Consider the following 72,089-nt stretch of genomic DNA (forward strand, 5'->3'; position numbering starts at 1 on the left):
GGAAACCATGTGTTTGATGTATTTGATACCATTCCACCAATTCCACTCCAGCCATTACCACGAGCCTGTCCACCCCAATTAAGGTGCCACCAACCTCCTGTGAAGTAATTACATGGGGATGAGATGAATAGATGATGGTGAGGTCAAACACATGAACCAGAGGAATGCAGCCAAACAGACCACCTATTCTGAATCAACAACCAGAACTCTTGTTGCAGTATTTGTACCAGGTGCCAATCCTCCTCCTGTAGTGCTATTTTGTGTACCGAACTTTGATCCAGCCCTGCACTAACACTTCCAAAACTACTAATCAGCTGCCATTGGACCTTGATAATCTGAATCAAGTAGAGGAGGGATGGGAGCAAAAGCTTGCACTCTTAGACTCTCACCTGCCCTACTGTGACCTGTCTACTGGCTATGAGTATCTGCAGACACGCGCATGCAAGCACGCACAACTGCACACACACACATCTACTGGCTATAAATGTCATTAGTTGAAGACTGTGTGTGTGATATTATGGGTCACTGAGTGTGAGATAAACTACTAGGAATTTCATCCTGTCTTTCCTCAAAATGCTTGTGTTAGATTTGTTTGATAGATTACAGCCACTAAAAGTCACGTCACAAAAACATTGAGTAACTTCTAACAAGTATTAAGGGAGTGGATTTCTAAGAAATGCTACAATTTTTCTTTTACTTTTATTTATACAAGTCCTGATAATCATCACTGTCCTTTAGTTGTATACTTTAGATGTATACTTTAGATGTATACTTTAGATGTATAGGCTACTCAGCCTCAGGTGATGGGGCACAGATAAGAACTATTGGATGGATGGATTTGTTTGTGCATAAACTCAGCAAAAAAATGAAACGTACTCTCACTGTCAACTGCGTTATTTTCAGCAAACTTAACATGTGTAAATATTTGTATTAACGTAACAAGATTCAACAACTGAGACATAAACAAAACAGGTTCCACAGACATGTGACTAACAGAAATTGAATAATGTGTCCCTGAACAAAAGGGGGGTCAAAATCAAAAGTAACAGTCAGTCATTGGGTGTGGCCGCCAGCTGCATTAAGTACTGCAGTGCAACTCCTCCTCATGGACTGCACCAGATTTGCCAGTTCTTGCTGTGAGATGTTACCGCACTCTTCCACCAAGACACCTGCAAGTTCATTTCTGGGGGGAATGGCCCTAGCCCTCACCCTCCGATCCAACAGGTCCCAGACGTGCTCAATGGGATTGAGATCCGGGCTCTTCACTGGTCATGGCAGAACACTGACATTCATGTCTTGCAGGAAATCACGCACAGAACGAGCAGTATGGCTGGTGGCATTGTCATGCTGGAGGATGTCTTCCCTGTAACGCACAGCATTGAGATTGCCTGCAAGCTCAGTCCGATGATGCTGTGACACACCGCCCCAGACCATGACGGACCCTCCACCTCCAAATCAATCCCGCTCCAGAGTACAGGCTCATTCCTTCGACAATAAATGCGAACCTGACCATCATCCCTGGTGAGACCAAGAGAAGAGCACTTTTTGCCAGTCATGTCTGGTCCAGCGACAGTGGGTTTGTGCCCATAGGCACCGTTGTTGTCGGTGATGTCTGGTGAGGACCTGCCTTACAACAGACATACAAGCCTTCAGTCCAGCCTCTCTCAGTCTATTGCGGACAGTCTGAGCACTGATGGAGGGATTGTGCGTTCCTGGTGTAACTTGGGCAGTTGTTGTTGCCATCCTGCACCTGTCCCGGAGGTGGGATGTTCGGATGTACCGATCCTGTGCAGGTGTTGTTACACGTGGTCTGCCACTGCGAGGATGATTAGCAGTCTCCCTGTAGCGCTGTCTTAGACGTCTCACAGTACGGACATTGCAATTTATTGCCCTGGCCACATCTGCAGTCCTCATGCCTCCTTACAGCATTCCTAAGGCACATTCACGAAGATGAGCAGGGACCCTGGGCATGTTTCTTTTGGTGTTTTTCAGAGTCAGTAGAAAGGCCTCTTTAGTGTCCTAAGTTTTAGGCCTTGACCTTAATTGCCAATCGTCTGTAAGCTGCTAGTGTCTTAACCGCCGTTCCACAGGTGCATCTATATTAATTGTTTATGGTTCATTGAACAAGCATGGGAAAAAGTGTTTAAACCCTTTACAATGAAGATCTGTGAAATTATTTGGATTTTTACGAATTACCTTTGAAAGACAGGGTCCTGAAAAAGGGACGTTTCTTTTTTTTGCTGAGTTTACTATAGAATAGTATAACACCTAATATCTATCTGTTAACACAAGTCAGGTCAGTGATGCTGGGACATTTCCTAGGGATCATCTTCTTTCAGGTAGAAAGAAAACTAGAAAGAAAACTTGAATGTATGGAGCAGCCAATTCTGAGAAATCATCACTCACTCTTGTTGCATCCTTTTGAGTGTGGGACTGACCTTTTGGATAATTTGTTCACTGGTGATAGGCCTACAGTGGAGTCAAAGGCACAAAATACCCACTGCACGCCCACCCACTGATGTTATATGCCAACAGCTCTTCTGAATAGCTAAAACTGTGTAGCCTACTTGTCATAATTTTCTCTCTCCTACGCTAGTTTCAATCTGTCTTTCAATCAGAAGTCAAGATGTTGATGAGAGACTCCCGGGTTGAGAGATGAGATGGAAAGATCAGCTTCAAATCAATGTGCTCTGCATCAGGTAATGAGAGTTATAATGAGGATGTGGAGACGTAGGTTAGCTCTGGCTACCGATCCCAATAACACTTATCTAATAGTGTAACACAGGCCTATGCCGTCTATCTATCTATCTATCTATCTATCTATCTATCTATCACTGTTCTCTTTCTGAATGAAATGCAATAAAGGTCAAATAAATGAACAACTGACACAAACTGACAAATACTCAAGTGACAGTAATCTATCACTTGATATTGTCAGTCTAGGATGTTTTGCATATGCATGGTCAGGGAATAGAGCAGAGAGCAGTAATATGTTCCCTGTTTGAAATTAAATGTGGTGAAAAGAAAGATGGAGCCTTGACACCTTGAAAATAATTCATTTCTCTTGTTGTTTTTCAATACAGCACATTGTTGTCTCTCTCACTCAACAGACTATTCTATTATTACACAACTACTAAATAAATAGCTAATATATTTAAAACAATTTCGAAACAACATAACATGAAAATATTTCAGGGGTATTTAACCAGGGGTCTGCGGCCCTCTAGGGGTCCGGGGAGATACTGCAAGGGGTCTGCAAAGAAACACAAAAATTCGATTTAAAAAATATATGTTTTCATTAATGTTGCAAGCAACAACAGAATAGGCCTAACCAAATGTTGAATTATATACCTACAGTAGAACCTACAGATCTCATCTTTCTTGACTTGGACATCTGGACACCTGTGGACACCTGCTCGTCGAACATCTCATTCCAAAATCATGGTCATTAATATGGAGGTAGTCCCCCCTTTGCTGCTATAACAGCCTCCACTCTTCTGGGAAGATATTTTACTATATGCTTGAACACTGCTGTGGGACCTTGTTTCAATTCAGCCACAAGACCTACCACACAACTGTACAGTTGACACTATGCATTTGGGCAGGTAACGTTCTCCTGGAAACCGACAAATCACATAAGTGTAATACATCAAAATAAAGTTTAACGTCTTGTTAATCCAGCCGCCGTGTCCGATTTCAAAAAGGCTTTACAGCGAAAGCAAACCATTCAATTATCTGAGGACAGCACCCCGCATACAAAGACATGAAAATCATATTTCAACCAGGCAGGTGCGACACAAAAGTCAGAAATAGCGATATAAAAAATGCTTTACCTTTGATGATCATCCTCTGTTAGCACTCCAAAAGGTCCCAGTTACATCACAAATGGTCCTTTTGTTCGATAATGTCCTTCTTTATATCCATAAAAACTCAGTTTAGCTGGTGCGCTTCAGTCAATAATCCACCCATTTTCCCTCCATCAAAATGCATACAAAATTAATCCCAAACATTACTAATAAACTTTTCCAAACAAGTCAAACAACGTTTGTGTTTTTGCCGTGCGTGTGGAATTAGTCCTGTTTTTGCAAGAGCACCAACATTGTCATGCAGATTGCTTCAAAAATGCTGAGTTAATTCTCATTTTAGCGTACATGGCTGATATCTTCGCAGCTCTCAATCATCTCAATCAAAAGATGCAGGGCGGTGGAGTCAACATCATCGAAGCGGAGGAAAACCTGAAAGCTTTTCAAAAAAAGCTACCGTTATGGAAGCGACGAACAGAGAACGATAACTTTGCAAACTTTCACCTGCTGGACGACTGTGTAAGTAAGATCGAAGATGTATCTGGAATCGGAGACATTTCTGTACCCGCGGAACTGAAGCAAGCAATTGCCACGCACTTAGATGAGCTTGCAAAGTCTCTCGACGGATACTTCCATACAATATCCAGCGTGGGTGAGACAGCCGTTCACGTTTAGTGTTGAGACAACAGATGTCAATGATGAATACCTCGATGAAATCATTGTAAATTCAGCAGAGCCAGGTTCAACAGCAACTCTTCAGAACAACAACGCTTTCAACGTTTTGGTGTCAACAAATGGTAACGTACCCTGTGATTGCTAAGAAAGCTCTGGAGATTTTCACACCATTTGTTACAACATATCTTTGCGAGCAATCCTTTTCGAGGATGCTGGACATAAAAACGAAGAAAAGGAACAGACTTTGTTGCGAAAATGACATGAGAGTGGCACTTGCTAAAATGAAGCCGTGCATTTCTGAACTGGTCTCTGAAAGGCAACAGCAGAAGTCACACTGATTTGCAGTAAATATTCATTATTATGTTTTTGTTTTTGTGTGAAAATCATGTTTTGATGATTTTGTTCTTTGAACACATTGATGTTGATGCACGGTTCATTTTGTGAACCAGTAAAATATATACCTATGTTTTGAATTTGAAAAAATGCTATTTTATTTTTCCAATTAAGAAGGGTTCGGTGAATGCGCATATGAAACTGGTGGGGTTCAGTACCTCCAACAAGGTTAAGAATCACTGGTTTATAATCAAACCTTAGGTATCCTAATACGCAAATAAACAATCAAATTTAAGACGGAGAATCGTTATTGTCTTTACCGGAGAAAAATACCAAAGAACTGTCTTTCTTCCACGCGTTTGGAAACACTACAGCCAAAATGGGAGCCACCTAGAAAAACTACAATTTCTGGCTAATTTTTCCAAAACCCAGCCTGAAACTCTTTCTAAAGACTGTTGGCATCTAGTGGAAGCCATAGTAACTGCAATCTGGGAGGACTTGGCCTTATATTTAAAGTAATAGCCATTGAAAAATTGGTAAACTGAAATTTTTTGGAGGGGGATGATTTGTCCTCGGGGTTTCGCCTGGCATATCAGTTCTGTTCTATTCACATACATTATTTTAACAGTTTTAGAGTATTTTCTATCCAAATCTACCATATGCATATCCTAGCTTCTGGGCCTGAGTAACAGGCAGTTTACTTTGGGCACGCTTTTCATCCGGATTTCAAAATACTGCCCCCTACCCCAGAGAGGTTTTAAAACAATGCTAAAAATCAAAGAAACATATAAAGTAAAATGTTGCTAGGGCTATCCTTTCTCTATTCTCTAAAGAAGACATGCAGGAAAACTCAGGAATTTAAGTCTCAACATTAACTTCAATGTCGCATAATGCAGCTTTGCTTTCATGTCACGTTCTAGATTGCTAATGGCCATGGATAGTGCTGCTTGTGGTTGTGGACCCATGTGAAGTTGTTCCATGTGTAACGGAGTATCCCTGTGTGTGAATAAACTTCTGGCCGAGCGAGGATAAATACCTGACTGCTCCACAGCAGTCTTGTGGCAGCAGTGACTCTGGGGAAGAGCTGGTCTTGGAACCTATCCCAAATACAGTGGGGCAAAAAAGTATTTAGTCATCCATCAATTGTGCAAGTTCTCCCACTTAAAAATATGAGAGAGGCCTGTAATTTTCATCATAGGTACACTTCAACTATGACAGACAAAATGAGAAAAAAAATCCAGAGAATCACATTGAAGGATTTTTAATGAATTTATTAGCAAATTATGGTGGAAAATAAGTATTAAGTAATAAGTATCATTCGCAAATGACTATATGCACCTTTGTTGCCTCGAAGTAACCCAGAAGCTCTTGATGATATGGACTAGGGGAAAGACTGTGACCAGGTTGTCGTTGGTCAAGGAGGTCAGTCAACGACTAAACCGAATAAAGGATTCAATTCCAGACTGCTTTTCTCGCAAGCCACGGGGATTGGATGACCTCGACCATTGGAAGGCCACAGAATTCAGACAGTTTCTACTCTACTAGGAAAGTAGTCTTGAGAAGAATCTTGTCTAAAGAACAGTACACACACTTCAAGGCCTTCAGTGTTGCCATGTGCATTTTGGTTTATCGTCAACTTTCTTCAATCCACAGTGCCTATGCTCATGCTTTACTAACTTCTTTGTGGAGCAGGGAAGGGTTTTGTATGGAGACACATTTCTCCTGTATAATGTTCTCTTCCTCCTACACCTCACTGCTGATGCTGAAGAACACACCTGCCTTGACAACTGTAGTGCTTTCAAGTTTGAGAACTACTTGCAACAACTAAAGAAGATGGTTTATTCAGGGAGGCAACCACTTCTGCAAATTTCTAAAAGAGTGCAAGAACGCACCATTAGAGCTTCTCCCCACCAACAGGTCATCAAAATGAAACAGCCAAACAATGACTACATACCTAATGATGGGTCATGCTGTGAGGTAGTGAGCCTCGAAGATGCCTTTGATACTCACCTCTAGTGTTCCAACATCTGGAATCTTATACGCTGAGTCCTTGTGACTCAAGACTGTATTGGACTTTCCGCACCACTACGAGGAGAGCACAAATACATCTCATTGCAAAGAGCAGTCTTGTTAAGAGAGCTATTATACTTGAGGAGGACCATGGCACTCGTGTTGTGCTTACCATCTTGCATAGCCTGTAGCAAGCCCCATTTAGCTATAGTCAAGATTACAAGCTGTATTAGTTTAACAAATGATCTTTGCTGGTAAATCAAGAGACAGTGTGGAATCAGTGTTTTGTTTTTCTGCACAGGACACAGTGTTATTATGTTGTACATTTTGTAAAAGAGAACACTGTTGAAATTGTACCAGAGCAGTGGGTGGAGAAGAGAGATGAGGTGAGTTGATCAGTTAAATGGTTTACCCTTTTCAGACAAAGAGATGGATTAATAATTCACTTTAAACAGTGTCTCATCTTGCAGGTCCTGTGTTGCAACAGGAGAAGAAATGCCAGCACAACAATGATTAAGAGAGGAGACTGGCTGGACAGAAGATTATGGGAGAAGTACAGAATTTCCATCCTTTCATCCACTGGTAAAATAATATTTGACAGTATCCATCCACTCCTGATTATATTGCCATGTATGCTTGGTTGTATGGCTCTGGAGCAGGTTTTATCAGTTGAACATACGTAAGGCTAGTTCCAAACGTTCTAAGCCAGGCGTAAACCTGTGTCACCACCTAGTTGTAAGTAATAGCTTTTGCTATGCCAGGGTATAAAAACCAAGTGTAATGTTGGGTAGGCATATAGTATAAATCTATAACTAGTTTCCAAGGTAAGTGTTTCATGACTAGTCATGTCGCATCTTGTTCAAATGTCTAAATCATTAGGTCTGGAGTAGGTAGCCCAACTTATCTCTTACACCTTATTAGCGTCTAACTGGTGCAACCCACTCCTGGTCAGTAGAGTCAGTAACTTCCCCCTCTTAAGTACTACATGTATTTGCTGAAAGCATTACTATGTGAATTACTAATACTCAATTGACCCTGTTTTATCAGTGTTAATAGGAAAGTATTTATGACAATATTTTAGGGTTGCACATTTTGGGGAATATTCAGAGGTGTAAACTCTCCGTGGGATATGGGAATTAACTGAAATATATGCAAATTAAAATTACTACCATTAAAATGTATATATTTTTGCATTGGATATATTTACCATATCATATTGAGACAGAAACATAAACCGTTTCATTATCATAAGTAGACATATTTGCAAATTATATAATCCTTCCAATATATATTTTTTTTACATTTAGTTACAAATTGAACTTTAATTAAATTAATTGACTCTTCACATGGGATTATTTCACTGAACAACAAAATAAAGGGAGTCTAATAATCCACAATGATCCATCGCATCTCCCAAAAATGTTTTCAACATACATCTGTAAAATTATAGTCTAGAAACTAAAGCTTTGGTTGTCTTCCTCTCAGGCTTCCATGTCTTCTCCCTAGACCTCCTCAATGTCCACCTCTTGAACATCAGACTCTCAGAATCTTCACTGTCATTTTCCAACCTTGTTGAGGATGGCCCGTTGTCAGGTTCAAAAAGCCTCAAATTTGCCCGGATGGTCACCAATTTTTCAACCCTTGTATTGGTCAGCCTGTTGCATACTTTGGTGTGTGTGTTCACAAACAAGGACTAGTTGCGCTCTGAAGCAGCTGATGTTGGTGGGATTTGGAAGATGATGGAGGTAACATTGGAAAAAGCCTCAGATCCACAAAGTCCCTTCCACCAGGTGGCTGATGAGATGCTGGCACGACTGTCAAATTGCATCTACATCCCAAAGCCCTTGCTTGAAAGTGTACTTCGCCAGACTGCTAAGAACCTTGACCTCATCCAAGCCAAGGTGGCGAGACACAATAATGATGACAACATAGGCCTTGTTAATCTCTACACCAGATAGGATGCTCTTGCCAGCATGCTTGGGGTCCAACATGTACTCTGTGGCGTGTATGGGCTTCAGGCAGAATTCTTCAAATGTTTTAAATGTATTTCAGAACTGAAGTTTCCTCTGCTTGGAGCAACAGTGAAGTGGGCAGGGCAGTACGGATTTCTTCTCTTACATATTCAATCAGAGTCTGAACATCAGACAGGATGGCATTGTCTCCCTCAATCCATGCAATGGCTACTGCTATAGGTTTCAGGTTGCTTACCAGTGTAACGGTATATTGGTTAGACCCGTAAGAATGGTGGAAGTCCAGTCGCAGATGCCGTGAGAGAGCAGGGTGTGAGTGTGTGTGTGAAAGAGAGGTTAGTTTTATGCACTATTGGGGTGGGGAATCATGAAAGATTATATGGAAATAAGAAGACAAGTGTGAATACTTTTGGTAACATGTGTTATCAATAATAGTGATATTTCAGGAAATACGGGAAAAAGCCATTAAGTCATCCGTTTTCTCCAGTAATACATTTGCAGGCTCTATAGGAAAGGTTCTAATACAAGGTATTAACCTGTTTTGGAGACTGGAGACTTGTTTGGAATTTCAGATAACTGACGTGCCCAAAGTAAACTGCCTGTAAGGCCCAGAAGCTAGGATATGCATATACTTGGTAGCATAGGATAGAAAACACTCTGAAGTTTCTAAAACTGTTAAAATAATGTCTGTGAGTATAACAGAACTGATAGGTGGTGAAAACCAGAGGAAAATCCATCCGGAATAAAACAAATTTAGGTCACAGCCCATTTCAGTGCTAGCCTATGGGAAATACAAATAGATAGGACCCAGATTGCAGTTCCTATGGCTTCCACTAGATGTCAACAGTCTTTAGAAAGGGTTTTAGGCTTGTTTTTTGAAAAATTAGAAAGTAGTTGGAAAAACTACAAGGTGACTCTCATTACAAAAGTAGTCTTGTTGGTGTGTGAATGAGGTGAGCACTCTTCGTTATTTATCTTCCCTATTGAGCATACTATTGTTTATTTAGATATTAAAGTACCTAAGGATTAATTAGAAACATCGTTTGACTTGTTTGGACGAACTTTACCGGTAACTTTTGGATTCGTTTGAATGGATGTTGAACATTGACGTCAACTAAACAGACTTTTTTGGATATAAAGAAGGACTTTATTGAACAAAACGACCATTCATTGTGTAGCTGGGACGTCTGGGATTGCAACCAGAGAAAGATCTTCAACGGTAAGTGATTTATTTAATCACTATTTGTGATTTTGTGACGCCTGCGCTGGTTGAAAAAGTATTTTGATGTGGGGCGCTGTCCTCAGATAATTGCATGGAATGCTTTTGCCGTAAAGCCTTTTTGAAATCTGACAACGTGGTTGGATTAACAAGAAGTTAAGCTTTTAAATTATGTATGACACTTGTATTTTCATGAATGTTTAATATTACGATTTTTGTATTTTGAATTTCGCACTCTTCAATTTCACTGGATGTTGTCATAGGTGTCCCGCTAGCGGTTCATGCGCAGAACATGTGTTATCAAAAATAGTGATATTTGAGGCAACATGGGAAAAAGCCATTAAGTCATCCGTATTCTCCAGTAATACATTTGCAGAAGCTATAGGATAGGTTCTAATACAAGGTATTAAGTGTCGTGACCAATTAATTATTATCCGGGGAAGTGGATAATAGTACCTTGGAAAATAGTTAATAGGTGTGAATTATAGATGGGAGTGAAGAAATCTAAAATACCCTGAACACCATCGGGAGAGGTTAGGGAATAATAACTATTGATATGATGATAAGTGGTTCATAGAGATTACAGTTTCTATGTGAAGGGAGACGTGTGAGATCACGTCTTACCTAACTTTTTAGTAGAGGCCAGGGATCAAATAACGCGGATTCCTTACTATGAGAAATTGGCTAAATCTGCCACAGAAAACGTATTTGGGTTGAAGAAGTATTATTATTTTTAACCTTTATTTAACTAGGCAAATCAGTTAAGAACAAATTCTTATTTTCAATGACGGCCTAGGAACATTGGGTTAACGGCCTGTTCAGGGGTAGAACGACAGATTTGTACCTTGTCAGCTCAGGGATTTGAACTTGCAACCTTCCGGTTAGTAGTCCAACATTCTAACTACTAGGCTACCCTAGTAGCAAATTTAGATTATATGGCCAAACATTCCTTGCAAACTCAGAAAGCCTGGCGTTTTTTTTTGATCTCATGAAACACTTTGTGGTTTTATTTTGAAATAAATTTATGTTTTATGTCATCTTATTCTTAAATAGATTTCTAGAATATACGAAAGGGTGGAGGTGTAACAAGGAATTAGCAAAGTTACTAAACCTAAAATGAACTTCACATTTTATTAGTTAGTTCATGAACATCGTGGTGGATTGAAACAAGCATTTAATGATTGGAGTAAGAACAGTGGATATACAATTATCAGATTTGGTTTATAATTCATATTTTTGGATTGCTGATTAAAATATAGCATAGTGAATGCTAACAAAACACATTCATTTCCAGAAGAGGAGGCCGTTTCATTATCTCCAGTTGGAATGTTCCCTGAGACTGTGGTCTTGAGGAGAGCAGTTAGTGATATTCTACAGTTTTAAGTCTAAAAGTATCTGGATTAGGCCATAAACGGAGTTCCAGATAAGTGAGACCCATTCATGTGTGTTCTGTTTCAAATATTAGTGTATTTATTGAACACACACAAGAATGGTGTATAGGTATAAAAGACAGGTATACAATTCTTATCTAAACATAAAAGAGCAGACAGGAACAACAAGACCCAGAGTTCTGGGTACAAAATAAATATTACAAAACAGGACATACAAACAAGGACATGTAGAAAAAAGAGGGTAGATGTCACCCCCTTATTCCCCCCCCCCCCCCCCCCCCCCCCCCCCCCAACTGCTCAGGTGGTGGGGACAGCACATGCTGCCCAAAGGTAGATTAAAATATTACCTTAAAATGTACAAATCCACAGCGCCGACTCGTCCAAGTAGGAGAGCAAAGTCTGCCAGTTTTGATCAAATGTTGATAATTTATTGTTCAGATCAAGGCCATCTCTTATAACGTTACTAAATAATGTTATTTGTCTGTTTAAAGTCCCACACATTTATACGTCCTGAAAAGACTTGGGATGTATGTTTTGTCAGCGGACACCAATGCTACGTAGAAGGCACGTCTCACAATAACATTATCATGAATTATGTGGGGACTAAAATAACTTTGGTCACGCCCTGGAAAGTACTTTTGTTAGCTGGGTAGCTGCTCTTATCGAAAATGTGTTTGGATGTACCTTTCTAGCTAGTAGACTATGTTAGAGTTTACACTTCCTCTTCCGTTTATAATGTGGGGAGGTCAAATTGTGAAAAACTATTACCAAATCTACTCATTTTCTGCTCATGTTGATTACTTCTCCTTGTTGTTTTCATTCACCTGATGATAAGACAAGACATGTGAAACGTATTTTTTGTGCTAAAGTATGATTAGGGTTCCTGGGTCACCAGTTTGCCTGGGAGGGAGTCCCTGTGCAAGAAAAGGTGACAAAGATGATCCATCACACATGCATGCAATGTAAGTGTGACAAACTGGCTATTTATGGGACTGCTTGTCTGCGCCAACCTGGTCTCAGAGCATGTGGATTTATTCTGTACGTAAATCCGGACTCCGTTACATTTTGTATGCGCCGGACCTCGGGCTCGAAGGTCGAGGGTTCGAGACCTGCTCCCTGCTGTTTCATTACATTGGTGTCAGAAGTGATCGTACCTTGCATCCACGACAGTGCGTGTGCTTGGCCGGTGAGCTGTAAGTTCCTGTAAGACGTAGAGTCGCAAGCTAGCGCGAGGACGCGCTCTTTGAAAGGAGGGAGTAGTGTAACGACCCTGGGTTTATAAGCCGTCCGAGCATGCTTTTGTGGGACAGTCAATAGCGCACCGGAACTCGAGCTAGAAGGTTGAGGGTTCGAGACCTGCTCCCTGCTCCCTGCTGTTTCATTACAGTATGTATTAATTTCTGGATGCCCATTTCATATGGTATGTTAGGAATTACAATTTGTATTATATGTTACGAATTTGATAAATAAACAATAAGGTACGAATTTGCAAAACGTACAATATGTAATGAATTTTAACAAATTCTAGCTAGGTGGCTAACATTAGCTAGCTGGCTAACATTAGCTAGGTTAGGGTAACGGTTAAGTTTAGCAGTTAGGTTTAAGGTTTAAGGTTAGGGTTAGGTGAAGGGTAAGCTAAAAGGGTTAGGGAAAGGGTTAGCTAACATGCTAAGTAGGTGCAAAGTAACTAAAAAGTAGTAAGTAATTGAAAAGTTTCTAATTAGATAAAATGCTAAAGTTGTCTTGATAAGATTTGAGCTATTACATTTCCACCTCGACCAACCACCCTCCTTTTGTTTCTGCCTTGGGTAACCATCTGTCATATGTAACCATACCAAACATAACATCATAAAACTGTTTATGGAGCGTCTCGGATTTATGTACAGAATAATACGAAATGCTCTGAGACCAGGTTGTCTGCTCTGTCCGCGACCGCCACTTTACACACACGTTTATTATGCACGCTCAAAAGTTGTTTTCATGGACAAAGACAGTGCCTGTTCTAATGTTATGTGACTGAATTGTATTCAACATAACACTCCCCCAGACGATAGTGTTTGATATACACATGGGTTGCACGGGATTTCAGATACCGAGCCCACCCTTCTCTCACACTCACTCTCTGACTTGGTTGGAAGCAGTGTCAACTCCATCTAAACGCGCTCCTCTCTCACATCGCAGCTAGCCTAGTTAGTACAGGCTGCTGGTCTGGATTCTTCAAATCAGATGGTTTTGACACAAGAAATCCACAACATCAATTGTGTCTGTCTCCGCTGCGTGTTTAGGTTTGCGTTTACATGAAAGCAGAATATTTTACAGCTTTTTGCCTTTGGATTTGTGCTTCGGCGCAAATCTACAAATTAATGTCCCAGATGGATATTTACTCGTCGAAGTTATCACCTGCAGTGGATTTCGCTGCCGGTGCTTTTCTACTCATTATAGGTAAACGCTTTTTCCTATGTCACTGTAAATGTTTAGTTTAATTTGTCGCGCGCCAAATGGTTAGCCATTTACGATATATCTAAATAGTTTTGATGATAAGAAACTGATGAAGTATTTACAGTACCTAATCTAGCCAAATTAATAAACGGGCAATCTGGTATTGGTGCATGATTATTGAAGAATATAATTTAGAAATGCTTCATGAGATTAGTTCAACAATCTCACCCCATCGAACCCAAAATAAGCCTATGCTATTTTTACTCCATTGTTTGTAAACAATGTAATCTTAAACAAACAATGTAGCTTCAAAACATAGCCTATCATTTTGATCTCATGGTTGTCAGCATTTACATTTCTTCAGCTCCATCCCTCAGCTGTTTACCAAACACATGGCAGGTGATGGCTTGATTATTAGCCTACTCAACTAGTCTATTGAATAACTTTATTGTTACGTATTATGAAGTGTACATGGATTTTGAAATATATGTCTCTCAAGTTACCGTCTGATTCGATGGTAATGTCTTTATTAGTCTCCACTTCTAAACCGTCTTGTCATTAGGGGGCATAAAGGCTCTCAAGACAAATTCATACTTTCTCAAACATTTCACACTTTTCTATTCTGTTTTACACTCTCTTTCTCTCTCTCATCCTCCCTCATCCTCTCTCTCTCTCGCTCTCTCTCTCTCACACACACACACACACACACACACACACACACACCAATGAACACAAACACATTTCACTGTTCGTCTAGTGTCATAGACAGAAGTCGGTGGCAGACAAGTGGTTAGCGGAGGATGTGAATCAGACCATGTTTAGTGTGCCTGGCTGTGTGTGTGTGTGTGTGTGTGTGTGTGTGTGTGTGTGTGTGTGTGTGTGTGTGTGTGTGCACCTGCCTGCCTGCGTGTGAGTGTACGTGTGTGTGTGAGTCCTCCCCATGCCTTCCTCTCTGCATCTCTGGTTGTCGAGCGACATGCCACTATGCTCTCCTCTAGAAGGAAAGAGAGAGAGAAAGAAAGGAGAGTAAGAGAGGTGGAGAGGATTATTAAGATTAAGTGATACTGCCTTGGGCCTCCCGGGTGGCGCAGTGGTTAAGGGCGCTGTACTGCAGCGCCAGCTGTGCCATCAGAGTCCCTGGGTTTGCGCCCAGGCTCTGTCGTAACCGGCCGCGACCGGGAGGTCCGTGGGGCGACGCACAATTGGCCTAGCGTCGTCCGGGTTAGGGAGGGCTTGGTCGGTAGGGGTGTCCTTGTCTCATCGCGCACCAGCGACTCCTGTGGCGGGCCGGGCGCAGTGCGCGCTAACCAAGGTGGCCAGGTACACTGTGTTTCCTCTGACACATTGGTGCGGCTGGCTTCCGGGTTGGATGCACGCTGTGTTAAGAAGCAGTGCGGCTTGGTTGGGTTGTGTATCGGACGCATGACTTTCAACCTTTGTCTCTCCCGAGCGATGAGACAAAATAGTAGCTACTACAACAATTGGATACCACGAAATTGGGGAGAAAAAGGGGTAAAATTAAAAAGAAAAAGAAAAAAAAGAAAAAAAAAGTGATACTGCCTTGGCTCAGACACACTGTCTGCTCAGTACATAGTAGTAAGACTGCTCAACCATGTGTGTGCGGGTATGCGTGTTTGACCATCCATTTGTGCGTGCATGCGTGTGAGACCATCCATGTGTGTCCGTGCATGCGTGTGTGACCATGCATGTGTGCGTGCATGCTTGTGTGACCATCCACGTGTGTGTGACTATCCATGTGTGTGTGTGCATGCGTGTGTGACCATGTGTGTGCGTGCGTGCGTGTGTGACCATCCATGTGCTCTAGAGGAGATCTGCATGGAGGAATGGGCCAAAATACCAGCAACAGTGTGTGAAAACCTTGTGAAGACTTACAGAAAACGTTTGACCTCTGTCATTGCCAACAAAGGGTATATAACAAAGTATTGAGATAAACTTTTGTTATTGACCAATTTTCCACCATAATTTGCAAATAAATTCATTAAAAATCCTACAATGTGATTTTCTAGATTTTTTTCTCTCATTTTGTCTGTCATAGTTGAAGTGTACCTATGATGAAAATTACAGGCCTCTCTCATCTTTTTAAGTGGGAGAACTTGCACAATTGGTGGCTGACTAAATACTTTTTTGCCCCACTGTACATATGAGATGATTCATGTAGGGTATGTAAACATTATATAAAGTGGTGTTGTTTAAAGTGACTAGTGATACATTTATTACATCAATTTTTCCATTATTAAAGTGGCTAGAGTTGAGTCAGTATGTTGGCAGCAGCCACTCAATGTTAGTGATGGCTGTTTAACAGTCTGATGGCCTTGAGATAGAAGCTGTTTTTCAGTCTCTCGGTCCCTGCTTTGATGTACCTGTACTGACCTCGCCTTCTGGATGATTGCGGGGTGAACAGGCAGTGACTCGGGTGGTTGTTGTCCTTCATGATCTTTTTGGCCTTCCTGTGACATCGGGTGCTGTAGGTGTCCTGGTGGGCAGGTAGTTTGCCCCCGGTGACCTCACTACCCTCTGGAGAGCCTTACAGTTGTGGGCGGAGCAGTTGCCGTACCAGGCGGTGATACAGCCCGCCAGGATGCTCTCGATTGTGCATCTGTAAAGTTTGTGAGTGTTTTTGGTGACAAGCCAAATTTCTTCAGCTTCCTGAGGTCGAAGAGGCGCTGTTGCGCCTTCTTCACCACAATGTCTGCGTGGGTGGACCATTTCAGTTTGTCCGTGATGTGTACGCCGAGAAACTTGCGCGTGCATGCGTGTGACCATCCACGTGTGTGCGTGAATGTGTGTGTGACCATCCATGCGACAGGGTGATTGCTGCCTTTTACTCTCTCATGATATCGTTGCTATACACAAATAAAATTAAAACAGGAAAATGATGCCATCTGGTTAGCTTAATATAAGGACTTTGAAATGATTTTGATACTTCAGCATGTTTTATCATTTACATTTACTTTTGATACTTAGTATATTTCAAACCAAATACTTTTAGACTTTTATTCAAGTAGTATTTTACTGGGTGACTTTTACTTGTCATTTTCTATTAAGGTATCTGTACTTTTAGTATGACAACTGGATACTTTTCCCACCACTGACTTTAAGCTATGCTTTCTCTAGCACACCAATTGATGTAATTCAGAAACACTTTGTTTTGAATCACAAAGAAGCCTTTTCTATTCCACTTCCATTGTCATACCGTCAAACTAATATTGCTATAATGCAGCATTTCCCAACTCGGTCCTCAGGACCCCAAGGGGTGCACATTTAATTTTTTGCCCTAGCAACTAAAATAATCAACTCATTATCAAGCTGTGATTACTTGAATCAGCTGTGCAGTGCAAAAACCAAAACGTGCACCCTTTGTGGTCCCCAGGAAGGACAGAGTTTTGGAAATGCTGGAATAATGTCTCTCATCCTTTCGATTAGACATTAATCAAAAACTAGACAGACGTAATCAACATAACTATTTGTTTGGCACTTTTTAACTGTACAGGGACAGAACTCAGAACATGGGCCATTCTTACAGTGTTCTCCCTGTACACCAAGTCAGAACCGTAGGATAAATAAAGGGGGCATATAAGCAGACAATGAAAGCTCTTACAATATTCAATGATTACATTTCTCTAAAACAGGTTATAGGCTGCATATGCACCACCAAGTCAGAACAGTTGGCGAAATTAAGAGGGGTAAATAGACCAAATGATTAGGCTGCTGCACATGGGCTACTAACATCTTACTACACAACATATACTTAGTATTACTTTCTTAGCTACTGTATACATATCTCCCTCGCATATTACATTATTTATGCAGCATCATACAATACATTTTTGGACTCACCTTGTTGTGCTGTGCTCACTTGAACAGGAAGTTGGCGCAGCAGTCCTTCATGGGCAAATTTTGTCATAAAAGTCTGGCATTCTCTGGATTTATGGTGCTTTTTAAACAATTGGGAACTCTGATAAAAACAAGGTTGAATCATGATGATGTAAATATTCTTCAGGTCGTAGCACCAAGAAAGAGGCCGGATTTACAATTCTGAGTTATTGAACTCGCTGAAGTCAAGTTTTCGCAGTTCCGAGTTAACTGTTATTTTGGGCACGGTACAAATCATGCCTCATCAACAGCATGGCCAATGTTGAATGTTTATCATTTTAAACTTGGAAAAGAGTCCCTTAATCCCAGATTTGGGACCACACAGCCACTGTCACTAATTCCTTCCAAACCACTCATTGTTGAATTTGCGATTTCCAACTTGTTGTGTAATGTTTATGTCCAATGGCTGATGAGCACCAATTCGTTTTATCTGTAATTTCTCTTCATTATTTTTCTTCATATGACAAAGATTAAAAAGGATTTGCCAGTAGATTGTCGACTTGATTCATGATGATGACTGCTAGCTAAGATTTTGAAAGTATGATGTTGACATGATCAGTCCAATCAAAGCTACTGTACATATAATGTAATTTTATCTGTGGCCAATGACCTAGAGCCTTCTTGGATGGGCACTTCTAACTCTATGGCAGCACCCAAAGGGCAACATTTTTTGAGGTCTACCCTTAGACTTGGTGGTAACGTAGTGTCCCCATGAGTGACAAAACACTGAGACAATCATGGCGCAACGCTCCGTATTTTCTGCTGGCTTGCCCCACCACCACAGAAAGCACTGAGCTAGGCTGAAACACCTGCATTTTGGAGCTGCCATACTCAAGAAAACAAAAAAGAGACCATGCGGCTTTATTAACTCAATGATATATATGTGACACGTTTTAATGCCCAATTTCTTTATTTTATTTTAATACTTTTTTAGCTAGAAATGTGGGGCTCAATGTGCCCTGAATGACGAATGGCCACTGCTGCTATAGGATGACCTGCTGTATGAAACATTTAGCTTACCATATTCAGCCATAGACAATTACTGTTATTATTACCCTAATCGTAATCAATCAATTGTATTTATGTAGCCCTTTTTTACATCAGCAGATATACAGAAACCCAGCCTAAAACCCCAAACAGCAAGCAATGCAGATGTAGAAGCACGGGGTACAGATACAGGCCAGGCTAGAGCAATGCAGCCAGTTAAGTTAATTCCTTTCATAATGGAATGTCTCCTCACATATGTATTAATAGAAGTGCTGCTTTTGTGACCATGGACCTTGTATGTAAGTATGTACTATGACATGTAGAGAGAGGGGAGAGCTGGAGGAGGGGAGGTGGTTTGAAGAGCCTGAGGCGATGCCTCCAGCTCCAGCTCTTTAAGTCTGAGAGAGATGTACTGGAAAGTCACCCCAGGTAGAGAGAGTGGGTGTGTTGTGTGTGTGTGTGTTGATATTATGACTCTGACCTTAATGAGTCCAGGCCAGGCTTAAGCAATGCAGCCATCTATTGAATTCCTTTCATAATGGAATATCTCCTCACATTTATGCATTCACCGTGACACATAGAGAGGTGAGGGGGTGGAGGGGAATAGGAGGGGAGATGGCTTTAAGAGCCTGAGGCTTTGAGCTCCAACACAGGTGTCTATATATGCTTGGTGTCTATATATGTGTGTGTGTGTGTGTGTGTGTGTGTGTGTGTGTGTGTGTGTGTGTGTGTGTGTGTGTGTGTGTGTGTGTGTGTGTGTGTGTGTGTGTGTGTGTGTGTGTGTGTGTGTGAGAGCATGTATGAGGGAGTCATTAGTTGGATTAGTAGGCCTGACTGATCTAATGTCATCCACAAGTCCCTCAGGTAGACGGAGAGAGACACTCCTCACAGTCCCTCAGGAACAGGACTGATTTAGGGTGGGACACACATCCATGCACACAAACACACACACAGGCACTTAAGCTGAGTGATGCTGCCATTAATGGCTTCAAGAGGTTCCTCTCCCCTCCTGTCATCTATTCTTAACGGAACATAGGCTGTGTCTCTAATGGCACTCTATTCTCTATAGTGCACTACTTTGGTCACCAGGGTAGGGTACAGTACTGTCCATGAAGAGAAATCAGTGCATCATCTACCAGGGATGGGCAACTCCAGTCCTCGAGGGCCTGATTGGTGTCACACTTTTTCTCCATCCCTGGCAAACACAGCTGATTAATCTAATTGCATTCTAAACTGAAGATCATGATTAGGTGATTATTGGAGTCAGGTGTGTTAGCTGGGGCAAAACTGACACCAATCAGGCCCTCGAGGACTGGAATTGCCCACCCCTTATCTAGACAATATTATGGCTTATTCGCTAGAAAATATGTTTATTTTGATAATGGTTCAACATTCACAAATAACTTTTTTTATATTGAACAAAATACTAAAGTAAAAAATCTATCCAAAATAAACTGACATGCACAAACAGAAACAATACACTGCAAAAACAAAACACACAAAAACATGCCTGCTCTTGCCCACAATCACACACAAAAACACAAACGCGACATGTGCACAACCACAACCAGTCAGAAATTTGGAAACCCCCGAGCCCCGACCGGCACACATGCGCGGCACAAGTAGCCGTCACTTCCACTTAAGCACCACACTCCCCGAAATGGTCCACATATGGCCTCCAAACTTTGTCATATAAGTCTGTTTTTTGTTTGACTTCATAGTATATAGAAACCTAGTGGAACGTAACTAGATAGTTCAGTCCTCCAGTTTGTTATTGAGTGTAAATATGAGGTGTTTCCAATTGATGGCTATACACATTTTTGCAGCAATTAGACCAATATTAACATTTCCCAACAGACAAAATCGTGGAGATGGATAAATAAAATAAATTCCTTTCCACAATGAAATAATAACGCATACAGTACCAGTCAAAAGTTAGGACACACGGGTTTTCAGACCAGACAAGGGTTTTTCTTTAATTTTACTATTTTCTACATTGTTGAATAACAGTGAAGAAATCAAAACAATGATATAACACGTAGGGAATCATGTAGTAACCATTTTATTTGAGATCCTTCAAAGTAGCCACCCTTGATGAAAGCTTTGCACACTCTTGGCATTCTCTCAACCAGCTTCACCTGGAATGCTTTAACAACATTCTTGAAGGAGTTCTCACATATGCTGAGCACTTGTTGGCTGCTTTTCCTTCCCTCTGCGGTCCATCTCATCCCAAACCATCTCAATTGGGTTGAGGTCGGGTGATTGTGGAGGCCAGGTCATCTGATGCAGCAATCCATCACTCTCCTTCTTGGTAAAATAGCCCTTACCCAGACTGGAGGTGTGAAAAACAAATGATAATCCCACCAAGCGCAAACCAGATTGACTGGCCGATTGTTGCAGATTGTTGTGGTAGCCCTGCTGGTTAAGTGTGCCTTGAATTCTAAATAAATCACTGACAGTGTCACCAGCAAAGCACCCCCACACCATCACACCACCTTCTACATGCTTCATGGTTGGAACTACACATGTAGAGAGATCATCCGTTTACCTACTCTGCGCCTCACAAAGACAAGGCGGTTGGAACCAAAAATCTCAAATTTGGACTCATTAGACCAAAGGACAGATTTCCACCGGTCTAATGTCCATTGCTTGTGTTTTCTTGGCACAACCCAGTCTCTTTTTTTAAAATTATTATTGGTGTCCTTCAGTAGTGGTTTCTTTGCAGAAATTTGACCATGAAGGCCTGATTCACGTCTTCTTTGAACAGTTGATGTTGAGATGTGTCTGTTACTTGAACTCTGTGAAGCATTTATTTGGGCTGCAGTTTCTGAGGCTGGCAAATCTAATGAACTTATCCTCTGCAGCAGATGTAACTATGGGTCTGACTTTACTGTGGAGATCCTCATGAGAGTCAGTTTCATCATAGCGCTTGATGATTTTTGTGACTGCACTTGAAGAAACGGTCAAAGTTCTTGAAATGTTCCGCATTGACTGACCTTCATATCTTAAAGTGATGATGAACTGTCGTTTCTCTTTGCTTATTTGAGCTGTTCTTGCCATAATATGGACTCGGTCTTTTACCAAATAGGACTATCTTCTGTATACCACCGCTACCGTGTCACAACACAACTGATTGGCTCAAACACATTAAGAAGGACAGGAAATGCATTCCAGGTGTCACTGTCATGTTGTCTTGTCTCTGTCCTTTCCCTTCACCCTGTCTCCCTCTGCTGGTCGTTGTTATGTTACCTTTTCTCCCCCTCTTTTCCCCAGCTGTGCCTTGTCTCCTCCTAATTACCCATTCACCCCGTTCCCCACCTGTTCCCTTTTTCCCTCTGATTAGGTCCCTATATCTGTCTCTGTTTCTGCTCCTGTCCTTGTCGGATTCTTGTTTGTTTGTTTATGTGTCTCATGCCTGAACCAGACTATCATCGTGTGTGCTGCAACCTTGTCCTGTCCTGTCGGAATCTACCTGTCCATCTGAGCCCACGTATGTTCGTCATTAAAGTACTCTGTTTGTTAATTCGCTTTTGGGTCCTCATTCACGCACCATAACAGAAGAATCCGACCAAGAATGGACCCAGCGACTTCGGATCCTCTCCACTCAGCCGTCGAGATCCAGGGAGCGATGCTAGGCAGACACAAGCAGGAATTGTCTGCTGCTCGACATGCCGTTGAGACCCTGGCCACCCAAGTCTCCAACCTCACAGAACAGGTTCACCATCTCCGCCTCGATCCACCGGCCACTTCCAGGGCTTTCGAATCTCCGGAGCCCAGAATCAATAACCCGCCGTGTTACTCTGGGGAGCCCACTGAATGCCGCTCGTTCCTCACCCAGTGTGATATTGTGTTTTCTCTCCAGCCCAACACTTACTCCAGGAGCACTGCTCGTGTCGCCTACGTCATATCTCTCCTTATTGGACGGGCTCGTGAGTGGGGCACGGCAATCTGGGAGGCAAGGGCTGAGTGTATTAACCAGTATCAAGACTTTAAGGAGGAGATGATACGGGTTTTTGATCGATCTGTTTTTGGGGAGGAGGCTTCCAGGGCCCTGTCTTCCCTATGTCAAGGCAATCGATCCATAACAGACTACTCTATTGAGTTTCGCACTCTTGCTGTCTCCAGTGGCTGGAACGAGCCGGCCCTGCTCGCTCGTCTTCTGGAGGGTTTCCGCGCAGAGGTAAAGGATGAGATTCTCTCCCGGGAGGTTCCTTCCAGCGTGGATTCCTTGATTGAACTCGCTATTCGCATTGAGCGACGGGTTGATCTTCGTCACCGAGCTCGTGGAAAGGAGCTTGCGCTCTCCGTCGCCTCCCTCTCCGCATCACTACCATCTTCCTCTGCCGGCTCGGGTGCTGAGCCCATGCAGCTGGGAGGTATCCGCATCTCGACTAAGGAGAGGGAACGGAGAATCACCAACCGCCTCTGTCTCTATTGCGGTTCCGCTGGTCATTTTGCCACTTCATGTCCAGTAAAAGGCCAGAGCTCGTCAGTAAGCGGAGGGCTACTGGTGAGCGCTACTACTCCTGTCTCTCCTTCAAGATCCTGCACTACCTTGTCGGTCCATCTACGCTGGACCGGTTCGTCAGCTTCCTGCAGTGCCTTAATAGACTCTGGGGCGGAGGGCTGTTTTATGGACGAGACCTGGGCTCGGGAACATGACATTCCTCTCAGACAGTTAAAGGAGCCCACGGCCTTGTTCGCCCTGGATGGTAGTCCTCTCCCCAGGATTCAGCGTGAGACGCTACCTTTAACCCTCACTGTTTCTGGTAATCATAGTGAAACCATTTCTTTTTTAATTTTTCGTTCACCTTTTACACCTGTTGTTTTGGGCCATCCCTGGCTAGTTTGTCATAATCCTTCCATTAATTGGTCTAGTAATTCTATCCTCTCCTGGAACGTCTCTTGTCATGTGAAATGTTTAATGTCTGCTATCCCTCCTGTTTCCTCTGTCTCTTCTTCACAGGAGGAGCCTGGTGATTTGACAGGGGTGCCGGAGGAATATCACGATCTGCGCACGGTGTTCAGTCGGTCCAGGGCCACCTCTCTTCCTCCACACCGGTCGTATGATTGTAGTATTGATCTCCTTCCGGGAACCACCCCCCCCCGGGGTAGACTATACTCTCTGTCGGCTCCCGAACGTAAGGCTCTCGAAGATTATTTGTCTGTAGCTCTTGACGCCGGTACCATAGTCCCCTCCTCCTCTCCCGCCGGAGCGGGGTTTTTTTTTGTCAAGAAGAAGGACGGGTCTCTGCGCCCCTGCATAGATTATCGAGGGCTGAATGACATAACAGTGAAGAATCGTTATCCGCTTCCTCTTATGTCTTCAGCCTTCGAGATCCTGCAGGGAGCCAGGTTTTTCACTAAGTTGGACCTTCGTAACGCTTACCATCTCGTGCGCATCAGGGAGGGGGACGAGTGGAAGACGGCGTTTAACACTCCGTTAGGGCACTTTGAATACCGGGTTCTTCCTTTCGGCCTCGCTAACGCTCCAGCTGTCTTTCAGGCATTAGTCAATGATGTCCTGAGAGACATGCTGAACATCTTTGTTTTCGTTTACCTTGACGATATCCTGATTTTTTCACCGTCACTCCAGATTCATGTTCAGCACGTTCGACGTGTCCTCCAGCGCCTTTTAGAGAATTGTCTTTTCGTGAAGGCTGAGAAGTGCACTTTTCATGCCTCCTCCGTCACATTTCTCGGTTCTGTTATTTCCGCTGAAGGCATTAAGATGGATCCCGCTAAGGTCCAAGCTGTCATTGATTGGCCCGTCCCTAAGTCACGCGTCGAGCTGCAGCGCTTTCTCGGCTTCGCGAACTTCTATCGTCGTTTCATCCGTAATTTCGGTCAGGTGGCAGCTCCTCTCACAGCCCTTACTTCTGTCAAGACATGCTTTAAGTGGTCCGTTTCCGCCCAGGGAGCTTTTGATCTCCTCAAGAATCGTTTTACATCCGCTCCTATCCTTGTTACACCTGACGTCTCTAGACAGTTCGTTGTCGAGGTTGACGCGTCAGAGGTGGGAGTGGGAGCCATCCTTTCTCAGCGCTCCCTCTCTGACGACAAGGTCCACCCATGCGCGTATTTTTCTCATCGCCTGTCGCCGTCGGAACGTAACTATGATGTGGGTAACCGCGAACTGCTCGCCATCCGGTTAGCCCTAGGCGAATGGCGACAGTGGTTGGAGGGGGCGACCGTTCCTTTTGTCGTTTGGACTGACCATAGGAACCTTGAGTACATCCGTTCTGCTAAACGACTTAATGCGCGTCAGGCGCGTTGGGCGCTGTTTTTCGCTCGTTTCGAGTTCGTGATTTCTTACCGTCCGGGCTCTAAGAACACCAAGCCTGATGCTTTGTCTCGTCTCTTCAGTTCTTCAGTAGCCTCCACTGACCCCGAGGGGATTCTCCCTGAGGGGCGTGTTGTCGGGTTGACTGTCTGGGGAATTGAGAGGCAGGTAAAGCAAGCACTCACTCAAACTCCGTCGCCGCGCGCTTGTCCTAGGAACCTTCTTTTCGTTCCCGTTCCTACTCGTCTGGCCGTTCTTCAGTGGGCTCACTCTGCCAAGTTAGCCGGTCACCCTGGCGTTCGGGGTACGCTTGCTTCCATTCGCCAGCGTTTCTGGTGGCCCACCCGGGAGCATGACACGCGTCGTTTCGTGGCTGCTTGTTCGGTCTGCGCGCAGACTAAGTCCGGTAACTCTCCTCCTGCCGGCCGTCTCAGGCCGCTTCCTATTCCCTCTCGACCGTGGTCTCACATCGCCTTAGATTTTGTCACCGGACTGCCTTCGTCAGCGGGGAAGACTGTTATTCTTACGGTTGTCGATAGGTTCTCTAAGGCGGCTCATTTCATTCCCCTTGCTAAGCTTCCTTCTGCTAAAGAGACGGCACAAATCATCATCGAGAATGTTTTCAGAATTCATGGCCTTCCGTCAGACGTCGTTTCGGACAGAGGCCCGCAATTCACGTCTCAATTTTGGAGGGAGTTTTGCCGTTTGATTGGGGCTTCCGTCAGTCTCTCTTCCGGCTTTCACCCCCAGTCTAACGGTCAAGCAGAACGGGCCAATCAGACTATTGGTCGCATCTTACGCAGTCTTTCTTTTCGCAACCCTGCGTCTTGGTCAGAACAGCTCCCCTGGGCAGAATACGCCCACAACTCGCTTCCTTCGTCTGCGACCGGGCTATCTCCTTTTCAGAGTAGCCTCGGGTACCAGCCTCCGTTGTTCTCATCTCAGTTCGCCGAGTCCAGCGTCCCCTCCGCTCAGGCTTTTGTCCAACGTTGCGAGCGCACCTGGAAGAGGGTCAGGTCTGCACTTTGCCGTTATAGGGCGCAGACTGTGAGAGCTGCTAATAAGCGTAGAACGAAGAGCCCTAGATATTGTCGCGGTCAGAGAGTTTGGCTCTCCACTCAGAACCTTCCCCTTAAGACGGCTTCTCGCAAGTTGACCCCGCGGTTCATTGGTCCATTCCGTATCTCTCAAATCATTAACCCTGTCGCAGTGCGACTTCTTCTGCCGCGATATCTTCGTCGCGTCCACCCGGTCTTCCATGTCTCCTGTGTCAAGCCCGTTCTTCGCGCCCCCGCTCGTCTCCCCCCCCCCCCCCCCCATCCTTGTCGAGGGCGCACCCATCTACAGGGTCCGTAGGATTTTGGACATGCGTCCTCGGGGCCGTGGTCATCAGTACCTAGTAGATTGGGAGGGGTACGGTCCTGAGGAGAGGAGTTGGGTTCCCTCTCGGGACGTGCTGGACCGTGCGCTGATCGATGATTTCCTCCGTTGCCGCCAGGCTTCCTCCTCGAGTGCGCCAGGAGGCGCTCGGTGAGTGGGGGGGTACTGTCATGTTGTCTTGTCTCTGTCCTTTCCCTTCACCCTGTCTCCCTCTGCTGGTCGTTGTTATGTTACCTTTTCTCCCCCTCTTTTCCCCAGCTGTGCCTTGTCTCCTCCTAATTACCCATTCACCCCGTTCCCCACCTGTTCCCTTTTTCCCTCTGATTAGGTCCCTATATCTGTCTCTGTTTCTGCTCCTGTCCTTGTCGGATTCTTGTTTGTTTGTTTATGTGTCTCATGCCTGAACCAGACTATCATCGTGTGTGCTGCAACCTTGTCCTGTCCTGTCGGAATCTACCTGTCCATCTGAGCCCACGTATGTTCGTCATTAAAGTACTCTGTTTGTTAATTCGCTTTTGGGTCCTCATTCACGCACCATAACAGTCTACCTCATGAAGCTGGTTGAGGGAATGCCAAACATGTGCAAAGCTGTCATCAAGGCAAAGGGTGGCTACTTGTTTAACACTTTTTTGGTTACTACATGATTCAATGTGTGTTATTTCATAGTTTTGATGTCTTCACTATTATTCTACAATGTAGAAAATGGTACAAATATTTAGTAAAAAAAACCTTGAATGAGTAGGAGTATACAAACTTTTGACTAGTACTGTACATTAGTGGAGGCTCCTCAGAGGAGAAAGGGGAGGATCATCCTCCTCAATGAATTTTGTAAAAATAAAAATTGTGAAACATAAAAAATGTGACCTTTTTAGATAAAAATATACTAAATATATAGTTGATTAAAACACACTATTTTGCAATGAAGGTCTACAGTAGCCTCAGCAGCACTCTGTAAGGTAGCACCATGGTGTAGCCAGAGGACAGCTAGCTTCTGTCCTCCTCTGGGTATGTTGACTTCAGTACAAAACCTAGGAGGCTCACGGTTCTCACCCCCTTCCATGGCTTAAGGGCAACAAAGTCAAGGTATTGGGGTGGCCATCACAAAGCCCTGACCTCAAACCTATAGACAATTTGTGGGCAGAACTGAAAACCGTGTGGGTGCGAGCAAGGAGGCCTACAAACCTGACTCAGTTACACCAGCTCTGTTGGAGGAATGGGCCAAAATTCACCCAACTTATTGTAGAAGCTTGTGGAAGGCTTCCCGGAACATTTGACCCAAGTTAAACAATTTGAAGGCAATGCTACCAAATACTAATTGAGTGTATGTAAACTTCTGACCCACTGGGAATGTGATGAAAGAAATAAAAGCTGAAATAAATAATTCTCTCTACTATTATTCTGACATTTCACATTCTTCAAATACAGTGGTGATCCTAACTGACCTAAGACAGGGAATTTTTACTAGGATTAAATGTCAAGAATTGTGAAAAACTGAGTTTAAATGTAGTTGGCTAAGGTGTATGTAAACTTCCGACTTCAACTGTATGTATATATATATTTTAACAGGGAAGACATATTGAGACTTAGATATTTCAAATGTGCCCTTAATACAACATATACAGTATATACACATTAAATTAAAAAGTTATGGGAAGCACAAATAAAACATCACAAATCACCCAGAAAAACTGTTACATTCCTCCACAAATAAGTCCTCAATCAATACTTTAAATTGCCCAAAAGGCACCAGAACATCAAGATGAAATGTATTTAGAATTTTGTACCAACAATGCGATGAATTAAACCTACAAGCAGATTTACTTAGCTTGGTGGAGACCCTAGGAACGTCAAGAGTTAACCAATCCTGTGAAAGGGTTAGGCAACTCAGGTGTCGATACTTCAACAGCAAAGTTAGATAAGACGGAGGTTTATGAAGTAGTAGGGCCTTGTAAGCAAAAATACAGTAATGTCGAGACCTTTTGATACAGGATGCAGTGGTGAGTATCAAAACTGTCTCCTGTAACAAAACGAAGATCACTACGTTAAATGGCATCCAGAGGTTTAAGTGTAGTAGCACTACTCACAATAATATCACCATAATCAAGAACAGATAAAAAGATTGACTGAATAATCTGCCTCCTATTGCTTAGGGAAAGGCATGATCTGTTTCAGTAGAAAAAGCCTACTTTACATCTTAGCTTCTTAACCAGCTCATCTACATGTTTTTTAAAGGTCAAATTCATATCAATCCAAATGCCTAAGTATTTATATGCGGTAACACGTGCAATTGGAGAACTGTCTAATGAATGAACATGTAATTAATCAGCAACATTCTTACGAGAGTTTAAACATGTATTTCATATTGGCCATGTTAAGCAAATCAGCAAGGGATTCCTACATACAGTAGCTATAAAATCTAACTGTAGATTTGACACAGCCAGATCAACAGATGGCGCAATAGCATATGTATCATCCGCGTATAGATGAACTTGATTGACCAATGGTGTTTTTTAAATAGTGAAGAGAGCAGGTCCCAAAATCCACCCCTGTGGTACACCTTTATGTACTTGGAGAAATTCAGGCTTAACTCCATCAATCTTGATGGCCAGAGTTCTGTCAATAAGATAATCATGAAACAATGAACATACGTCAGAGCTCAGGCCTATCGAGGACAACTTATTCAATAAAGTATCCTGATCAACCGTATCAAAAGCTTTTGACAGATCCAGAAACAAAGCAACACATTTCATTTTAGTGTCTAAAGCATTGACAAGATCATTAACAACTATAGTGGTTTCTGTAATAATGCCATGCCCAGGCCTAAACCATGATTGGTTTACATAAAACAAGCTAAATTGTACATTTACCAAGGATTCAAGAATCTTAGCTAGATAAGGAAGCCACAAGCTGATTTCCATACTTTTGGAATATTTCCTGATAACAATGTTAAATAAAAAATATGGGTTATTGAGCAAACAATGATGGGTGCTGCACACTTAAACAGACCAGGATCCAATTGGTCGGCCCCTGTGGATTTCTTGTTGTCTATTGCTAGCAAAGCATCCAGGACTTATTTTCTGTAAATAGCCTAAAAGAAAAGCTTTGACTATAATTTCTCTGATCATTCAGCCAGTTTCCCCTATCAGCTTCCAGCGCAATATCATTGTGAATAGGCTTAGAAGTTTTTTCAAAGAGATCGCACGCTGAAGTAAAATGGTGATTAAATGCATCAATGATGACATTTCTTTTTTTGTAATGAGACCAGTGTCTAAATGATTTTGTTGTGGCCCAAAGGAGTAAGTAGAACCCTTCAGGGATTTGACAGTAGTCCAGAATTTAGCCATGTTCCCATTGCAATCCAAAGAGCGGTTACATAATAATCAGATTTGGCCTTTCTGATTAGTTTTACACAATGATTCCTCAGTTGCTTAAAAGCTTGCCAGTCCAGGCCTAAGCCTCTGTTCTTGTTCTTGACCCAAGCATCATCTCTTTTATGAATGACTTCTGATAATTCCGGAGTGTACCAGGCATTCAATCTAGCTTTAACCCTTAATTTTTGGAAGGGAGCATGATTATCCACAATAGTGTGGAAGACATCTGCAAAAAGCTTCAAAGCTAAATCAGGTTCAGAGACAGCTGAAATACGAGCAAGGTCACTAAAATAAAGATAATGTAAAAAAAAAATGTTCACTGATGTTTTTATAGTTCCTCTTTGTGATGACATGGGGCTAGGATTGTTGTTTTCTCACATCTCTAACACAAACAGCGGGTCAGTGGTCACTAATGTCTTGGGCGAAGACACCCAGGCCTTTGGAGCCTATCGGCTGGGGAGCATTCGCAAATAATTGTCCAGATCATAGCAATCACGTTGTCCTGTTCACTTGTCAGTTTGCTTGAACAAATACATCATGGCTATAGCCTACCAATGAATTGGTTCTCATTTAAGCTGCATAGCCAATAGTCATTAAAGTGTTATTCATTTAGACAGATCTCCTGAGTGGTGCTATGATTGTATTTTCAAAAAGAGTGTTTCAGTAGCCTAAGTATTCCAGTGCCCCATCTGTCGTACATTGTCTGTTGAGAGGCTGTCCTGTAGTCTATACAGTTCATTCATTGCCATTTCCACTGTTGTCCTTGTCCAGGAATCAGGTGTCTTCTTTTGCTGATTTTAGTGGGATGTCTCTTTCCTTCCATTTGACCTGCAGTTGTGTGGGGTATACCACAGAAAACGGGATTTGTTTTTCCAATAGCTTTTTTATTTAATTCAATGTGCATTGAAATAAAACCAATTTACAATGTTTTACTGAGTTATCAATATCCTGCTGAAGTCTGAACTCGATCTTACTTTATCTTATCTAACTCCTGTGTATTTGGAGTTAAAGGTAACGTGATATTTTTTTGGCCCACATTAATTTACTCAGACGACGAACCTCTGCCAGAGGCATATACTCTTCATATTTCTTTTATCTGGAAATTATATTAGGCTCAAAATTGGATCCTTGTCAGATCCTATCAGACCTGTTTTCTTGTCTATTACTGATGACCTCAAATACTCCCAATCAAACAAAACTGAATGTGCTCGCCATTCATTGGCACAACAAAAGACCCATTGAGAAAATATTCACAGTTTATACAACCTTGATGTTTTCCTGTTGGTAAACAGAGGTTTCTTTTCAATGGTCCAATCGCCATGACAGCTTGAGGAATCTAGTTCTGATCTTCAGTTAACCCTCTGGGTTGTCTGAAAATTCAACGGTTAACTCTCTATGGCTCATGCTATTGCTCTATCTTGTGTTAACTTTATGTAATCTCTTTCACTAAACCATTACATTGGGCATTGAAGGTGTTGACCAATGTTGACCAAATCAATCTCTCTCTGGAGGGATTCATGTGCTTTTTGAATGCCTAATAATTTAGTGTTTTCCCAGACAAGAAAATAACCAATGTTAGACTGGTTTGATTGTTGGGTCTGGCCTGGGTGTTGGGAAATGGAGGGTTAAGGCAAGGTCTTTTCTCTTTTCCTATTTTCTCTATCGCTATCTCTCTTCCTGTTTCTCTTTCTCATCATATTGCTCTTTATTCTTCCTTCCCATTTCCTCTCGCTCTCTTCCCTTTCCCTCTTTGTCTCTCTCCCCTCTCTCTAGCTATATTGTCCATTGTGGGGAACCTGCTGGTGCTCATTATGGCATTTAAGCACTCATCTCACATGAAGCCCCCGGAGCTGCTGAGTGTCAACCTGGCAGTGACCGACCTGGGAGCTGCTGTCGCCATGTACCCTCTGGCTGTGGCCTCGGCCTGGAACCACCACTGGCTGGGAGGAGACACCACATGCATCTACTACGGCCTGGTAGGCTTCTTCTTTGGCACGGCCAGCATAATGACCATGACCGTGATGGCTGTGGTGCGTTTCGTCGTCTCCCTCAGCCTCCAGTCTCCCAGTGAGTATATAGAGCATGTGGAGTAGGAGTACCACAGGGAATGATGTTAGGACCATTGGAATTTGTGTATGTTTGAAGAATACAACCCAGAAATAGCAACAGATAAACTATATAAAGCTGCTCAAATCATATTCTCACTCTCACAGTACAGAGATCAGGGAAAATGTCTAAAATTCGGACCTTGAGGTCAGAAGTGTAATATATACTACTTAGCAGATGCTTTTATCCAGAGCAACTTACAGTACAGTGAGTGCTTACATGTTTGGTGTGCGTATGTAAGCCCTCCAGGACATGAGCTCATGGCCTTTCTGTTGCTAGTGTTCTTACCAGCTGAGCCACACAGGAAGTACTGCTCTCCCCCTAAACCTCTTAGTGACCCACTGTCTGTGTGTGTTTCCCTAGAGGAGAAGATCAGCCGGAGGAACGTGAAGCTCCTGTGTTTGTGGACGTGGCTCTATGCCCTGCTGTGGGCCTGCTTCCCTCTCCTGGGCTGGGGCCGGTACGGTCCAGAGCCCTTTGGCCTTTCCTGCACCCTAGCCTGGGGAGAGATGAAGGAACAAGGCTTCTCCTTCGTCATCTCCGTCTTCTCCTTCAACTTGCTGGGGCCCTCCTTCATCATCCTTTGTTGCTACTTTGGCATTGCCTTGAAGCTGTACATTACCTACAAGTCCCTCGACAACAGCAAAAATATCCCAAACATCATCAAGATGCACCGCCGCCTTCTCATAGTGAGTGACTTGCTGACTTGGAGTTGAATTCCTATAGAGTTGTTTTTGTCACACCATCTTAATTTAAATTGATTTTTTAAAGGACTAGAATATGGACATTATACAGGCCTATTTACACATACTTTTAACTTATTCCGTTATATATACTGACCAAAATATAAACGCAACATGCAACAGTTACAGTTCATATCAGGAAATCAGTCAATTTAAATAAATAAATGATTCTCTAATCTATGGATTTCAGATGACTGGGAATGCAGATATGTGTCTGTTGGTCACCGATATCTTTAAAAAGATCAGAAAACTAGTCAGTATCTGGTATGACCACCATTTGCCTCATGCAGTGGGACACATCTCCTTTGCATAGAGTTGATCAGGATGTTGATTGTGGCCTGTGGAATGTTATTCCTCTCCTCTTCAATGGCTGTGCAAAGTTGCTGGATATTGGCGAGAACAGGAACACGATGTCGTACACGTCAATCCAGAGCAACATGGGTGACATGTCTGGTGAGTATGCAGGCCATGGAAAAACTGGGACATTTTCAGCTTCCAGGAATTGTCTACAGATCCTTGCAACATGGGTCCGTACATTATTATGCTGAAACATGAGGTGATGGCAGCGGATGAATGGCACGACAATGAGCCTCAGGATCTCATCACGGTATCTCTGTGCATTGAAATTGCCATCGATAAAATGCAATTGTGTTCGTTGTCCTTAACGTATGCCTGCCTGCCCATAAGATAACCCCACCGCCACCATGGGCACTCTGTTCACAACATCGGCATCAGCAAACCGCTTGCCCACACAACGCCATATACTTGGTCTGCGGTTGTGAGGCCGGTTGGACATACTGCCAAATTCTCTAAAACGACGTTGGAGGCAGCTTATGGTTTAGAAATGAACATTCAATTCACTGGCAACAGCTCTGGTGGACATTCCTGCAGTCAGCATGCCAATTGCACGCTCCCTCAAAACTTGAGACATATATGGCATTGTGAATGTGACAAAACTACACATTTTAAAGTGGCCTTTTATTGTCCCCAGTATAAGGTGCACCTGTGTATGATCATGCTATTTAATCAGATTATTGATATGCCACACTTGTCCGATAGATGGATTATCTTGGCAAAGAAAAAAATGCTCACTAACAGGAACGTAAACAAATTTGTGCAAAAATTTGAGAGAAATACATATTTTATTTCAGCTCATGAAACATGGGACCAACACTTTACATGTTGCATTTATATTTTTGTTCAGTGTATATAATTATAACGTTTTTCATGAGTTGAATGAATGAAACTGCATCTTTCACAATGGGCTCTATTTTAGGCTGGGGTTAAGCTGGCGCAATTGTCAAACGCACACTCGTTTAAATGTTGACCTGTTAAAGCCGGCGCTGTTCTATTTAAATAAAAACACTTCATACCTTTTTGTAGTTAATAAATCTAATTTGAAACATAATAACTATAGTATCCTTAACTAGCATTGAAAAACTGAACCCATTCTTCTCTAATTAAAAATCTTTCTCCCTAATTTCACGCTTGTAACGTCAGTATTTTTCAGCTGGTTGGCAGGCAACCACTGGAAAAAGAATGAAGGCTTTGCACAGGCGCCTTGTTGCGTTTTTTGTGCGACTGACAAAAAATGCCCGGAAACGTAAAAGAACGTTATTAACCAGTTCACGTGCTTTTAAAATAACAGTTCTGTTCCGGAACAGTATAGATCACTTTCGTTCCCAGTTTTTGTTTCTGTTCCCTGAACCGGTTCCAACTTCTGGAGAAAACAGGATGGATTAACAACAGAAATAATCCAAAACATGCATATGCATGCAACAAGGCATTAAAGTAATACTGAAAAAAAAGATAACAGCAATAGAATACGCTTTTTGACCTAAATGCAAAGCCTTATGTTTTGGGCAAATCCAATACAACACATCACTAAGTAACTGCCTCCTTATTTTCAAGAATGGTGGTGGCTGGTATGGGTATGGTATATGGCTGGTATATGCTATGGGTATGCTTGACACACTGGGCAGTTTTTCAGGATGAAAAGAAAAAGGATAGAGCTAAGAACAGACTAAATCCCAGAGGAAAACCACAAGAGCTTCAACCTGAGGGGAATGCTCAGTTTAGGTACACCAAATTTGGCCAGACTGCTTTTTCAGTCAGAGCATCTGGATTATGGAACACTCTGCGTGGAACTGTCATGTTGTCTTGTCTCTGTCCTTTCCCTTCACCCTGTCTCCCTCTGCTGGTCGTTGTTATGTTACCTTTTCTCCCCCTCTTTTCCCCAGCTGTGCCTTGTCTCCTCCTAATTACCCATTCACCCCGTTCCCCACCTGTTCCCTTTTTTCCCTCTGATTAGGTCCCTATATCTGTCTCTGTTTCTGCTCCTGTCCTTGTCGGATTCTTGTTTGTTTGTTTATGTGTCTCATGCCTGAACCAGACTATCATCGTGTGTGCTGCAACCTTGTCCTGTCCTGTCGGAATCTACCTGTCCATCTGAGCCCACGTATGTTCGTCATTAAAGTACTCTGTTTGTTAATTCGCTTTTGGGTCCTCATTCACGCACCATAACAGAAGAATCCGACCAAGAATGGACCCAGCGACTTCGGATCCTCTCCACTCAGCCGTCGAGATCCAGGGAGCGATGCTAGGCAGACACAAGCAGGAATTGTCTGCTGCTCGACATGCCGTTGAGACCCTGGCCACCCAAGTCTCCAACCTCACAGAACAGGTTCACCATCTCCGCCTCGATCCACCGGCCACTTCCAGGGCTTTCGAATCTCCGGAGCCCAGAATCAATAACCCGCCGTGTTACTCTGGGGAGCCCACTGAATGCCGCTCGTTCCTCACCCAGTGTGATATTGTGTTTTCTCTCCAGCCCAACACTTACTCCAGGAGCACTGCTCGTGTCGCCTACGTCATATCTCTCCTTATTGGACGGGCTCGTGAGTGGGGCACGGCAATCTGGGAGGCAAGGGCTGAGTGTATTAACCAGTATCAAGACTTTAAGGAGGAGATGATACGGGTTTTTGATCGATCTGTTTTTGGGGAGGAGGCTTCCAGGGCCCTGTCTTCCCTATGTCAAGGCAATCGATCCATAACAGACTACTCTATTGAGTTTCGCACTCTTGCTGTCTCCAGTGGCTGGAACGAGCCGGCCTTGCTCGCTCGTCTTCTGGAGGGTTTCCGCGCAGAGGTAAAGGATGAGATTCTCTCCCGGGAGGTTCCTTCCAGCGTGGATTCCTTGATTGAACTCGCTATTCGCATTGAGCGACGGGTTGATCTTCGTCACCGAGCTCGTGGAAAGGAGTTCGCGCTCTCCGTCGCCTCCCTCTCCGCATCACTACCATCTTCCTCTGCCGGCTCGGGTGCTGAGCCCATGCAGCTGGGAGGTATCCGCATCTCGACTAAGGAGAGGGAACGGAGAATCACCAACCGCCTCTGTCTCTATTGCGGTTCCGCTGGTCATTTTGCCACTTCATGTCCAGTAAAAGGCCAGAGCTCGTCAGTAAGCGGAGGGCTACTGGTGAGCGCTACTACTCCTGTCTCTCCTTCAAGATCCTGCACTACCTTGTCGGTCCATCTACGCTGGACCGGTTCGTCAGCTTCCTGCAGTGCCTTAATAGACTCTGGGGCGGAGGGCTGTTTTATGGACGAGACCTGGGCTCGGGAACATGACATTCCTCTCAGACAGTTAAAGGAGCCCACGGCCTTGTTCGCCCTGGATGGTAGTCCTCTCCCCAGGATTCAGCGTGAGACGCTACCTTTAACCCTCACTGTTTCTGGTAATCATAGTGAAACCATTTCTTTTTTAATTTTTCGTTCACCTTTTACACCTGTTGTTTTGGGCCATCCCTGGCTAGTTTGTCATAATCCTTCCATTAATTGGTCTAGTAATTCTATCCTCTCCTGGAACGTCTCTTGTCATGTGAAATGTTTAATGTCTGCTATCCCTCCTGTTTCCTCTGTCTCTTCTTCACAGGAGGAGCCTGGTGATTTGACAGGGGTGCCGGAGGAATATCACGATCTGCGCACGGTGTTCAGTCGGTCCAGGGCCACCTCTCTTCCTCCACACCGGTCGTATGATTGTAGTATTGATCTCCTTCCGGGAACCACCCCCCCCCGGGGTAGACTATACTCTCTGTCGGCTCCCGAACGTAAGGCTCTCGAAGATTATTTGTCAGTAGCTCTTGACGCCGGTACCATAGTCCCCTCCTCCTCTCCCGCCGGAGCGGGGTTTTTTTTTGTCAAGAAGAAGGACGGGTCTCTGCGCCCCTGCATAGATTATCGAGGGCTGAATGACATAACAGTGAAGAATCGTTATCCGCTTCCTCTTATGTCTTCAGCCTTCGAGATCCTGCAGGGAGCCAGGTTTTTCACTAAGTTGGACCTTCGTAACGCTTACCATCTCGTGCGCATCAGGGAGGGGGACGAGTGGAAGACGGCGTTTAACACTCCGTTAGGGCACTTTGAATACCGGGTTCTTCCTTTCGGCCTCGCTAACGCTCCAGCTGTCTTTCAGGCATTAGTCAATGATGTCCTGAGAGACATGCTGAACATCTTTGTTTTCGTTTACCTTGACGATATCCTGATTTTTTCACCGTCACTCCAGATTCATGTTCAGCACGTTCGACGTGTCCTCCAGCGCCTTTTAGAGAATTGTCTTTTCGTGAAGGCTGAGAAGTGCACTTTTCATGCCTCCTCCGTCACATTTCTCGGTTCTGTTATTTCCGCTGAAGGCATTAAGATGGATCCCGCTAAGGTCCAAGCTGTCATTGATTGGCCCGTCCCTAAGTCACGCGTCGAGCTGCAGCGCTTTCTCGGCTTCGCGAACTTCTATCGTCGTTTCATCCGTAATTTCGGTCAGGTGGCAGCTCCTCTCACAGCCCTTACTTCTGTCAAGACGTGCTTTAAGTGGTCCGTTTCCGCCCAGGGAGCTTTTGATCTCCTCAAGAATCGTTTTACATCCGCTCCTATCCTTGTTACACCTGACGTCTCTAGACAGTTCGTTGTCGAGGTTGACGCGTCAGAGGTGGGAGTGGGAGCCATCCTTTCTCAGCGCTCCCTCTCTGACGACAAGGTCCACCCATGCGCGTATTTTTCTCATCGCCTGTCGCCGTCGGAACGTAACTATGATGTGGGTAACCGCGAACTGCTCGCCATCCGGTTAGCCCTAGGCGAATGGCGACAGTGGTTGGAGGGGGCGACCGTTCCTTTTGTCGTTTGGACTGACCATAGGAACCTTGAGTACATCCGTTCTGCCAAACGACTTAATGCGCGTCAGGCGCGTTGGGCGCTGTTTTTCGCTCGTTTCGAGTTCGTGATTTCTTATCGTCCGGGCTCTAAGAACACCAAGCCTGATGCTTTGTCTCGTCTCTTCAGTTCTTCAGTAGCCTCCACTGACCCCGAGGGGATTCTCCCTGAGGGGCGTGTTGTCGGGTTGACTGTCTGGGGAATTGAGAGGCAGGTAAAGCAAGCACTCACTCAAACTCCGTCGCCGCGCGCTTGTCCTAGGAACCTTCTTTTCGTTCCCGTTCCTACTCGTCTGGCCGTTCTTCAGTGGGCTCACTCTGCCAAGTTAGCCGGTCACCCTGGCGTTCGGGGTACGCTTGCTTCCATTCGCCAGCGTTTCTGGTGGCCCACCCGGGAGCATGACACGCGTCGTTTCGTGGCTGCTTGTTCGGTCTGCGCGCAGACTAAGTCCGGTAACTCTCCTCCTGCCGGCCGTCTCAGGCCGCTTCCTATTCCCTCTCGACCGTGGTCTCACATCGCCTTAGATTTTGTCACCGGACTGCCTTCGTCAGCGGGGAAGACTGTTATTCTTACGGTTGTCGATAGGTTCTCTAAGGCGGCTCATTTCATTCCCCTTGCTAAGCTTCCTTCTGCTAAAGAGACGGCACAAATCATCATCGAGAATGTTTTCAGAATTCATGGCCTTCCGTCAGACGTCGTTTCGGACAGAGGTCCGCAATTCACGTCTCAATTTTGGAGGGAGTTTTGCCGTTTGATTGGGGCTTCCGTCAGTCTCTCTTCCGGCTTTCACCCCCAGTCTAACGGTCAAGCAGAACGGGCCAATCAGACTATTGGTCGCATCTTACGCAGTCTTTCTTTTCGCAACCCTGCGTCTTGGTCAGAACAGCTCCCCTGGGCAGAATACGCCCACAACTCGCTTCCTTCGTCTGCGACCGGGCTATCTCCTTTTCAGAGTAGCCTCGGGTACCAGCCTCCGTTGTTCTCATCTCAGTTCGCCGAGTCCAGCGTCCCCTCCGCTCAGGCTTTTGTCCAACGTTGCGAGCGCACCTGGAAGAGGGTCAGGTCTGCACTTTGCTGTTATAGGGCGCAGACTGTGAGAGCTGCTAATAAGCGTAGAACGAAGAGCCCTAGATATTGTCGCGGTCAGAGAGTTTGGCTCTCCACTCAGAACCTTCCCCTTAAGACGGCTTCTCGCAAGTTGACCCCGCGGTTCATTGGTCCATTCCGTATCTCTCAAATCATTAACCCTGTCGCAGTGCGACTTCTTCTGCCGCGATATCTTCGTCGCGTCCACCCGGTCTTCCATGTCTCCTGTGTCAAGCCCGTTCTTCGCGCCCCCGCTCGTCTTCCCCCCCCCCCCCCCCCATCCTTGTCGAGGGCGCACCCATCTACAGGGTCCGCAGGATTTTGGACATGCGTCCTCGGGGCCGTGGTCACCAGTACCTTGTTGATTGGGAGGGGTACGGTCCGGAGGAGAGGAGTTGGGTTCCCTCTCGGGACGTGCTGGACCGTGCGCTGATCGATGATTTCCTCCGTTGCCGCCAGGCTTCCTCCTCGAGTGCGCCAGGAGGCGCTCGGTGAGTGGGGGGGTACTGTCATGTTGTCTTGTCTCTGTCCTTTCCCTTCACCCTGTCTCCCTCTGCTGGTCGTTGTTATGTTACCTTTTCTCCCCCTCTTTTCCCCAGCTGTGCCTTGTCTCCTCCTAATTACCCATTCACCCCGTTCCCCACCTGTTCCCTTTTTTCCCTCTGATTAGGTCCCTATATCTGTCTCTGTTTCTGCTCCTGTCCTTGTCGGATTCTTGTTTGTTTGTTTATGTGTCTCATGCCTGAACCAGACTATCATCGTGTGTGCTGCAACCTTGTCCTGTCCTGTCGGAATCTACCTGTCCATCTGAGCCCACGTATGTTCGTCATTAAAGTACTCTGTTTGTTAATTCGCTTTTGGGTCCTCATTCACGCACCATAACAGGAACACTCTACACTCTCTCACAACCAGTGTGAGAGAGTGTAGTACCTTTGCTAGCTTCAAGGCAAACCTGAAAAAGTGTCTAAAGGCAAACCATTAATGTGAACATTAAGATATTCTGACTCTTAGGATGTCAGATACTGTAGGACTAAGGGGACGTAATATTGATGGAATATTGTATAGATGTAATATTATTATTATATTGTCTATTGTTGTATATTTCATTTTTTTTAAAATAAAGTATATACAGTACTAGTCAAAAGTTTGGACACATCTACTCATTCAAGGGTTTTTCTTAATTTTTTACTACATTGTAGAATAATAGACATCAAAACTATGAAATAACACATATGGAATCATGTAGTAACCAAAAAAGTGTTAAACAAATCAAAATATATTTTATATTTGAGATTCTTCAAAGTAGCCACTCTTTGCCTTGATAACAGTTTTGCACACTCTTGGCATTCTCTCAACCAGCTAAAAATAAAGAAAAACCATTGAAAGAGTAGGGGTGTCCAACATTTTTGACTAGTACTGTATATAGAGAGATATTTATATAGGGAGACATCGTGCCAAAAAGGGGTTACATACATGTAAAAACACTTCAGAACAAACTTCCTTTTGAATAAACTAATTGTATAAATTATTCTGCCTCCAGCTGCACTGCTCAGACATTGAGAAATGTGTGATATTTTCTTCCAAAAATAGAGGAACAAACAGCCTCTAGATAATTTGTTATTTTATACATTTGCAGATTTCAAAGGTTTTTTTATTTGCCATTTTTTTATGATTATACAGATAATACAGACATAACAGGTAGAGCGCAAAACACACACTGATCCCCTACCAAATCAAACCAACCCCCCCCCCATGCTCCAACAGAGCCCCACCCCAATACCAGACTTAAAACAGGCATGATATAGAATGAGTAAAATAATCAAATAGTACAAAATAAATTAAAGTATATTATAAAACAAAAAGTTAAAAATAGTAAAAATAGTTATACAAATCCTAATTTGGGTTGGTTTATGGAGTTGTGAAATTAGCTGGGTCCATGTCTTCTACAAAGGATAGGAAAGGTTGCCAGATATTATAAAATGTAATTGCAGATCCCCTAATGGAGTAGCGTATTTTCTCTAGCTTGAGATGTTGCATAACTTCCTTTATCCAATGGTTAAAAGTAGGAAGAAACCGATCCTTCCACTTAGTTAGTAGAAGACATCTAGCTAGAAGAGTAGTACATGCCAGCATGTTGCCATAGAACTGTTTAGAGGGGCCTCCTGTCGTGCCACTCCATAGAACTGTTTAGAGGGGCCTCCTGTCGTGCCACTCCATAGAACTGTTTAGAGGGGCCTCCTGTCGTGCCACTCCATAGAACTGTGTTAGCAAATCCAAGTTTATCATTTTAAAAGGGTAATTGATCATTAGAAAACCCTTTTGCAATTATGTTATCACAGCTGAAAACTGGCCTTCTTTAGACTAGTTGAGTATCTGGAGCATCAGCATTTGTGGGTTCGATTACAGGCTCAAAATGGCCAGAAACAAAGACCTTTCTTCTGAAACTCGTCAGTCTATTCTTGTTGTAAGAAATGAAGCATATTCCATGCGAGAAATTGCCAAGAAACTGAAGATCTCGTACAACGTTCAGTGAGGAGATCCCTTTTCCAGCCCAGATATGAAACGCCCGGTCTAATAATGATGGAGAGAATGTATGGTTCTTAAATAACGGGGCAGAAGTTGAAAATTCACTGATCGCCTGAACTATTTCCAGTTTTTTAGAGAATGTTTCACAATAGGGTTCTTAATGTATTTGGAAATGAACTGTCTCAGCTAGTTTAGAACAGAGTAAGGCAGCTAAGGAGGTGGGTCCACAGGATGACATCTCCAAGGTCAACCATTTCGGGCCTGTAATAGTAATAATATTGAAAAAGTTTGAAAGTGCTAGACCACCCTGGGGGTGAGATCTCTGCAATACGCTCTTACGTATCCAAGGGTTTTTCTTGTTCCAGATAAAAGCAGATATCAGTTTATCTATGGAGATAAAAAAATATATTTTGTCAGAAAGATAGGAATACATTGAAATAAGTATAAAAACATAGGTAATACATTCATTTTAACAGTGTTATTTCTTATGCCCAAAGAAAGAGAAAGTTAATCCCACCGTTCAAGATCCTGTTTCAGGGACAGTGTCCAAATCAGATTTTAACTGAAGATATGGATTCAACAACAATGTTTCAACTGCATGGTCTTCAAAGTATATTCAGCTGGTTTGCTTTCTGCCCTCTGTTTCAGATAGTTTTCTCTGCCTGCCCATTTTCACAGTGTTTCTTCTATCTTACAGATAGCAGTCCTGATCAGCCTGGGCTTCATCTTATCATGGGCTCCATACGGTTTGGTGAGCCTGGTGTCTGTCGTCAGGGGCAGTGAGTTCATCCGGCCAGAGGTGACCATGCTGCCCTGCCTGTTTGCTAAGTCCTCCACTCTTTACAACCCCCTGATCTACTATATCTTCAGCAAGACCTTTAAGCAGGAGGTGAAGCAGCTGTGTGGTAGATCCAACGCATGCCATGCTTCCAGAGCCAGGAACAACATCACGGACAACGCCATCTACCTGGTGTGTGACGGCAGCCGGACGGAGAATGAGGAGAAGGTGGTGGCCACGGTGGCTGGGAGGACCACTGAGGATAAGTTGTCCTCTGGGAAGAGCCGGAAGATGGAGACCAGGTTAAACTCATTCGACAGCCAATAGGAAGGCCTCGGGGAGGGAGGGGGGGAGGGAGGACATCATACAGTATATAATTTGAAATGAGCTAAGACCAATATCTATGATTTTATTGTTATATCAATTGCTGTTGGCATGAAAATAGTTTTTACATAAAGACAAGTTATACTTTAATAAGTACAACTGTTGTGTGCAACAACTTCCAGGGTAATATCAAATCCTGTATTGATGGTTACATGAAAGAGGGCGTTTGCACTACTGTATCTTAACTTAATGGATGTGAGTGAAAAATGGCATCCAATGAGAGGATATCTGGACTGAGTGAAGAGTGAAGAGGATTGACAATATGCTATAGCCAATAGGGAATCATAGACTGTATACGGTTTGAATGGACGGAGCGTACAGTAGGTGGGCTGTTTTCTTTAGACAAACACAGCTGCCATTGATCAATGCAGAGGAAGGAAGTGACCGTATTCCCATGGAGGAGAGGATGGATGGAGACACTAAGCCTGGGGCCACCCTATCCCCTATGTAGAGCCATATGGGCCCTGGTCAAAAGTAGTGCCCTGCACTAAAGAGCACTGTTAGTGCTCAGGACTGATCCAATGAGGAGAGGAGAGGATGGAGAAATGGATGCTTCTAGTGCTCAGGACTGATCCCATGAGGAGAGGAGGGGATGGAGAAATGGATGCTTCTAGTGCTCAGGACTGATCCCATGAGGAGAGGAGAGGAGAGGATGGAGGAACGGATGCTTCTAGTGCTCAGGACTGATCCCATGAGGAGAAGAGAGGATGGAGAAACGGATGCTTCTAGTGCTCAGGACTGATCCCAGCCCAGCCTCAAAGGTCACACGCCAGCCACTAAGGAGGTTGAAAAGTCATAGTTGAGGTCGGACGGAATCTGAATATGTGAAGGACGAATTGGGTGTCTGTTCATATTTACTTTTAATTCTGTTTAATATCCCCATGGCCACGTAGCTTGGCAAAACCACTTTACCATGACAGTAATTCCTTTTGGATAAAAGCATCCGCTAAATGGCATATATTCTATATAATACTGTATTATTATATTATATTTGTCTTGAAACTTAGCAGGCACTCTTATCTAAATAGGATGCTAGCATGCTAAGTAGCAGTCAGCCAGGACTGCGAGCGGAGCCTGCTGAGGCTCCTCTGGGTGGGCAACCATGGATTGATGATGGGGATTTCATGCATCTAGTTGACTGGGCTATGCCATAGACTGTACACTAATCTCATAGGTGATGCATCTGGGTTCCTACTAGAGGTCGACCGATTAATCGGAATGGCCGATTAATTAGGGCTGATTTCAAGTTTTCACAACAATTGGAAATCTGTATTTTTGGACACTGATTTGGCCGATTAAAAAAATATTTTTTTTACACCTTTATTTAATCTTTATTTAACTAGGCAAGTCAGTTAAGAACACATTCTTATTTTTAATGACGGCCTAGGAATGGTGGGTTAACTGCCTTGTTCAGGGGCAGAACGACAGATTTTTACCTTGTCAGCTCGGGGGATTCAATCTTACAACCTTACAGTTAACTAGTCCAACGCTCTAACCACCTGCCTCTCATTGCACTCCACGAGGAGACTGCCTGTTACGCGAATGCAGTAAGCCAAGGTAAGTTGCTAGCTAGCATTACACTTATCTTATAAAAAACAATCAATCAATCATAATCACTAGTTAACTACACATGGTTGATGATATTACTAGTTTATCTAGCGTGTCCTGCGTTGCATGTAATCGTTGTGGTGCGTATCGTTGCTCCAATGTGTACTTAACCATAAACATCAACGCCTTTCTTAAAATCAATACACAGAAGTATATATTTTTAAACCTGCATATTTAGCTAAAATAAATCCAGGTTAGCAGGCAACATTAACCAGGTGAAATTGTGTCACTTCTCTTGCGTTCATTGCACGCAAAGTCAGTGTATATGCAACAGTTTGGGCCGCCTAATTTGCCAGAATTGTATGTAATTATGACATAACATTGAAGGTTGTGCAATGTAACAGAAATATTTAGACTTATGGATGCCACCCGTTAGATAAAATACGGAACAGTTACGTATTTCACTGAAAGAATCAACGTTTTGTTTTCGAGATGATAGTTTCCGGATTCGACCATATTAATGACCTAAGGCTCATATTTTTGTGTGTTATCATGTTATAACTAAGTGATAGAGCAGTCTGACTGAGCGATGGTAGGCAGCAGCAGGCTCGTTAGCGTTCATTCACACAGCACTTTCGTGCGTTTGCCAGCAGCTGTTTATGACTTCAAGCCTATCCTCTCCCGAGATTAGGCTGGTATAACCGATGTGACATGGCTAGCTAGTTAGCAGGGTGCGCGCTAATAGTGTTTCAAACGTCACTCGCTCTGAGACTCGTTCTGAGACTACCCTATATGACCCCAAATAATGTTGTCATGCTTGTCATGCAACCATGGTATGTATAGTTTGGAACTTTATTGTGAATACAGTCCTGTGGTATTGAGCAGTTCTGGTTTTTGGAATGTAGTTATTATGTAAGCGTCTTCATGGATTATTCATTTCTGCTATCACTGGTTTGTCAATGTCCTCACCCCCAGTGTTGTCTTAAGTGTTGCATACTAAATAACTTCCCTCTTTGTACTCTTTTTAAATGTCTGAAAAATACAATTACATATTGTCAGGGAAACAAAAGTTGAAATGTATAGGCCTGTCACAATCATTTGATCATATCTCTAAACCTTCACGGAAGAAATACAAGTTAATATATACAGTGCCTTGCGAAAGTATTCGGCCCCCTTGAAAAAATGTCAGTCTCTCGATGTGCAAAACTGATAGAGACATACCCCAAGCGACTTACAGCTGTAATCGCAGCAAAAGGTTAATACAAAGTATTAACTTAAGGGGGCTGAATAATTTTGCACGCCCAATTTTTCAGTTTTTGATTTGTTAAAAAAGTTTGAGATATCCAATAAATGTCGTTCCACTTCATGATTGTGTCCCACTTGTTGTTGATTCTTCACAAAAAAATACAGTTTTATATCTTTATGTTTGAAGCCTGAAATGTGACAAAAGGTCGCAAAGTTCAAGGGGGCCGAATACTTTCGCAAGGCACTGTATATATATATACAGTAGATAGATGAAAAAATCTTAGAACACGTTGTTCCTCAATGTTCCTCAATGTTACAAAAGACCACTTTACACCGATTCAGTTGTCAGACTGAGTGCAGTTGTCTGCTTTTAAAGGGCAGGGGACAGTATAATTTGATGGGTGCTTACAGTGGGGCAAAAAAGTATTTAGTCAGCCACCAATTGTGCAAGTTCTCCCACTTAAAAAGATGAGAGAGGCCTGTAATTTTCATCATAGGTACACTTCAACTATGACAGACAAAATGAGAAAAAAATCCAGAAAATCACAATGTAGGATTTTTAATGAATTTCTTTGCAAATTATGGTGTAAAATAAGTATTTGGTCAACAACAAAAGTTTCTCAATACTTTGTTATATACCCTTTGTTGGCAATGACAGTGCTCAAACATTTTCTGTAAGTCTTCACAAGGTTTTCACACACTGTTGCTGGTATTTTGGCCCATTCCTCCATGCAGATCTCCTCTAGAGCAGTGATGTTTTGGGGCTGTTGCTGGGCAACACGGACTTTCAACTCCCTCCAAAGATTTTCTTTGGGGTTGAGATCTGGAGACTGGCTAGGCCACTCCAGGACCTTGAAATGCTTCTTGCCCGGGTGGTGTGTTTGGGATCATTGTCATGCTGAAAGACCCAGCCACGTTTCATCTTCAATGCCCTTGCTGATGGTAGGCTTTGTTACTTTGGTCCCAGCTCTCTGCAGGTCATTCATTAGCTCCCCCCGTGTGGTTCTGGGATTTTTGCTCACCGTTCTTGTGATAATTTTGACCCCACGGGGTGAGATCTTGAGTGGAGCCCCAGATCGAGGGAGATTATCAGTGGTCTTGTTTGTCTTCCATTTCCTAATAATTGCTCCCACAGTTGATTTCTTCAAACCAAGCTGCTTACCTATTGCAGATTCAGTCTTCCCAGCCTGGTGCAGGTCTACAATTTTGTTCCTGGTGTCCTTGGACAGCTCTTTGGTCTTGGACATAGTGGAGTTTGGAGTGTGACTGTTTGAGGTTGTGGACAGGTGTCTTTTATACTCATAACAAGTTCAAACAGGTGCCATTAATACAGGTAACGAGTGGAGGACAGAGGAGCCTCTTAAAGAAGAAGTTACAGGTCTGTGAGAGCCAGATCTTGCTTGTTTGTAGGTGACCAAATACTTATTTTCCACCATAATTTGCAAATAAATTCATTAAAAATCCTACAATGTGATTTTTTTTTAAGTGTACCTATGATGAAAATTACAGGCCTCTCTCATCTTTTTAAGTGGGAGAACTTGCACAATTGGTGGCTGACTAAATACTTTTTTGCCCCACTGTATATTTGTGCTATTTCACACATGTACGATTGTTTATTAACATGCACGTTTGAATTGGAAATGTGAGACACCCTCAGGGAGTGGGGTCAATAATTTTAGAGGGGCTCCTGAGTGGTGCAGCGGTCTAAGGCACTGCATCTCAGTGCAAGAGGTGTCACTACAGTTCCTGATTCGAATCCAGGCTGTATCACATACAGCTGTGATTGGGAGTCCCATAGGACGGAAAACAATTGGCCCAGCATCATCCTGGGTAGGGTGTCATTTTGTTCTTAACTGACTTGCCTAGTTAAATAAAAAATACATATTTTTAAATGCCATTATGAACAGCGACCCTGGAGCAATTAGGGTTAAGTGCCTTGCTCAAGGGCACATCAACAGATTGTTCACCTTGTCAGGTCAGGGATTTGAGCTAGTGACCTTTTGGTTACTGGTTCAACACTCTAACCGCTAGGCTACCTGCCACCCCAGTGTTTTGCAGGTGGGGAGAGAACTAGAGAGGGTTGAGGAGGAGGCTTGAAGCGCTGGGCATCTTGTTATGACATGCATTATCTGAATTCGGTCCACAGAATTATACCTATGAAGGAACTTTGAATGTCTTTTGAGCTAGCTAGCTAACAAGCTTGTCTGTGCAGAGCGGCACAAGATTTAAAAACTAGTTTTTACCTTTCTGTAGTTAATAAATCCAACATGAAACGTGGTAACTATGCCTATAGTATCCTTAACTAACATTGAAAAAGTAAATACATTTTTCTCTAGCTAAATAAAAATCTCTCCTCCTATCTTCTGAATCTAGATTGTAACTTCAGTACCATAGCCTATGCTTCGGAGGGGGGGGGGGGCAGGTAGCCTAAACACGCACACACATTGGCAAAGATTTTCAGCTTGCAGGCAGACACTGAAGTAAGTTTCTGAGTGACAGAGTGAGGGCTTTGCATAGATGCTTTGTTCGTTTTTTTGTGGGACTAGAAAATAAAATACCATTATTAACCAGTTCCCATGCTTTAAAAAAAAAATCTGTTTCGGTTCCTTGAAAAATGTTGTTATTTTCCAGGACCAACCCCTGATAAAATCCCTGTTATACAGTTATATAATTACTGTTTCTGAAAGCCCATAAAAACTGTTTCAGATGTGGACATTTTAATCACCTACAGTAGCATCACTAAGTCATGTTTTGAATTGATAAAGGACACAATTCACATCCCCAAAACCATCTTTGAGTTTTGCAACTCAAGTAAAGATCACTTTGACACACATGAAGTACACATATAAACAACAGGTGTATATATCAGTGACGAAAAATGAAGAACTTTGGTTGAAGTGACTCCAGCACACTGTGTACTTGCAAACCAACATTAATTGACTAAGGGCTGTATTCAGTCCATAATGCTGAAGATCAGCATTGTAGCACGGTTGAAATGTAAAGGTAATTTTCAACTGAGCTGATACAGCGTTTACCGTGAATGCAGTTTCCGCCAATGTGGAAACAGCCTTAGAGAGCTGTTTATTCTATGTTGGTTGGGGCGTGACAGTGACTAGGGTGGGTTATCTAGGTGATTAATGATCTATGTTGGCCTGGTATGGTTCCCAATCAGAGGCAGCTGTTTATCGTTGTCTCTGATTGGGGATCATATTTAGGCAGCCATTTCCCCATTGTGCTTTGTGGGATCTTGGCAAGGTATAGTTGCCTGCAAGCACTACTTTGAGCTTCACGTTAATTGTCTTTGTTCTTTGAGTTTCTCTTCCAAATATAAGGATGGAAACATACCACGCTGCATCTTGGTCCACTCCTTATAACGATCGTGACAATCACACTGTAATGTCAAACTTCAGTGCTACGGATTGAATCCATTCCTAATAGCTGATTATGAAAAAGCAATACCTAATTAATACATTTGTATTATTTATTATTGATGTTTGCAGAAGTACCCCCTACCATTATATTTCTGGCTAGGTCCCATCTCAGTCAAACTATAGAAGAAAAGCTCATTCTAATTGTATTGTAGAATAATGGTAGATTGTTGCCTTGGCCCGCAACAATGTTTACAGATGACTCGTTGCGCAAGCTTCCGTAACAGAGGTTTCCCGTCAACAATAATTTCGATTAATCAAGTTGAATGTGTCTTTTGCTATCAAATAAGTATTTAAAACACATTTTCATCCAGGGTCTCCCATTTTCCACCTGTAGAAATTGGAGATTACATAGTAGCCTGCTCTTGCGGGGTCTAGACAATGGCAGCACAGAGGCGGAAAATGGGAGATGTGTTTCAAAGAACACATTCAACCTGACAAATCGTAAGTATTGTTGCTAGAGATATTGGATGGGCCTCTGTTGCAGGTAAACTTTATTTTTGTGAAACAAAATAATTTAGGTTTGGTTGATAAAGGACGCCAGGCTACAGAAGCCTCAACTACTAGCCATCTGTAAACAATGGGTTGTTGCAGGACAAAGCAAGCTTGATTCATAAAAGCATGGGAGACTTATTACAGTTATTCCATTTCCTTATAGCATTGCTATGGTTGACTCCCTTACAGCAAAGCCATAACAAAAACCTGTCTACCTGTTGTGTTCAATTGTGTGGAATGTGACGTTCTGTTTGACTGCAAACCACTTGTATCCCCTATAATGCCCACGTTTGATTTTTTAAAAACGATTGCTGACAAGAATCTAGACACAAGCAGTGTTTAAACTTTCAAACGCCAGACTACGTCCAAATTTAAAGGTAGACTCAGAGAAAAACGGTGCAACGAGCAGAACCGCAGATATTGAGATGAGCGTGGGTTCACTTCACACCGTTCACATCGTGGTAGCCACGTGACCAAAACAGCGGAGAAGTTGAGCCTCAATCTTCAATGCTATTAGTTGACCCACTATGCTGTTTACTTTCTACATCATTTCGCTGAGTTTACCTACAAAACATGGATACTATGCTTATGAGGGTTGCGGTGTACAGTAAATCATTGATGCTCCTACAGAGACAGACAATGATACAGCGAGGGGAGGACAGTCAATTTATTGATAAATTATTGGCTCAGTGTGGGCCCTACTGATTATATTTCCAATATTATCTAATGGACAAAGTTAATGGTTCATAACACCTCTAGCTGTTCAATGAAAATGATGATCATTGATGCTCTGAATATAATGGTTAGAGAAGTATTTATTCAGACAGGCAGATTGGTTGATATTTGCATAATTGATGCAGAAGCAATTCAAACAGTCATTTATTTCAATCTGATGTGTTTCTCTGATGTAGCTTTCTGTTCATTTTACTGCTTAAAGCAAATGATCAGAAATACATTTTTCATTACAGAAAAATACATTTGTGGAGTGATGATTATTCTTTCTGACCAAGGACATTCTTTGTCTCTAACATATATTTTCAATCAAATACATTCTGTTTCCATTTGAAAAATGTATAAAACTTTTTAAAAATATATTGTAAACTACGCACACGCGCAATGTTTCTTTAATTGATACAGCTACTTCTTCTCTTCTTTAAAAAAAAACCTGAAACTCATTTATTTTACAACCTTTTTTCTGTCATGCCTACAAAGATTTTAAAAAGGGAGATCAGATTGAAGTTTCAGAAGGCACATTTGTCTGTCACGGTGAGTGAATGAGGACCCAAAAGCGAATTAACTTAACAGAGCTTCTTTAATAACCAAACAGGTTCAGACAGACCGGCAGATTCCGACAGGACAGGACAAGGTTACAGCAAACATGACGATAGTCTGGTTCAGGCATGAAACACAACAAACAAGAATCCGACAAGGACAGGAACAAAAACAGAGAGAGATATAGGGACCTAATCAGAGGGAAAAAGGGAACAGGTGGGAAAAGGGGTGGATGAGGTAGTCAGAGGAGACAAGGAACAGCTGGGGGAAAGCGGGGGAGAAAAGGTAACCTAATACGACCAGCAGAGGGAGACAGGGTGAAAGGAAAGGACAGAAAGACACAACATGACAATACATGACAGTACCCCCCCACTCACCGAGCGCCTCCTGGCGCACTCGAGGAGGAAACCTGGCGGCAACGGAGGAAATCCTCGATCAGCGCACGGTCCAGCACGTCCCGAGAGGGAACCCAACTCCTCTCCTCAGGACCGTACCCCTCCCAATCAACGAGGTACTGGTGACCACGGCCCCGAGGACGCATGTCCAAAATCCTGCGGACCCTGTAGATGGGTGCGCCCTCGACAAGGATGGGGGGGGGGGGGGGGGAAGACGAGCGGGGGCGCGAAGAACGGGCTTAATACAGGAGACATGGAAGACCGGGTGGACGCGACGAAGGTATCGCGGAAGAAGAAGTCGAACTGCGACAGGATTAATGACCCGAGAAATACGGAACGGACCAATGAACCGCGGGGTCAACTTGCGAGAAGCCGTCTTAAGGGGAAGGTTCTGAGTGGAGAGCCAAACTCTCTGACCGCGACAATATCTAGGACTCTTAGTTCTACGCTTATTAGCAGCCCTCACAGTCTGCGTCCTATAACGGCAAAGTGCAGACCTGACCCTCTTCCAGGTGCGCTCGCAACGTTGGACAAAAGCCTGAGCGGAGGGGACGCTGGACTCGGCGAACTGAGATGAGAACAGCGGAGGCTGGTACCCGAGGCTACTCTGAAAAGGAGATAGCCCGGTCGCAGACGAAGGAAGCGAGTTGTGGGCGTATTCTGCCCAGGGGAGCTGTTCTGACCAAGACGCAGGGTTGCGAAAAGAAAGACTGCGTAAGATGCGACCAATAGTCTGATTGGCCCGTTCTGCTTGACCGTTAGACTGGGGGTGAAAGCCGGAAGAGAGACTGACGGAAGCCCCAATCAAACGGCAAAACTCCCTCCAAAATTGAGACGTGAATTGCGGACCTCTGTCCGAAACGACGTCTGACGGAAGGCCATGAATTCTGAAAACATTCTCGATGATGATTTGTGCCGTCTCTTTAGCAGAAGGAAGCTTAGCAAGGGGAATAAAATGAGCCGCCTTAGAGAACCTGTCGACAACCGTAAGAATAACAGTCTTCCCCGCTGACGAAGGCAGTCCGGTGACAAAATCTAAGGCGATGTGAGACCACGTTCGAGAGGGAATGGGAAGCGGCCTGAGACGGCCGGCAGGAGGGGAGTTACCGGACTTAGTCTGCGCGCAGACCGAACAAGCAGCCACGAAACGACGCGTGTCATGCTCCCGGGTGGGCCACCAAAAACGCTGGCGAATGGAAGCAAGCGTACCCCGAACGCCAGGGTGGCCGGCTAACTTGGCAGAGTGAGCCCACTGAAGAACGGCCAGACGAGTAGGAACGGGAACGAAAAGAAGGTTCCTAGGACAAGCGCGCGGCGACGGAGTGTGAGTGAGTGCTTGCTTTACCTGCCTCTCAATTCCCCAGACAGTCAACCCGACAACACGCCCCTCAGGGAGAATCCCCTCGGGGTCAGTGGAGGCTACTGAAGAACTGAAGAGACGAGATAAAGCATCAGGCTTGGTGTTCTTAGAGCCCGGACGATAAGAAATCACGAACTCGAAACGAGCGAAAAACAGCGCCCAACGCGCCTGACGCGCATTAAGTCGTTTGGCAGAACGGATGTACTCAAGGTTCCTATGGTCAGTCCAAACGACAAAAGGAACGGTCGCCCCCTCCAACCACTGTCGCCATTCGCCTAGGGCTAAGCGGATGGCGAGCAGTTCGCGGTTTCCCACATCATAGTTACGTTCCGACGGCGACAGGCGATGAGAAAAATACGCGCATGGGTGGACCTTGTCGTCAGAGAGGGAGCGCTGAGAAAGAATGGCTCCCACGCCCACCTCTGACGCGTCAACCTCGACAACGAACTGTCTAGAGACGTCAGGTGTAACAAGGATAGGAGCGGATGTAAAACGATTCTTGAGGAGATCAAAAGCTCCCTGGGCGGAAACGGACCACTTAAAGCAAGTCTTGACAGAAGTAAGGGCTGTGAGAGGAGCTGCCACCTGACCGAAATTACGGATGAAACGACGATAGAAGTTCGCGAAGCCGAGAAAGCGCTGCAGCTCGATGCGTGACTTAGGGGCGGGCCAATCAATGACAGCTTGGACCTTAGCGGGATCCATCTTAATGCCTTCAGCGGAAATAACAGAACCGAGAAATGTGACGGAGGAGGCATGAAAAGTGCACTTCTCAGCCTTCACAAAAAGACAATTCTCTAAAAGGCGCTGGAGGACACGTCGAACGTGCTGAACATGAATCTGGAGTGACGGTGAAAAAATCAGGATATCGTCAAGGTAAACGAAAACAAAGATGTTCAGCATGTCTCTCAGGACATCATTGACTAATGCCTGAAAGACAGCTGGAGCGTTAGCGAGGCCGAAAGGAAGAACCCGGTATTCAAAGTGCCCTAACGGAGTGTTAAACGCCGTCTTCCACTCGTCCCCCTCCCTGATGCGCACGAGATGGTAAGCGTTACGAAGGTCCAACTTAGTGAAAAACCTGGCTCCCTGCAGGATCTCGAAGGCTGAAGACATAAGAGGAAGCGGATAACGATTCTTCACTGTTATGTCATTCAGCCCTCGATAATCTATGCAGGGGCGCAGAGACCCGTCCTTCTTCTTGACAAAAAAAAACCCCGCTCCGGCGGGAGAGGAGGAGGGGACTATGGTACCGGCGTCAAGAGCTACAGACAAATAATCCTCGAGAGCCTTACGTTCGGGAGCCGACAGAGAGTATAGTCTACCCCGGGGGGGAGTGGTTCCCGGAAGGAGATCAATACTACAATCATACGACCGGTGTGGAGGAAGAGAGGTGGCCCTGGACCGACTGAACACCGTGCGCAGATCGTGATATTCCTCCGGCACCCCTGTCAAATCACCAGGCTCCTCCTGTGAAGAAGAGACAGAGGAAACAGGAGGGATAGCAGACATTAAACATTTCACATGACAAGAGACGTTCCAGGAGAGGATACAATTACTAGACCAATTAATGGAAGGATTATGACAAACTAGCCAGGGATGGCCCAAAACAACAGGTGTAAAAGGTGAACGAAAAATTAAAAAAGAAATGGTTTCGCTATGATTACCAGAAACAGTGAGGGTTAAAGGTAGCGTCTCACGCTGAATCCTGGGGAGAGGACTACCATCCAGGGCGAACAAGGCCGTGGACTCCCTTAACTGTCTGAGAGGAATGTCATGTTCCCGAGCCCAGGTCTCGTCCATAAAACAGCCCTCCGCCCCAGAGTCTATTAAGGCACTGCAGGAAGCTGACGAACCGGTCCAGCGTAGATGGACCGACAAGGTAGTGCAGGATCTTGAAGGAGAGACAGGAGTAGTAGCGCTCACCAGTAGCCCTCCGCTTACTGATGAGCTCTGGCTTTTACTGGACATGAAGTGACAAAATGACCAGCAGAACCGCAATAGAGACAGAGGCGGTTGGTGATTCTCCGTTCCCTCTCCTTAGTCGAGATGCGGATACCTCCCAGCTGCATAGGCTCAGCTCCCGAGCCGGCAGAGGAAGATGGTAGTGATGCGGAGAGGGGGGCAACGGAGAGCGCGAGCTCCTTTCCACGAGCTCGGTGACGAAGATCAACCCGTCGCTCAATGCGAATAGCGAGTTCAATCAAGGAATCCACGCTGGAAGGAACCTCCCGGGAGAGAATCTCATCCTTTACCTCTGCGCGGAGACCCTCCAGAAGACGAGCGAGCAAGGCCGGCTCGTTCCAGCCACTGGAGGCAGCAAGAGTGCGAAACTCAATAGAGTAGTCAGTTATGGATTGATTGCCTTGACATAGGGAAGACAGGGCCCTGGAAGCCTCCTCCCCAAAAACAGATCGATCAAAAACCCGTATCATCTCCTCCTTAAAGTCCTGATACTGGTTAGTACACTCAGCCCTTGCCTCCCAGATTGCCGTGCCCCACTCACGAGCCCGTCCAGTAAGGAGAGATATGACGTAGGCGACACGAGCAGTGCTCCTGGCGTAAGTGTTGGGCTGGAGAGAAAACACAATATCACACTGGGTGAGGAACGAGCGGCATTCAGTGGGCTCCCCAGAGTAACACGGCGGGTTATTGATTCTGGGCTCCGGAGATTCGAAAGCCCTGGAAGTGGCCGGTGGATCGAGGCGGAGATGGTGAACCTGTTCTGTGAGGTTGGAGACTTGGGTGGCCAGGGTCTCAACGGCATGTCGAGCAGCAGACAATTCCTGCTCGTGTCTGCCTAGCATCGCTCCCTGGATCTCGACGGCTGAGTGGAGAGGATCCGAAGTCGCTGGGTCCATTCTTGGTCAGATTCTTCTGTCACGGTGAGTGAATGAGGACCCAAAAGCGAATTAACTTAACAGAGCTTCTTTAATAACCAAACAGGTTCAGACAGACCGGCAGATTCCGACAGGACAGGACAAGGTTACAGCAAACATGACGATAGTCTGGTTCAGGCATGAAACACAACAAACAAGAATCCGACAAGGACAGGAACAAAAACAGAGAGAGATATAGGGACCTAATCAGAGGGAAAAAGGGAACAGGTGGGAAAAGGGGTGGATGAGGTAGTCAGAGGAGACAAGGAACAGCTGGGGGAAAGCGGGGGAGAAAAGGTAACCTAATACGACCAGCAGAGGGAGACAGGGTGAAAGGAAAGGACAGAAAGACACAACATGACAATACATGACATTGTCACTTGACGGAACCATTTTAACAATTGAAGGTTGTCTCTATAACTGTTGACACGGATGTATGTCTACCTCTCACTAGCCACAATCCTCTCTGGATGGCGTACGTCAGTGACCGGACTAAAATAGAGGGGGAAAAATATCGTAAAACGACAGTTGCAATATTTGATTGGGAGCATATGTGCTATTCTCCACGGCCGCCATGTGTCTGGCAAGCAAGACTGCATTGGTGCCAACTGGAGAGGAATTATGGGAAGGTGCTAATTGGTGTGATTAATTTTGATTTTTAATTCGGTGAAAAGCTCATTAATTTAATCAAGAGGTGCCATTGACATGTTTCAGGAAGACAAAAACAGGAGCCAACATTACTGAGAAACAAATGCCTGGAGAGGCTCAATTAAATGGATATGGAATACTGTATAACTGACAACTGCTCTTTAACTCTTTAAGAGAAACATTCACACAAAATCGAAAAGATGGGGAAAATGTTTCAGTCTTTGGAGAAGAAGTGACGTCATCCTCACACTCAACCATTATTACTGTCAAAGATTATGGCTATACTGACAAGATACATACATGTCTCTCTGCCCTAACAATGGGAGTCGTTGTCCACAAAGTGGCATGGCGGGCAGTCTAGTGTAGCTCCCACATACCCTTTATTTGGATTGGTGGATATATCTCACATAGAAAATAAGCCATTAACTTTTATGTTGACCAAATTCCACACTTTCACATTGACCTCCATACAAAAACTCCTTGCATGTTGGTTGCAACAATGAAAAACGCTACCTGCTGGAGGGAGACAGATTTTCTGCCGCTTTGGGCCTCTCTCTTCCTCTGTTACTGTCGCTGGGCATTTTAAGAAAAACCCTGTTACTTTTCTATCACGGCTAGTCAATAAAAAGTATCTTGAAGTGATTGAAAGCATCTTGTCTTGTCTTGCTGAAGACATTACCATCCATTATTTTGTGATCTGGATGTGTCCAAGCAATGACATGGTAAGGTTTCACATGGCTGTTGAGCTGGCTGACTGGGGAGAGTAGCAGTTATTATTCACACAGAGGAAGATGATTGCCACTCTCTCCAACAGCCATGCCCCAACTGTCACTTTCCTCTCACTGGCTATCCCCTCAGCCTTGCATACCACTTAAATGTGCTACGTTTCATCTCAATGTGAAATCTATAACAATGAACAACACTTTCTGTGGGAAAATGTGTTTATACGACACTGTTTATCTCAGACTTATGAAGTGAGGGTGTGCTTAGGGTGACTGAAGTCATCTTACAAGGACAGACTAAAAGGGGGAAATTATACATAGCACTGTCACTGCTTTTATGGCAGATCAGCAATGTAGGCAATGTATGGCTTGAGACAGATTTTGTGACAGCAAATTACTGAAGAAGAGAGAAAAATCCACAAGGAGAGGAATCCACGATAGACTATTACGATGGAGCCGCAGTGTCATGAAGAGGAATACACTATATACCATTGAGATGCAGCCATGATGTCATGGAGAGGAATCCACTGTAGACTATTGAGATGGAGCCGTAGTGTCATGGAGATTGCAGCCATTTCTTTCAAATAAAAACAGTCACCTTCAGAGCAGCGAAATCCCCCCATCATGCGCCTCTCATTTATTTTATTTTACCTTTATTTAACTAGGCAAGTCAGTTAAGAACAAATTCTTATTTACAATGACGGCCTAGGAACAGTGGGAACAGTGGGTTAACTGCCTTGTTCAGGGGCAGAATGACGACCTTGTCAGCTCAGGGGTTTGAACTTGCAACCTTCCAGTTACTAGTCCAACGCTCTAACCAACGCGCTACCCTGCCGCCCTGCTGTTCTCCTCTCAGGCCCTGCGTGGAGGAATACATAGCATGGAAATCATAATGAGAGGAAGCACCCTGGTCTTACACTGGGTAGTCATGCTGCTCTGACTAGAACAACAGGCATTATATACTGTAAGACCCGTTTTGCAACACTCACTCTATCTTACTCCTCACACAACCGTCACCCCTTAACCATTCTTCACAACTTACCACCGCCCGTATCTCACCCCTTCTTCAATTAGGCCTCAAACACTCCTGACCCCTTCCTCCATTCAGCTGTAACCTATCTTACTCTCCTCCATCATGACACTTTTACCCGGAAAGGCCAGAAATATCATGTGAAGGCAGATCAATACCAAGTCAGCCTCTGAGAATGTGGCACCAAATGGCTGTTAATAGGAATTTCGACTGTTTAAAACATAAAGACATGCATGGCTGGTGCTGTGACTAAAACATATTTTATATAATGAAAGCCCCATGACTCCCTCTCCCATTTATCCACCACCCTCACCCAACATTTACTCCTCCTTCCCTCAACCATCACCCACTACTGTCCTTCTCAACCTTCCTAACCCTCCCATCCCCTCCTTCGCTCAGCTGTCAACTCAATTTTGCAGTCTCACCATGAATTTCCTCACTTTCCTCTACCATCCTCCAGTCTCACCCTGTCAGCCAGCCAACCAACTGGAAGAGACAGATTTATCATGTGAAGGCAAATCAATACCAAGACAGCACCTGAGAACGTGGCATCAAATGGCTGGTATTAGGAATATTGACTGTTGTAAGCTTTCCTAAGCTTTTCATAAGACATGCTTCACTGGCCACGGCTTCATGAGGATTTAGTTTACATTACTATCAGGGCTTTTGTCAACACCAAGCAGTCAATATAATTAAGTATTTGTTCTTAATGGACTCAGCTGGATAAACAAAGGTTAAATAATTGTATTTATTTTTTAAACACAGTTCTAATCCTGCATATAATTACACTAGAGAGAAAGAAATAAAAAGAGTGAGTGTGTGTATGAGACAGAGAGAAAGACCACAACACAGATAAAAGGGAGAGCCTCAGTTTAAAGTTCAACACTTGATTATTTATTTCATTATCCATGTCAGTGAACCTCAGGGCAGAATCACATGTCGAAAAATACACTTGTCTATGATAGCTATCTGTGATAGACGGACTCCAGGCATGAAAAGATGTAGAGGAAAACATGGAGTTCATCCTTGGACAAAATACACAACCATTCTGCTACTGTGGCCCTGTACAGAAATAACCCCTAGCTCCTACCTCCTAGGTACTTGAAATGAATGGGTAGGAATAACCAATATTCTAGTAGCTCCGCCTCCACCTCACACTCTTATAATAGTTGATTCCAAAATGTTCAGATCAAGTTACAGAAGTGCCTTGGGGTACCAAGTGTATGGGTTAGTGGTAATCCCTAAGGGCTATGTGTTGTTTCTGGATGGTGATTGGCTGTGGTTTAGTGGGATGGACAGAGAGAAAGAAAGAGCTGTTGAGCTTTATGTTGTTGAGAGCAGAGATGTGAGCTTAAGCAAGTCAACCGCAGTCAGCGGGTATAATCAGTCTCCATAGCACTCAACTCTTATTCCAATAAGCCGGTTGAAAGCTCCAGCAGATGGGTTTTTTAATAAGATAAAGATATTACAAAAGACTGTACATAAAGGCAAAAGGCTATCTGACTAAATGCGTAATGTAGCCAGCAACGGTCCACTATGTATTATGTCTGATCTGATCTGCTTGAGCAAACCTCTGACCTTCCCTCATCAGTTAGAGTCTCCAATTTGAGAGCTTGAGAACAGAGAATCAGGAAAATCTCTAACCCATATGACACAATGAGTGATTTAAGCATGTAGTCAGAGCTGCTCTTGTGTTTCTCCAGTTATGATTCATTCTGGTTTCCATGATCTATATTGAATTTAGTCATTACTATTTGTCTGAGGGCAAGTTCTGGAGATAAAGGGTCTGTTAGGATTCACAATGTCACACATGATAATGAAGAGCGAAAGTAAAAATAGTTATGAGAACAGTAGTGGTGCATGGGTAAAATCACTGGGCGAGCCAAGCCTAGGAAAAAAAGCCAAATTACAACCAATTGTATGTGTTGTGATAATTGTGTTGTTTGCTCTATAACCTGTTAGTTCATATGCCTTGGCACCATAATATATAGGCCTAAGGCCGAGACAATAAGACACAGCGGCTCACAAAACCGAAGAGCAACATATGTCAGGTGGAGTCCACAAAACATATCACGTGACAAACTGTTGTATGACCTACAGCATAGTCAATCAAGCTGATGTTTCCGACATCTTTAAACTACTAAACAACTATTGATTTAGAACACCGGAGAGTTACACAAGTCGCATGAAAACAGGAGCTGCCTCCACTATTCCAGCTTCATTTCAACATCATCATATCAACTATGCTTATTCAATTACAGTGACAACTAAAAGATTACAAAAACGATTCATTCCAATCACTGTAAGCTACACTATAGAGCGCATTCGGGAAGTATTCAGACCCCTTGACTGTTTTACACCTTTTGTTACATTACAGCCTTATTGGAATAAATCGTTTTTTAAATAGCTGTTTGCGTAACCAGAACGTAACCATTCAGAACCTTTACTCAGTACTTTGTTGAAGCACATTACAGTCTTGAGTCTTCTTGGGTAGGACGCTACAAGCTTAGCACACCTGTATTTGGGGAGTTTCTCCCATTCTTCTCTGCAGATTCTCTCAAGCTCTGTCAGTTTGGATGGGGAGCGTAGCTGCACAGCTATTATCAGGTCACTCCAGAGATGTTCGATTGGGTTCAAGTCCGGGCTCTGGCTGGGCCACTCAAGGACATTCAGAGACTTGTCCAGAAGCCACTCCTGCGTTGTCTTGGCTGTGTGCTTAGGGTCGTTGTCCTGTTGGAATGTGAACCGTCGCACCAGTCTGATGTCCTGAGTGCTCTGGAGCAAGTTTTCATCAAGGATCTCTCTTTACTTTGCTTCATTCATCTTTCCCTCGATCCTGACTAGTCTCCCAGTCCCTGCCGCTGAAAAACATCCCCATGTTGCCACCACCATGCTTCACAGTCCTGTCAGGTGCAGAAAACACTAAACAGAAAACAACTAACCACAAAGCATAGGTGGGGAAAAGCTACCTAAGTATGGTTCCCAATCAGAGACAACGATAGACAGCTGTCCCTGATTGAGAACCATACTCGGCCAAAACAAAGAAATACAAAACATAGAAAAAGGAACATAGAATGCCCACCCAAATCACACCCTGACCAAACCTAAATAGAGACATAAAAAGCTCTCTAAGGTCAGGGCGTGACATCACCGTACGGATGGTGCCAGGTTTCCTCCAGATGTGACGCTTGGCATTCAGGCCAAAGAGTTCCATTTTGGTTTCATCAGACCAGGGAATCTTGTTTCTCATGAGAGTCCTTTAGGTGCCTTTTGCCAAACTCCAAGCGGGCTTTCATGTGCCTTTTACTGAGGAGTGGCTTCCGTCTGGCCCCTCTACCATAAAGGCCTGATTGGTGGAGTGCTGCAGAGAAGGTTGTCCTTCTGGAAGATTCTCCCATCTCTACAGAGGAACTCCGGAGCTCTGTCAGAGTGACCAATGGGTTTTTGTCACCTCCCTGACCAAGGCCCTTATCCCCGATTGCGCAGTTTGGCCAGGTAGCCAGCTCTAGGAAGAGTCTTGGTCGTTCCAAACTTTTTCCATTTAAGAATGATGGAGGCCACTGTGTTCTTGGGGACCTTCAATGCTGCAGACATTTTTTTGGTACCCATTCCCAGATCTATGCCTCGACACAATCCTTTCTCTGCACTTGACGGCCAATTCTTTCGCCCTCATAGCTTGGTTTTTGCTCTGACATGCACTGTCAACTATGGGACCTTATATAGACAGGTGTGTGCCTTTCCAAATCATGTCCAATCAATTGAACGTACCACAAGTGGACTCCAATCAAGTTGTATAAACATCTCAAGGATGATCAATGGAAACAGGATGCACCTGAGCTCATTTTCGAGTATCATAGCAAATGGTCTGAATAGTTATGTAAATAAGTTATTTCTGTTTGTTATTTGTAATACATTTGCAAAAAATTCTAAAAACCTGTTTTTGCTTTGTCAGTATGGGGTATTATGTGTAGATTGATAAGGGGGGGGGGAATTATTTAATCAATTTTAGAATAAGGCTGTAACGAAACAAAATGTGGAAAAAGTCAAGGGGTCTGAATACTTTCCTAATGCACTGTATATACAAAAGTATATCGACACCCCTTCAAATTACCGGATTCGGCTATATCAGCCACACTCGTTGCTAACTGGTGTATAAAATCGAGCACACAGCCATGCAATCTCCATAGACAAACATTGGCAGTAGAATGGCCTTACTGAAGAGACCAGACTATCCCTGTCTGTTCTCCTTCACCACCAGCAGTTACCATACCTGGTCTGCTAGGTGTTGCTACTTAAAGTCCCCAGGACATTCACAGTATTAGGCAAGACTGCCTTCTCTTCTTGTGCACCAGACGCATGGAATAATCTACAATCCATGCTTCTAGATATGTTAGTGCCACTGAATGAATTTAAATATTGATGGGACAGAGGAGTGTAAATGCTTTTTTTAGGCTGAATCATGTTGTTGTATGTTTTAAATATGTAATGTATTGATTGCTGCTCCAGTTTCAACTGTTCTGCCTGTGGCTATGGAATCCTGACCTGTTCACCGGATGTGCTACCTGTCCCAGACCTATTATTTGACCATGCTGGTCATTTATGAACATTTGAACATCTTGGCCATGTTCTGTTATAATCTCCACCCGGCACAGCCAGAAGAGGACTGGCCACCCCTCATAGCCTGGTTCCTCTCTAGGTTTCTTCCTAGGTTTTGGCCTTTCTAGGGAGTTTTTCCTAGCCAATGTGCTTCAACACCTGCATTGCTTGCTGTTTGGGGTTTTAGGCTGGTTTTCTGTACAGCACTTTGAGATATCAGCTGATGTACAAAGGGCTATATAAATACATTTGATTTGATTTGATTGTTGCTGCGTTCTTGGACAGGTCTCCCTTGAAAAAGACACACTGGGTATCAATGGGCTTTTCCTAGTTAAAAACAAAAACAAAACAGTGACCATCAATTAGCCATAGGATGCCACCTTTCCAACAAGCCAATTCATCAAATCTCTGCCCTGCTAGAGCTGCCCTGGTCAACTGTAAGTGCTGTTATTGTGAAGTGGAAACGTCACAATAACTGATCGTCGGGAGCTTCATGAAATGGGTTTCCATGGACGAGCAGCCGCTAACAAGCCTAAGATCACCATGCGCAATGCCAAGTGTCGGCTGGAGTGGTGTAAAGCTCGCCACCATTGGCCTCTGAAGCAGTGGAAACGCATTCTCTGGAGTGATGAATCATGCTTCACCATCTGGCGGTCCGACAGACAAATCTGGGTCTGGCGGATGCCAGGAGAACGCTACATGCCCCAATGCATATTGCCAACTGTAATGTTTGGTGGAGGAGGAATAATGGTCTGGGGCTGTTTTTATGGGCCCTTAGAGAGGTAAACCTTAGTTCCAGTGAAGGGAAATTGTAACGCTGCAGCATAAAAATTATATTCTAGACGATTCTGTGCTTCCAACTTTGTGGCAACAGTTTGGGGAAGGCCCTTTCCTGTTTCAGCATGACAATGCCCCTGTGCACAAAGTGAGGTCCATAAAGAAATGGTTTGTTGATATCGGTGTGGAAGAACCTGACCCCATCTAACAAATTTGGGATGAATTGGACCACTGACTGCGAGCCAGGCCTAATCGCCAAACATAAGGTCCCAACCTCACTAATGCTCGTGGCTGAATGGAATCAAGTCCCCGCAGCAATGTTCCAAAATCTAGTGGAAAGCCTCCCAGAATAGTAGAGGCTATTATAGCAGCAAAGAGGGACCAACTCAATATTAATGCCTGATTTTTGGAATGAGATGTTTGAAAAGCACTTTTTTCAATGTAGTGTATTTGTATTGGAACCATTTATCTGTTGTATTAGTAGTAAATGCAAACTTCACCCCAAAAAAGTTACTTTTGGAAAATAAATTCTGTGGACGCGTAATTGACGACTCGCCTGTGCCAGTAGCTTTTTTAAAGGAAACACCACTACCGCTGTATAGTATTCTGCAGAGAGAAAAGAAAGATAGTGGGAAAGAGCAAATATTGTGTGTTTATTTCTAATCGTGAGAGTTTGAGTGACTGAGTTTTCCAATGTATTCTTTAGACATGGCAAATTAACTTTGAACTTGATTTTGAAATTGTTTGGTGCTGGGGGTTGTTTAAGACAAGGACTTTGGTATCAGAAATTATTTGGTATCAGAAATAATTATTTGGTATTGGAAAGAGAAGGGGCTCATCATTCTAAGAGGTCAGAGGTTACTGTACCCGAGGTGGGATGACCCCTCCACAGATGACCAGGATGCCAGGGCGGTTGAGGTTGGGTTCGAGGTCAGAGATTATAGTGTAACTGAGGTGGGATGACCCCTCCACAGATGTCAGGGCGATGGAGGTTGGGTTAGGGGTCAGAGGGTATAGTGTACCTGAGGTGGGATGACCCCTCCACAGATGACCAGGATGTCAGGGCGGTTGAGGTTGGTTAGCTCCTTGAAGAGCTCTGGGACCAGGGTCTTGTGTCCTGCGGCCAGCGTGCTGACCCCAACACAGTGGACGTCTGCATCCACAGCCTGCTGGGCCACCTCCAGAGGGGCCTATAGAGGAGACAAAGTAGTATTAAAGAAGTAGTCATTTACATTTGAGTCATTTAGCAGACGCTCTTATCCAGAGTGACTTACAGTTAGTGCATTCATCTTAAAAGCCCCTTACACTCATGGGAATTGGCCTATATGGATATTTAAATTTAAATGTTTCTTACGGGAGAAAAATGGGCATGACCATGGTAGCAAGTAAAAGGTAACAGTTTGGAGATTATGGGAAAATTATTTGACCAAAAGTTGAGAATAGAACAGTTGACCTGACAAGACTGAATCCAAACATTACTGTCCTTTTTTCTTGATAACGAAATCTGAAAATAGTCTGGATACATTCAGTAACACGCTAAAAATATTATTGGAAAATTTGGGGTAGGTGCAATATAAGACAAAAAAAATAAGGGTTTGAGTGAGAGGTCTAACTGGTGTTTCCAAGTGGACACACACCTCTCAAAAGTGCACACAGTTCCTAAGTCATTTTAATGCACTTTTATGACTCAAAGAAGAATCTTCAACTATAAGGTGTTTTTTTAGCTCTCCTAGCTGGGCCGTTGAGGAACTAAAGCAAGCACACTTATAGTTGTTTTAATTGGAACACAGCCCTGAATCCCCGCCTTTACACAATTACTGTTGTTGCTTAAGCAATCCAAAAGCGGTCCATTATAATTTGGGTCAGGTGGGCATAATTTGAAAGCTTGTTCTATTGTCAATATGACTAACTAAATTATAAAATACGATCTTAGTGTTAGGATTTCACTAGGAAATTCAGAGAAGCAGATCAAAATTTGGGTCAGATGTTGAACATTTTCTTCACAATAACAACAAACATAGGAAAACCCAGGGTATGATGCCATGTGAGCACCACTTTCAAAACTACTGGCTGAAATTCTACCAAAATTAGACAATTTAACAGGGCAAGTCAGTTAAAGATGAACTAAGGTTATAAATACATTTTAAAAAATGATCCGACACCTGAAGAAGAGTGCCGCCATGAAAACACAGAGATAGAGAGAATCCTTTATCTCTGACAGATATCTACCAGTTATCTGATCTCTTTCCTCTCAGCCCTGTACTACACTTTATGAAGATCAACAGTTAAGAGAAGAATGGATAGCTATAAAAGGTCATATTGCTCTTTTCCAGGAAAACAACAACACACACACACACACACACACACACACACACACACACACACACACAAAAAAAAGTAAATGGGCAATTGTTACCAAGAACATGGTAGTTAATAACATGCAAAACAAAACTATTGTCCTGTGATTTACTACTTCTAACCCTGTGAGTTATGGCCATATCTGTACCCAATCCCATCAAATGTGAACTCAGATCCTTCTGGCGCAAAAGTCATACTGTTAACTAGGCTAGGGTTATCTATCCTACAGTCAAATCAAATCCAATTGTATTTGTCACATGTGCTGAATACAACAGGTGTAGTAGACCTTACAGTGAAATGCTGAATACAACAGGTGTAGTAGACCTTACAGTGAAATGCTGAATACAACAGGTGTAGTAGACCTTACAGTGAAATGCGGAATACAACAGGTGTAGTAGACCTTACAGTGAAATGCTGAATACAACAGGTGTAGTAGACCTTACAGTGAAATGCTGAATACAACAGGTGTAGTAGACCTTACAGTGAAATGCTGAATACAACAGGTGTAGTAGACCTTACAGTGAAATGCTGAATACAACAGGTGTAGTAGACCTTACAGTGAAATGCTGAATACAACAGGTGTAGTAGACCTCACAGTGAAATGATGAATACAACAGGTGTAGTAGACCTTACAGTGAAATGCTGAATACAACAGGTGTAGTAGACCTTACAGTGAAATGCTGAATACAACAGGTTGTAGACCTTACAGTGAAATGCTGAATACAACAGGTGTAGTAGACCTTACAGTGAAATGCTGAATACAACAGGTGTAGTAGACCTTACAGTGAAATGCTGAATACAACAGGTGTAGTAGACCTTACAGTGAAATGCTGAATACAACAGGTGTAGTAGACCTTACAGTGAAATGCTGAATACAACAGGTGTAGTAGACCTTACAGTGAAATGCTGAATACAACAGGTGTAGTAGACCTTACAGTGAAATGCTGAATACAACAGGTGTAGGTAGACCTTACAGTGAAATGCTGAATACAACAGGTGTAGTAAACCTTACAGTGAAATGCTGAATACAACAGGTGTAGTAGACCTTACAGTGAAATGCTGAATACAACAGGTGTAGTAGACCTTACAGTGAAATGCTGAATACAACAGGTGTAGTAGACCTTACAGTGAAATGCTGAATACAACAGGTGTAGTAGACCTTACAGTGAAATGCTGAATACAACAGGTGTAGTAGACCTCACAGTGAAATGATGAATACAACAGGTGTAGTAGACCTTACAGTGAAATGCTGAATACAACAGGTGTAGTAGACCTTACAGTGAAATGCTGAATACAACAGGTTGTAGACCTTACAGTGAAATGCTGAATACAACAGGTGTAGTAGACCTTACAGTGAAATGCTTACTTTACAAGCCATTAACCAACAACGCAGTTTTAAGAAAAATAGCTACAAAAAAATACAAAAATAATTAAAGTAACAAATAATTAAAGACCAAATTAAAGTCCTATTTTTCCTGTAGTCCACAATCATCTCCTTCGTCTTGATCATGTTGAGGGAGAGGTTGTTGTCCTTGCACCACACGGCCAGGTCTCTGACCTCCTCCCTATAGGCTGTCTCGTCGTTGACGATGATCAGGCCTACCACTGTTGTGTCATCTGCAAACTTAATGATGGTGTTTTGGGTTGTCGTGCCTGGCCGTGCAGTCATGAGTGAACAGGGAGTACAGGAGGGGACTGAGCATGCACCCCTGAGGGGCCCCCGTGTTGAGGATCAGCGTGGTGGATGTTTTGTTGCCTACCCTTACCATCTGGGGGTGGCCCGTCAGCAAGTCCAGGATCCAGTTGCAGAGGGAGATGTTTAGTCCCGCGGTCCTTAGCTTAGGGATGAGCTTTGAGGGCACTATATGATGAAGCTGTGGTCAATGAATAGCATTCTCACATAGGTGTTCCTTTTGTACAGGTGTGAAAGGGCAGTGTGGTGTGCATCCTCTGTGGATCTGTTGGGGCGGTATGCAAATTGGAGTTGGTCTAGGGTTTCTGGGATAATGGTGTTGATGTGAGCCATGACCAGCTTTTCAAAGCACTTGATAAGGGGTCGGTAGTCATTTAGGCAAGTTACCTTAGTGTTCTTGGGCACAGGGACTATGGTGGTCTGCTTGAAGCATGTTGGTATTACAGACTCAGACAGGGATAGGTTGAAAATGTCAATGAAAACACTTCAAGTTGATTAGCGCATGCTCGGAGTACACGTCCTGGTAATCCGTCTGGCTAAGCGGCCTTGTGAATGTTGACCTGTTTAAAGGTCTTACTCACATCGGCTGCGGAGAGCAGCCGGAACAGTCGTCCGGAACAGCTGATGCTCTCATGCATATTTCAGTGTTACTTGCCTCGAAGCAAGCATAGAAGTAATTTAGCGCTTGTGTCACTAGGCAGCTCTTGGCTGTGCTTCCCTTTGTAGTCTGTAATAGTTTGCAAGCCCTTCCACATCTGACGAGCGTCGGAGCCGGTGTAGTAAGATTCGATCTTAGTCCTGCATTGATTCTTTCTTTATGGTTTTTTTTTTATGCCTGTTTGATGGTTTGTCGGAGGGCATAGCGGGATTTCTTATTAGCTTAGCTTCCTTGAAAGAGGCAGCTATACCCTTTAGCTCAGTACCTATAACCTATACATTAATGAGGTCTCAGAGGGGAAGAAAATGGGGGGAAATGGCCAGAAAAGTCCAGAAAATGCAATCAAATGGGCACAAAAGGTCTAACTGTCACGTCCTGACCTTAGTTCCTTTTTTATGTCTCTATTTTGGTTTGGTCAAGGCGTGAGTTGGGGTGGGCATTCTATGTTTTTCATTTCTATGTTTTGTTCTGTGTGATGTATTTCTATGTGTTTGGTCTGGTATGGTTCCCAATCAGAGGCAGCTGTCAATCGTTGTCTCTGATTGAGAACCATACTTAGGTAGCCTGTTCCCACCTGTGTTTGTGGAGAGTTGTTTTCTGTACCAGACAGAACTGTTTCGTTCATTCTCTTTTGTTGGTTTTTTCATTCAGTGTTCAATTCATAAATAAAGATGAACACGTACCACGCTACACCTTGGTCCTTACCTTCTTCCATCAACGGCCGTTACACTAACCATATATGATATCATTAGATATCCCATTAATGCCCACCCTATTACCGTCCCATTTCAAGACTGAGACGGCCCAGGTCTGGCCTGAATGGAATGTGGAATACAAAACACATGATTGAGAAGAGAAGAGATACAGCCACAGGACAATAGGGGACATTATCATCACTGAGGGATTGGGTCACATGTTGCTTGACAATATTCATACTATGATATTCAAAAGAGTCCTTGTGCACCAAATAAAAACTTATCAGAGAAGCTAGAGAAAATGAAAGCTGATAATATAAAGAAAGTGACATGTAACTCTAGCTCTCTCTGTGTGTGTGTGTGTGTGTGTGTGTGTGTGTGTGTGAGTGTGTGTGTGTGTGTGTGTGTGTGTGTGTGTGTGAGCATGAGAGAGAGAGCGTGTGTGTGTGTGTGTATACTCGGGCTGAAGTCCTGAGGTGTTGGATCAATAGTGATGCTGACATATGACTCAAAGTAACCATGAATGTTGACACCAGTGAGGAGTGTGTGTTTGACATAGGGCTGCACAACTAACCAAATTTTAAGCGAAATTGCAATATGCGCAATTTCCATACCGCAAGAGGTTGCAATATTTTGAAACGCCACTTAGCCATTTGTAATGCCTGTTTGTTTATATTTAACTTTTGATGTATTGCTCGCAGACACGGTCCGTGCTGATATGACTCCCTAGGCGAGACAAAAAAAAATTACGCCCTCCTCCTATCCTCGCAAAGTAGAATAGTAGGCTAGGCTATACAGTGTCAGCCAACAATGCACTTTAATGAATGCCTATCCATGTGGTAGCCTACCATTAGTAAAACAGGCAGTTGCACTGGCTTTATAGTCCTGATACCTGACAAAGAGAAATCATTTTGATGATTCTGAATATCATAGGCGGCACATCCTAACGTAAATTGAAATAAATTTACCAAATTCATAAAATTAATCCTGCCTTAAATAAATAAAATAATTTAAAATACTTAGCCACAGAGGATCATTAGCTTCTTAAAAAGAAATGGCTGTGGATTGTTTCAAATCACAAGTGAGTAGGCTTACAATTCCACTCCGAGAATGAGAATGGTAAATAACTAATTCATATATGCATTAACAGGAATTTATGTAACCAAATGACAGGGAAGGTAAAAATCTGTCGTTCTGCCCCTGAGCAAGGCGGTTAACCCACTGGACCCCGGGTGTGGAAGACATGGATGTGGATTTAAGGCAGCCCTCTACACCTCTCTGATTCAGAGGGGTTGGGTTAAATGCGGAAGACACATTTCAGTTGCACGCATTTGGTTACATAAATTCCTGTTAATGCATGTATTAATTAGTTATTTACCATTCTCATTCTCGGAGTGGGATTGTTGTTTTGGTTTATTTCATATCATAATTTACGAGTTTTATAAATGTTTTCGTTGACCGAGTGCCTGAGCATGCATAAAGTAGGCTACCTAGCCTGCTGCACAACTGTAAGAAAGTGCGAATTTGGGGATGTCTGACTTCTGACCACCACTAATAATAAGCTTTTAAATCATAAGTGGCACGCAGATTGGTAGAAATGGTAGGATAAATTCTTAGCTTCCCCAAAGATGAAACTCACACGTTGCCTATTTCAGCCACCCAAAATGATCAGGCGTTGCGTTATCTTGGAAAGTTCGTATTTTCTTCTTCACCATGATGATATCAGAAATTGACCAATCGCTAATTATCATGACAATTTAGCCCACTAAGGGAAACTCCCAGACAACAGTCGTGAGTAGCCTAATTTCATTCCATAGGCTATTGTCAATTTTTCTTTAACCCATCCTGTTTTTAGGATATGTTGTGTTTGTTAACATGTTAATTCATATTCACATCAAAGCACATTTTTATTTGATAAGGTGCCATTTAGGCCATTTGATAGGAAACACGCATGATGTAAATAGTGTCTCTCATGAAATTGTGATACATTTGGTTGCCCTGTAAGCTACAGAAATGGCCACAGAGGCTATATACTCGTTCTACCGTATAGGCTAAGCTATCATGCCCCTGCCTTTGGCAAAGAGGGCACTGTTTATATGGGGGTGGCATCAGCGTTCACCTTACTAGCCCAGATGCCTCTCTATCCCCCCCATCTCTTCCTGGACTGGGAGAGAGGGTTTAGAAGGGCTAGAGGAGAGGGATTAGGAGAGAGAGGTTGAGACTGCTGCCTGCTAATGAAACTCAGGAGTATAGGGTACAGTAGGTCTACCTAAGGGGAAGTAGCTACTAGAGCACCAATAACAGAACATAAGACTGAGATTAGCCTTATTGTGAAAACAGTGGTGAAACGATAGCTTAACAGGCCGGTATGCAGCTTTGAAGTTGGTATGCCTATGTAGGGAATGTTTTGGTTGTATTTGCCTTCCATGGAGTGGACCAGAAGGACTGACAGACACAGATGAATTACAGCTTTAATCATTTGAAAGGAGGCTTTACCGAGGTATGGCCCACCTTTTTCCACGTACGAGTGTTATGTGGTATGTCTGCACATGTTAACATTGCTGCATTAGAGGGCCATTGTTAGCACACTGAGTTCCATAGCGTGATCATTGTAGCTGATATGTGATTGACTGCCTTAACCTGTAAGAATTAGTTAAGTTATGAATAAAATTACATTGAGGCCAGGATTCAATCCAAAGCAAATTAACAACCTATGCAAAGCAACAGATTTAAATATAAAGGCAACTTCCCAGACAATGGCAGAGATCACATTCGCTGTTAACGGCTTAATCGCAGTACACAGGTTGTTTATCTGCTTTGGTTTGAATCCCTGCCTCAGTTGATCTCCACATGCTGTCCTGGAGTTCTATGAAGACTTGAAGAGAATTGAAAGAGTATTTATTTCCCAAGTCCAGTAGCTAGCTAGCTACTAAGTTCACCTGGAAAAAGCGGTCCGATGTCGACGTTGAATCCCAGCTCGGCAAATCCCGTGGCGATGACCTTCCCCCCCCCCCCTGTCATGGCCGTCCTGGCCCATCTTGGCCACCAGCAGACGAGGGTTTCTGCCCTCATGCTTCTTAAACTCCACTACCCTGGGAGAAGATTAATAAATCATATCAATAGTGAGACTCAGGAGGTTGAAAACAGAGCAGAGGAAAAGACAATTTGAAGTATTATTCTCTTTTGCTTTTACTGGTTGTGTGCTGTAGAGATCTCCTCATGCTCTCCAAACTCGCTGCGATAGGCTCCACTCACCATTCTGGTGCTGGCTTTATGTTCCCCAAACACAGCCTTCATGGCATCCGTAATCTTCCCTACAGAACATCTGGGGAATACGCAACAGCATGTCTTAACAAATCTTCTATTGTAATCACATACAGTGGGACCCAGAATTATTGGATCCCTTGAAAAATATCAGCTAAAAAGGCTGAATAAAATAAAAAGAAATACTGAGCTATTTATTCTGGTCCTGGTGCCCTTGTTAAGGTCAACAACACTCTGCAGGAGTCCGAAATTTGGCCACAAGTGGATCTTCCAGCAAGACAATAACCCCAAGCACAAATCAAATCCACAAAGAATGGTTAATTGACCACAAAAACATTTTGCAATGGAAATCTCAGTCTCCGGACTTGAACCCCATTGAAAACCTGTGGTTTGAATTGAAGAGGCTAGTCCATAAGCACAGACAATTAATATCAAGGATCTGG

General features: G+C 43.7%; 1 protein-coding gene across 1 annotated transcript; it reads left to right on the forward strand.

Annotated features, from left to right (window-relative positions):
• Positions 1-4,151: 4,151 nt before the first annotated feature.
• Positions 4,152-43,871, forward strand: opn8b (opsin 8, group member b). The gene is made up of 4 exons (XM_036975468.1): positions 4,152-4,455; positions 31,529-31,822; positions 32,225-32,550; positions 42,119-43,871. Exons 1-4 carry the CDS (start codon positions 4,152-4,154, stop codon positions 42,524-42,526), a joined length of 1,332 nt encoding a protein of 443 aa, XP_036831363.1. The 3' UTR covers positions 42,527-43,871.
• The last annotated feature ends 28,218 nt before the right edge of the window (positions 43,872-72,089 follow it).

This window comes from Oncorhynchus mykiss, chromosome 4, assembly GCF_013265735.2.
Source record: "Oncorhynchus mykiss isolate Arlee chromosome 4, USDA_OmykA_1.1, whole genome shotgun sequence".
NCBI lineage: Eukaryota > Metazoa > Chordata > Actinopteri > Salmoniformes > Salmonidae > Oncorhynchus > Oncorhynchus mykiss.

Coding starts and splice junctions, on each gene's coding strand:
- opn8b (XM_036975468.1), top strand. CDS start 4,152: ATGGCTGATATCTTCGCAGCTCTCAATCATCTCAATCAAAAGATGCAG. Junction 4,456..31,528: donor CCATACAATATCCAGCGTGG/GTGAGACAGCCG, acceptor CCCTCTCTCTAG/CTATATTGTCCATTGTGGGG. Junction 31,823..32,224: donor CCTCAGCCTCCAGTCTCCCA/GTGAGTATATAG, acceptor GTGTTTCCCTAG/AGGAGAAGATCAGCCGGAGG.